Below are 72089 nucleotides of genomic sequence, written 5' to 3' on the forward strand. Positions count from 1 at the left end.
CCTACACAAGGTCAAATGCTTCCTTCCTTAATGCTGAAAATGGATGCTTTATGTTTTCATGTATTAATAACATTCATGTAATCCTAAGTATGTGACATAGCTTTTGCAGAGATGTATGGAGTTCCCAAATAGCCACCATGTTAGCATCGATCTTTGGCCAAAATCCAACCTCCCATTAGTGGAAGAAATTGCCATGCTAGTGGAGCTAGTGGCTGCCGGCTTTTCCCCTTGTGTAAGTGGCTGCACAGGCACAAGCAGACTGCTTGGGAGACCTAATATCTGCAAGAGGAGCTGTGGCTGGATTCTCCTGTTGTACATAGTAAGGAACTTGGGTTTTGCTAGTACATATCGTTTGGGTACATTTTTATACTTTACATTTTGTGGGGTACCCGGTATTGTTGACCCCAATTACTTATGTGTACCTATTTTCTGTTTCTTGGGTTAAAGCAGGGTATGAGGAAACAGTGTAATGCACCCAATCAAGTAAAAGCTTAAAAGGAAGTTGCTTCTAATGAGTAATTCCAAGTGCCCCCTTCCTTCTCTCTCCCCCCCTCTCTGTCTTGGTGAAGTGAGGGTTGGGATTACGCTATCCACCAGATATTTTATTGGAATGGGTTTCTTGGGGTATACTTCACCCTGATACTGGATTGGGACAGTCAATTTATCTGTCAGTGATGATGGGTCAATAGTGCTTCTTAGACCATGTTGGCATTTTCATTTCATTTGTCTCTGATGTGGTAAGAAGTAGGAGAGGCTGTGGGGGACTTGGTAGCCTGAAATGCAGAAACTGCAGCCAGATTCACACATTTTCCTGGTAATTTGAGCACTGCTTTCCCCCAAAATTTGGTCCTACACCACTCCCAATAATGGTGTAATCGAGTACTTACTGAATAAATTGTGTGGTCATTCCTTCTCACATCAGCCAGGTTGGGAAATATTTTCACAGCAAGGAATTGCATTGTTTCGACTGCCTACAGACCCCTCCATCTCAATACCACTGAAGTGGCATGAAATCACACCACAGGAAAATGACACCCATGCTATTGTACCTAGGGCTCTCTCATGTGACACAGGATAACTGCACTGTGTGTTCAGACTACAGCATTTTGCAAGGTGGAAAATGCTGCAGTTTGCTGTTTGCACTACTAAAAGTCAGATGGGCTTGTGCTCTATCTATAACTGGCATAGCTCTGGCAGCATTTGGACCATGGAGCTTCTGTGCACTACAATAACATTCCTCCAACCTGGTGCCTTCCAGATGTTAGATGACAACTCCCAGAATCCCTGACTATTGGCCATGTTGGTTGGGGATGGTCAGAGTTGTAGTCCAAACATCTGGAGGGCACCAGGTTGGAGAACACCACACTATGGTGTATTAAAAGACAGCGGCTGAAAAGTAATGAAAGCTTTTTAGAAGACCAGCAAAACAAGGAGGAGGCATCTTTCAACCTATGTGAAAAAGGGGGGAAATGACTATGGGGTTCGTCACATGGGGCAGAAATCTGCATCAGTACCAGGGCTTTCTCCATCCAGTTTCATCACAGGATTAGATTGGGCTTCTTTACACAGTTGTTTCTATCTCATTATATTCCATTCCTTATCTTTTCATGGGGTGGCTACTTTTCCATGAAAAGCCATAACGTGCATTGGGAGCACTGCGTAATTTCCTCCCTGGTTCCTGCCCCTTGCCCTCCCCTCATAGATGACTGGTGGTTTGGTTGTGACTGGCACGCAATGCAGGTGGTCAGCAACCTCCAACAAACTGCCCAAACCCCTCCCCTGCGGGCACCATTTTCCCAGCAAACTGCTGGAAAATTGGCATGCTGGTCGTTCTGTGTTGTGGAGTAAGCAGCCAAAGTTGGAAGCAAAAGTTGGTGCATTGCATTTAGTCATGGCATGGTGGCAAACCAGCATGCCAAGCCAGCAAGCCAGCAGGTCAGTATACTGACACGGCCGCCACCCCAACATCACTGCCTTCATCATCATGATCACGCCCCCAGCAACCCCAAACAAAGCTTTTTTTTGTGCTGTGGGAGAAGTACACGGGCAGGCCATGGCGTTCCTGTTGCACAGGCTGAAAAAAAAACTGCATTTTTTCTGTTTGGGGGTAACATGGGATAGGCAGGAGGAAATGGCAGGAAAATCACTGGAGGATTACGACATCATGTAATGGTCCTGCAACTTCTGTGAGTGACGAAGACCAATCATGAATGTGTGATAAACTGCAAGTGTATAGATGCCCTTCAGTGGCCCTAGTTTGTACTTGTTTTTATTAATGCTAACTGGAATATTATCTCAGTCTTTCTGTCTTCCCTCCAGTACTTATTCTGTTTAGTCTCCCCCTCCCCTGCTCATACTTCAGCTGTCTGGTGATATTTTAAGGCTCTTTGGCCAAGGTCATAGAACCTGCTAAAATCAATAGGAGAAAATTAGAGTACAATACCAGAGGGTACCCTTGGCCCTAACTGAATTTAAAGAAGAAAAGCAGTTCATGAGAAAATATCAATGAGACTTGGGGGGGGGGGAGGTTAAACCAATTTTGCAGGAATTTCAGGCCAACTGGGGCCTTATTAATCAGTAGGGGTGTATTTTCCAGGCTCTGGAGAAATTATGTAGTTTGCAGGAAAAACGAATGCATACCAGGTGCCCAACAAAATGTCCTCTTCAGAGGACATGATGTTTGCTTTCTAGTAGCCTAGGTGATTGGCATTCTCTTAATCCCATGCTGGCATAGTCATGGCACTTGCCCTTATGATCTACTTCTGAGGGTGTTTTTCTTTTCCTTCTTCTCCGTAATCCCAGTGCAAAATGAGATATAAAGAAGTATTTGGGAGCAGGAGGAGATCCACACCTGTTTGGGTAATTGGGAGAGGAGACCAGCCTGGATCTTCTTGTTTAGAAGAACCTAGCCCAGATTTACCCAAGCAGTGATACCCCAGGCTGGATGCAACCAATCAGCTGTGAACCATGACCCACTAGGTCAGAGGTGCAGAACCTCAGGCCTGGGGGACAAATCCAGCCCTCTGGTGTTTTCCAGAGGCCCACATCCCCTTCCCCATGGCCATTCCCCCTACCACTGATCATTGGGTGGCTTCCTGACTTTTGTGCAGTTTTTTCCCCATTCCAAAAGGCTAAAATGTCCTTCCTAAGGTTTAGTTACTGGCAGTGAAAGCTTTAAGCTAAAATATGCTGGTTGGGGGGGAGGGGGTGTTGGCCCCACCCCTTTTGCCTGGAATGTTGCCCCTGAGAGCTTCTCTGAAATGGAATTTGGCGCTCAGGCTGAAAGAGGTTCTGCATCTCTACACAAAATACTTGAAAAACCTGTATTTTCTGCCATCCCAGAACTGGAAGGGAAAGGCAGGTTAGGAAGGATGGATGGGGGGAGAATTTCTAAGTAAAACATGACTGATGTGTTGTGTCAGCTTGATGGGTAGGGATGTCAGAGAATTCCGCCACGGATCTCGAGGAGGCCGAATGCCAGTGCATTTGGCCCCCCGAAATCGGTGGCGGAATTCTCTGCCCCCCCTGCCCCCCCGAGATGAGACTTACCTGGGGCGGATCTTCCTGGTGGCGGCAGCTCCAACCAGCTGCCACCGCCGCCATTTCCAGTTTAAAAAAAAAAAAAGACATGATAGGCTACGTAAAGATTTATGTAGCCTATCACGGCTAGGTTTTAAAAAAAACGTGATAGGCTATGTAAATGTTTACATAGCCTATCACGTCTGACTTTTTTAAAAAAACAAACGCGCGTACACAAATGGTGGGGGCCACGGCCGCCGCCATTTGCGTTCCTTATTTTGGCACGTCTTAGTCTACGTCAAGATTTACGTAGACTAAGAATGCGAAAATAAGGCGAACACAAATAGTGTAGTGTCCGCTACGCTATTTGTGTTCCCCTTATTTTCGCCATCTTAGTCTACGTAAATCTTGATGTAGACTAAGACGTGCCAAAATAAGGAACGCAAATGGCGGCGGCCGTGGCCGCTGCCATTTGTGTACACGCGTTGTTGTTGGGTTTTTTTTAAGTCAGACTTGATAGGCTACGTAAACATTTATGTAGCCTATCACGGCTGACTGCAGGGATGCAAATAGCGGCAGCTACAGCCGCCGCCATTTGCGTCCCTGCTAGACAGTGGCCGGATGTCCTGCAGAATACCTGCAGAGCACAGCCGGCTGGCCAGGATTCCTGGGGGGAGGAACGGAGCGCCTCCCCCCTGTCCAGGATTCCAGGGGGAGGGACGGAGCACCTCCCCCCCCATCAACATAATCCGTGAAAGGTAAGTGACTTTCGTACATCCCTATTGATGGGTTACAAGTTGTGCAAGCCTGGAGGAGAGATAAATAACAAAGGGTTGGGAGGAGTAAATGAGACATTAGGAGAGCTGGACCAAATGTGACCAGCCTATTGCAGCCAGTTTCAGTTAAGCCTAACTGTTTATAGACTTGTCGTCTGAAAGGAAAGCAATCCTTAGAGGAACTGGCTTGACTCAGCTATCAAATTGCACGCACCTTCCTTTCTTGATCAACTGGGGAATGTCCTTGAACCTTTTCAGACTACCCATGCTGCTTACCTAGTTTTTAGCAAAGATTGTTGCTTTTTATTATTATCCTTAGCAGGGATTCTAGCAGGACTTTATAAATTGTAGAAGCTAGAATTCAGCATGGAATCCAACTAACCCTTTAAAACAGGGGTGTTGAAGCTCAGGCCTGTGGGCCAAATCTGGCCCTTCTGGTGTCCCAATCTGGCCCTCTGGGGTTCTGGCCATGTCCCTTTTCCTGACTGCTGATTATTCCATGATTTCCTGGCTTTTGCCCAGTTGTTTCCCATTCTAAAGCTGCCCATTTCAATAGCACAACCTGGAGAGACTGAGAGGAAGGGAGGGAAGCCGCAAAAGTGCAACTATTCCCCATTGCATAGACGGAGCCAAACTAACCTCCTTCGGCAGGGAGTTCCACAGCCTGGGAGCAGCCATTGAGAAGGCCCTCTCTCATGTCACCCCCAAATGTGCCTCTGAAAGTGGCAGTACCAAGAGAAGGGTCTCCCCTGAAGATCCTAAAATCTGGGCAGGCTCATATGGGAGAAGGCAGCCTTTCAGATCGCCCAGTCCTAAGCCATACAGGACTTTGTCGGTCATAACCAGAACTCTGAATTGTGCTTGGAAACAGACTTGCTGTTTCCCTACAGGAAGTATGGAGCCAAGTACCTGTTTGAGTCAGCTCCAAACTCTAGAAATCCCAGGTTGAAATGCCACCTTTTTGTCTCACTTTTTGTCTCACTGTGGCTGTCTTTACATGAGGCATTTATAGTGCACTTGTGACTGGCCATCCACGGAAGTTTGCGGGTCCATTACATGATGCCGTTGTCAACCAAGGCCCCTCCTGCCCCATCCCCAGCAAAAAGTGTAGTTTAAAAAAACAGTTTAAATGAGGTATTTAAATACAACGAGGTGCATCACCATTTTTCAGCCACTAGATGGAGCTGGGTTTTTTGTTTTGAAAGATATGCCATATGTGCTGCTGAGAAAGGACATTTGGTCAGGTTCCTCACCTAATGAGCCAATCCTCAGCATGCCACAGAGATGGAAAAAAATATTCCGGGAGGCTTACGGATTTTCTGCTAATGTAGAGACGTCCTATACCTTGCATCCTTTCCATCAAGACAGATCAGCCTTTCCATATCCGCTCTTCCTCCTCTTTGTACTTCTTGCCAGAGAATTCTGGTGAATTACCAGTCATCCTGTGAATGTCTAGATGAACCGGATTTTATTTTTATTTGCATTTGTATTATTCATGAAATAAACAGGTGTGTATAGTCCACCCATACTTAGTTTCCATTGCCAGTGCTGGGAAAACAGCTGGGAAATCTGTTATGTGAGAGGAAAAACAGACGGACATGATGGAGCTGGTTTCAATATAACCACCAGCTATGGACTTCTTTTTCTTCAGAGAAAACAACCAGTGAAAACAACCAGAGGTAGAGCTTTGCTCAGTGTGAAAAGAGAGTTTGTAAAGCTGTGAGAAATAGTTTCTTGCAGACTCCAAATAACAAAATTAAGTCACAAATAAACAGTATGAATTGATTTTCTTTCACCTGGGTGTACCGTGTACACAAAATGTTCATGCATCCTGAGAAAGAAAAGCAAACAAGTTATAGATATTATATTATTGTAAAAAAGAAGATGGGTCAACACAGCCACAATTAGCTTGAATTAACAGTCCCAAAGGCTTTTATTTATTTACCTTCTGCAAATGCAAACAAAAACAGCATAATTCTTTCCCATCTGTAAAATATTAAAGAAATTCAATTTTGAAATCCTGTTATAACTAAGGGTGAATACATCTATCTTATCAGCAAACATATCTGAAATTATTACTCCTTCTGTGTTTATGCTAGCAAATCCAGCTGGGTGAAATCAAGAATATCCTATAGCATCTACGGTCAAATGGAGTCCTAAACCACCTACACATGGAGTACACTAGCAGCATGGGAACCACCAAAGCCTGGCTCCTTCTGGTATTGCCATGGAAAGTTGAGAAACTCCTGGACACATCAGAGGATCCCTACGCTGTGTTTCCTCTCCACAGCTCCAGTTCAGAAAGGAGTCTATTCTGTGGCTCCTCTCACATAACCTGGGACTACACATGCTGACCTGATGACATCACAGGACTGGCTTATTTCACACCAGTTTAATGTAACTAGGGGGAGGGGCTTAATTGGGCCACCCTACCTAGTGATGGTGCAGTGTACTACTAGGAAATTGGGTCAGCCAGGTGGTGCCTGCCCCAGTCCCAAGCCATCACCAGTCTATTAAACGTTACTTGGTCCTAGCGTTGCTGTGGCCGCTCCTGTTCCTGCTCTACAGGATGTGCAGCCAGCAACTGCAGATGTTTAGATTTCAACTGGGGTTTCTGACACGGTGCCCACAGGTGCCGTCACACCTGCAACTGCACCCTAAAGGCTCTCTGCTCCTAAACCCTTCCAAAATGGTGGTGGAAGAGGCCCCAGTTGTGGGTAGGGACTAAGAGGAACAGAGTAGCTAAACCTGAGGGAGGAGAAGCAAGAAGAACCCTTTTTTTCCCCTTTAAGGATGAAGACTTCCTTTTGGGGGGGGGGGCTAGAGGATTTGTGGCTGGAGAGAGAGGGTGGAAGTGATGGACAGAGCAATCCTATGTAGGTCTACTCAGAAGTATGTGCCACTGAGTTCAATGGGACTTACTCCTGTGTAAATGTGTGCATATGATTTTAAATTATCTTAGAAAGGAATGCTGAGATGGGGATAGATGAAGGCAGGGATTGTTTGTGTGGGAGGGAAGGAGAAATAGATGGATGTCTGCCAAGACATGGATTGCACTTTGGGCTCACCAGTTTTTGTTCTGTGAAATGGGTGTGTGAGCTCGTTGCGCTACTAGAGGTCAAATGTGTGGTTTGACATTTGGAGTTCAAATCCAGTCCCTGCCTTCTACTCAGTTTCTTTTGCAAGTTAGTTGTCCTTTCTCACTAGCATAGCCAGGACCCGAGAACAGCCATTTTGTGACTAGCTATCCCCTCACAGCAGCAATTTTATGGTGGTGCCCACAACCATTTCTCGAGTTGCCAGATGTTGGATACCCATCTAGCTCTTCTCCCAAAATCCTGAGTTCTCAATGATTCCTCCACAGGTGGAGGTGAACCAAGCCCAGAAATGCAGTGTTGTTCTCCAGTGCCCACAGCCTCATAAAACAAACTGTGAGGAATTGCACTGTCTACTGAATAACATCTCAGAAGTTCTCTCGATGAATTTGTTAGTGATATGCAACTAGGGATGTACGAAACCACTTACCTGTTTCGTAAGTGGCATCCATGGTGGAGGGGAAGGCGCTCCATCCCTCCCCCCGGAATACTCCCCAGCCGGCTCTGCTCCACGGCAACTCCACGGAGCCGCTGGCCAGGTGCATCTGCAGCCAGACATCCAGCTGCGGCAGGTCTGCAGATGCAAATGGCAGCTGGCCTAGCGGCCACATTTGCATCCCTTTGCTGAGCCATGATAGGCTACGTAAATATTTACGTAGCCTATCATGGCAAAGAGCGGGGACGCAAATGGTGTCCGCTGCACCATTTGTGTCCCTGCTTTTGCTGTGATAGGCTACATAAATATTTACGTAGCCTATCATGGCTCAGCAAAAGGACGTAAATGGTGGCCGGTGTAGCAGCCACCATTTGCGGCCACAGCCTGGCAATGGACAGAGCCACCACTGAAGCTGCTGCCACCGTCGGAGCCGCTGCCAGAGCTGCCGCCGGAGCCACAGTCAGGTAGGCTCCGTTCTGGGGGGCTTCCATGGGGTGGTGGGGCAGGTTGCTCTGTTCCGCCACGGACTCTGGGGGGCTGAATTCACTGGAATTCAGCCTCTCTGGGATCCATGGCGGAATTCTCTGACATCCCCGTATGCAACTCTTCCCTGCTCAATGTGAAATTGGGCTCAGTGAACCAAATTATTCCCCCAGTGAATAAAACAATATATTGGCTTGTTCTGAGCCCAGTTTAGACAATATTGCACTCCGATGACATTGGAAGCTCAAGAGGCCCTACTAGCCTCACATGTTTTCTCCCAGCATGAGCCTTCCAACCCCTGCCTGTGAGCCATTGTGGTCTGCCCTTCTGTCTCCTTCCTATGTAACTGACTTGGGGCATCTCTACACCAGCCTAAAATCCTGCATTTAAAACAGGGCTTTCTGCTTCCATTTTAAATGTAGGATCATGACTCCCTTTTCCACGTGCTTCCTTTTCCCCCACCTCCTTCCCCCTCCTTCTCCCCATATCTGTGTCTCCGATTATCTTTCATTGATCTCGTTCCTCTTCTTGCTGCTTTAACTCTTTTCATGGAAGAAACTGAAGCGGAACACAATGGGGCAATTTGATAGCTCATTATCTGAGATCTATTTAAAAAATGGAACAAAGGCATTTAGTGCAGGAGATGCCTTGAATGATCACGGCGTCATGTAAAGAGCCTGCAAACTTCTGTGAAGGAGCCATCTCAGTCACAGGATAAAAGCTCAGTGTGAAGGAGCCCTTGGAGGTAGAGGGAGCAGCAGTGGCAGCAGCAGAGAGGTCTTGCTGGATGCGTCCTTCCCTATTGCATCTACAGGAATGCTACTATAGATTATAGAAGCACTGGAGGGACCTTGGGAACTGTAATTTTCCCAGGATGCATGAGTCCTTTGTATGGACATCAGGCCATCTCACCTGAGAGTGTTGGTGGTGCCCTAGGACCACCACATGGTTCAGGGCTCAACAGTACACATGTGGAAACATCTCTTCTGAGAACTACCACCTCCACTTTGAGGTTGCTTACACAACCATTGTCCTTTATGAGATTGTGCGGCAGCCTGAAAAAGGTTGCCCAGAATTAGCCAAATTTGGCAGCTGCATGAACACACCTTTCTACACACACAGAGATGGAGATATCAGCTCTCACGAATGATATCTCTAGGTCTGGTTAAGAACATAAGAAGCTGCCTCACCTTGAGACAGACCATGGGTCCATCTAGCTCAGAATTGTTGACACTGACTGGCAGCGGCTCTCCAGGGTTTCAGGCAGACGTTTTTCCAGCCCTATCTGGAGATGGAACTCAATGGTACATGAGCTCTACCGCTGAGTTACAATCCTCACTGGCTGCACTTCTTGTTGCAGCCCCAACACACTTACAAGATGCTCAATTGGGGGTAGGGATGGTGGAGAATTCTGCCACAAACCCCAATGAGGCCAGATTCTAAAGAATCCACACACACACACACCCCGAGTCCGTGGCTGAACAGAGCACTTACCTCCACCTCCCCCTGGAATCCTCTTTGGCTGGATCCTGCTTGCGGCAATCCTGCGGAGCCACTGGCCAGATCAGGAGCGCCAGCGATACGGCCATTGCCGTATCACTGGCTGAGGGGGACTGTCTCTGGATGCAAATGGCATCCAGTACGTCATTTGTGGCCATAAAGGTCTTAGATTAAGGTAAATGCAGCCATAAATATTTGCGTAGCCTATTGCGTGAAAAAAAAGCAGGACGCAAATGGCGTCCAGTATGCCATTTGCGGCCGTAAAGTTCTTAGTTTAAGCTAAATGAAGCCAGTTATGGCTGCATTTACCTTAAACTAAGACATTTATGGCCTCAAATGGTGTACTGAATGCCATTTGCGTCCGCAGTCAATCTCCCTCAGCCAGCGATATGGCAATGGCAGCCGTATCGCTGGTGCTTCGGAGCTGGCTGGAGGCTCTGCAGAATCACCGCGGAGCAGAGCTGGACGAAGAGGATTCCGGGGGGAGGAACGGATCGCCTTCCCCCCAAGGGCGGATTCCCGGCCAGAAAACGACAGGTAGGGAATCCACCCATCCCTAATTGGGGCTGGAGCTTGTCTAAACCAGGCAAGCTCTTGAGCTGGAGATAGAAAAAACAGTATAATAACTAAGTTGAATTTCTGGAAGTGGCACAATATGTTTGCTTTTTTACTTTCAGCTTAGCATGATGATTTATCCCAGCTTCTAATTACTTCTGTTATATTGCTAGTCTGTTGTGCAACTTGCTTGGGTACCGTTGCAAATTCACTCTGCAAAGATAAATTCACATTAATTATTGTTTACCACTTTACAATGACTAAATAACTACAACCAGAGTTTGCAAATATCTAATACGCTTTATTATGACTGGAGTCCTTCCTGTTGTTTGTTTGCTACCAAAACAAATCAACTTCTCTGTGCAGCAGTAAAATTTATGACTATGAAGCTATTTCTTTCTAACTTAAGGAGATGTTATATAAGCCATGTGAATTATGCTTCCGATTTAGTCGCAATCCATGAATCTCCTCCAATATGGTCAGGGCTGCACAGATATCGTGTCAGATTAACAAATAAATGGATGAATAAAATTTTAAATGGTGGGGCAAGGTTGCAGTGTCTGTGTCAAGAACAGCTACATCTGGTACCATGGAAAAATGAGGCAAATTACGGAGGTTTGAGTGATAACTCTTCTTTGCGGTAATATTATTCCACTTCTGCTAGCTGTTGGGAGGGGCAAAGAAGCCCTCTCCTCTGAGCACAGGAGAGATTATTCAACAATTAGTCCTCTAGCTGCTGAAATTTCACTAGAGATTGCTTACATGAGTCAATATGCTATTGACCCACCAAAGTTACTCAAGAATATTGAATCCCACTGGAACTAACCGACGTGAACACTGCCTTGATTAATGTACGTCCGGTGCCCCTTTCATGCATTTGCCCACACATACACTCAATGCACGGAGGAGGTAAAGTCAGCCCACTAACTCCCCACCCATGATGTCATCATGCCTCCCTGGCTCCACCTCCAACATGTGCATATTTGGGGAATGTCCAAAAAGGGGCACTTATGTGCTCGCAACAGTCTACTTGTGAAGGGGATGTGTGAAAAGGGCCTAAGAATAAGCTGAAATCAAGAGGTCTTTCCAGATATCCTGTTCAAATCCCATTCACTTTCAGGCAGTGCAAGAACTGCCTTCCTTCTTCAGGGATATTTCAAATACAATTTACAACCCTAAGGGCACACTGAGGATGTACAGTAATCCTGTGCCTTAGATGACTCAGATGTTTTGGCCCTTGAACCATGGCAGTTTTGTTCTACAAACAGGGACTTAAGACCAAATCATATGGGTTGTATTCAATGTTAGTCCTACTCAGAGTACCCCCATTGAAATGAATGGGATTGAAGTTAGACTAGAGATGGCGGAGAATTCCACTACGGATTTCAGTTTCCAAAACCTGTAGCGGAACGGCCTCCCACCCCGCGGAATCCCCCCCAGAATGAAGCTTACCTGGGGCGGATGTTCCGGCCATGGCGGGTCTGGTGGCCGTGGCGGCAGCTGGTCTCTTGGCCGGCTGCCGCGGCCGCAAATGGTGGAAAGAGCAGCGGCGCAAATGGCGTAGCGGCCACCATTTGCGTTCCTGCTCTTTGCTGTGATAGGCTACGTAAATACTTACGTAGCCTATCACGGCAGCCTGGCAGGACGCAAATGGCGGCCGATACAGTGGCTGCCATTTGCATCCACAGCAGCCTGTCCACGGCCGGAACTCCAGCTGCGGACGGCCCTGGCCAGCAGCTCGACGGAGCTGCCACGGAGCAGAGCCGGCCAGGGAGGATTCCGGGGGGAGGGACGGAGTGCCTTCCCCCCCACCGCGAATCACACCTGCGAAAAGGTAAGTGACTTTTGTACATCCCTAAGTTAGACTAACACTTGGAGACAACCAGTATGATGTATCTAGTATCTCATGCAAGCACTCTACTTAACAACACTGGAATTATAGAGGAAGCCACTTGCAGACATCCATGGGACTACTTCTATGAGAAGAGGTGTCTATATTTTCATTGAGCCTCCCCGTCCCGCCCCCCCCCCCCGAGTATCTTCTTCCAGTCTTACACTGTCCATGCAAATAGACCACTTGCAAAAAATATATTTGAATATATATTGTGTAGGACCAAATTAGGGGTTCATCACATGTAGCTTTTATCCTGCTATTGAGATGGCTCTCTCTCCGAAGTTTGCGGTCTCTGTAGATGACCCTCCAGGGTGTCTCCTGCCATTTCCTCTAGCCTATCTCATGTTTTCCCCAAATGCCAAAAAATGTGGTATTTTCCAGCCCACGGAACAGGAGTGCCATGACCTCCCTGTGAAATTCTCCAATAGCGGAAGAAACTGCTGTGTCTGCCTGCTGTGGGCATTTGTTTTCAGTTTTTGGGGGTGCCATCAGGATGAGATTTGACAGGAACGAGGGCAGGAATCACCTGCCGATTGCATCTCCAGCCTCTGCATTTCTCAGCTGGAGGGAGAAGAAGAGGGTAAAATGCATCCCTGCAATGAAGGGAGACACATCTGATCCCCCATCCCACCAAGCTCAGAAGCAATGTCCTCTGTTGTTTCAGAGCACCCTGTTACATTCAGTGGGGCTTACTACCAAGCAAGTGTGCTGAGTGTTGCAGACTTACAGGGTGCTCTTATGTCTACTCAGAAGTAAGTCCTATTGAGTTCAGTGCGGCTGACTCCCACATAAGTGTCCCAAGGGTTGCAGACTTACAGCACAATCTTACATTTTATGTCTACTCAGAAGTAAGTCAGGTTTCCTGGGGACTGCAAGTAAACCATACAGCAGAAGTTAAGGTACAAAAAGACTCCCCCACCACCGGCTCCTTTGCACACATGCCAGGGAGGGAGGGAGGCACTCCCTCCATTCAAACCATGTAAAGAAGCCCTTCCTGCAAAGAAACCGAAAGCAGGAAGCTTTGGAAAGGATGTGGGGTTTTTCAGGGGGTTTTCTTAATGTAGAAACACTCTTAGTGTTGCACTTAAGCACTCACCTGGTAATCATAAGTAACAAGGAATTGCATGCTGAAAAGGGCATGCAATTTCCTTCAGACACTTCAGTGGGCTGGCGGAGGGAAGACAGGGGGTGCTCCATCCCTCCTCTGTGCTCAGCAAAGAAATCAAGTAGGCTGCCAGAAGCCTCTCCTCCTCGCCAAGCATCGAAATGCAGCCAGCTGTGACAGGAGGAGCAGAACTCTCCATCTCTTCTCTGCCTGTTGACCTGATGACATGACAGGACTGGCTTATTTCACACCAGTTTAATGTAACTAGGGGGAGGGGCTTAATTGGGCCACCCTACCTATGATGGGGCAGTGTACTGAAATTAGGTCAGCCAGGTGGTGCCTGCCCATAGTCCCAAGCCATCACCAGTCCATTAAACATTACTTGGTCCTAGCATTGCTGTGGACGCTCCTGTTCCTGCTCTACAGGATGTGCAGCAACTGCAGATGTTCAGATTTCAACTGGGGTTTCTGACCTGGTGCCCATGGGCGCCGTCACACCTGCAACTGCACCCTAAAGGCTCTCTGCTCCTAACCCCTTCCAAAATGGTGCTGGTGGTGCTGCTGCTGGTGGAGGAGGAGGCACCAGTTGTGGGTGGGGATTAAGAGGTACAGAGCAGCTGAATTTGAGAAAGAGTTCGGAGACAGGCAAAAAGAACACCTGTTTTTCCTTTGGGACTGGAGACTTCCTTTTCTTTCAGGGGATGGAAGATTTGTGGCTGGGGAGAGTGGGTGGATGTGATGGACAGAGCAATCCTATGTACGTCTACTCAGAAGTAAGTCCCACTGAGTTCAGTGGGACGTAGCCCCACATCAGTGTGCATATGGTTTTGACCTAAGAAAGGAAGGTTGGGGTGAGGATAGATGAGGGCAAGAAATGTGTGTGCGGAAGAAAGGAGGGAGAAATAGATGTGTGTCTGACAAGACTGGGATTGTGTCTTGAGCTCACCAGTTTCTGTTCTGTGAAATGGGTGAGCCTGTGTAACCCTGTTGCGCTAGCTCACGCATGGTGTGCGGAATTTTTTTTAAAAAAATTATTTTGCAGGATAGTAACTTTTGTGGCTTTATTTACAAGGCTAAATCATAATGTATGAATTAGTCTGTCCTTCTCTAACCTGCAGAACACTTAAGGAGCAGCAGCAACCTGGAACCTTCCCCAGGCTTGTGCTCAGAAAGGGAGGTGCACATTGGCACAACTGTGAGGCCCATATTAAAGGAAATCCAGACTGAGCAGCCGCTAGATAAATGCTACAAGGCCTTGCCCTGGGAGTAGATCAGAGTTCTGTATGTGTCTTCCAAGCTTTACTAAGGGCATCTTTGCACCAGCCTAAAATCCTGCATTTAAAACAGGGCTTTCTGCTTCCATTTTAAATGGAGGATCACAACGGACTCCCTTTACACGCATTCCCTCCCCCCCACTGTCTTCTCCCCATATCTGAATTAGGGATGTACAAAAGTCACTTACCTTTCCGCGGATTATGTTGATGGTGGGGGGGGAGGCGTTCTGTCCCTCTCCCCGGAATCCTCTACACGGGGGGAGGCAATCCGTTCCTCCCCCCCCCCCCGGAATCCTTTGCAGTCGGCTGTGCTCTGCGGCAGCTCTGCGGAACAGCCGGCCAGGCCCAGCCCAGCCCAGAGCTGTCTGCAGCCAGATTTCCAGCCGCGGAGGGCTCTGTGGGGGGGGAACCACGTACGCAAATGGAGGCGGCTACAGCCGCCGCCATTTGCGTTCCTTATTTTTGGCCGTCTTAATCTACATAACTATTTACATAGGCTAAAATGGCGAATAAAAAAGGGACGCAAATAGCGCCTGCTACGCTATTTGCATTCCCCTTTATTTTCGCCGTCATAGTCTACGTAAATATTTACGTAGACTAAGACGGCCAAAAATAAGGAATGCAAATGGTGGCAGCTGTAGCCGCCATTTGCGTACGTGGTTTTTTGTTTAGTTTTTTTTACCCAGCCATGATAGGCTACGTAAATCTTTATGTAGCCTATCACGTGTTGTAAAAAAAACCCAAAAAACGACAAGACTGCAAATGGCGGAGGCGGCAGCTGGTCGGAAGACCAGCCGCCTCAGCCGCCGCCGCCTCAGCCGCCTCCAGAGCCGCCGCCGCCCGGAAGATCTGCCCCAGGTAAGTCTCGTCCCAGGGGGGATCTGCAGGAGGGCAAGGGGGTGGCAGGCCGTTCCACCATGGAGTTCGAGGGGTCAAATGCACTGGCATTCGGCCTCACCAAGATCCATGGCGGAATTCTCTGACATCCCTAATGAATCTTCCATGATCTTTCATTGATCTCGCTCCTCTTCTTGCTGCCTTTCCTCTTTTCATGGAGGACACAGAAGTAGGGATGTCGGAGAATTTCTCCACGAATCTCCGGGAGGCCGAATGCCAATGCATTTGGCCCCCTGAAATTGGTGGGGAAATTCTCTGCCCCCTGCCCCCCCCCCCCGGGATGGGACTTACCTCATGCGAATGTCCCTCTCAGCGGCGGGTCCCGGCGGTGGTTTGGCGGCGGCAGTGGCCGGTCTTCCGACCGGCTTCCGCTGCGGCCATTTCCCAGTAAAGTAAAAAAAAAAAATGTGATAGGCTACATAAAGATTTACGTAGCCTATCACGGCTAGATTTTCAAAGTCAGCCGTGATAGGCTACATAAATCTTTACGTAGCCTATCACGGCTGACTTTGGGGGAAAAAAAAAACCGTGTATGCAAATGGCGGCACCCATGGGCGCCGCCATTTGCATTTCTTATTTGGGCACGGGTAGTCTACGTAAAGATTTACATAGACTACGGCAAAAATAAGGGCAACACTGCATTGCCCTTATTTTCGCCGTAGTCTACGTAAATCTTTACATAGACTACCCGTGCCCAAATAAGACTACCCGTGCCCTATGGGTGCCGCCATTTGCGTACACGCTTTTTTTTTTTTTTCAAAGTCAGGTGTGATAGGCTACATAAAGATTTACGTAGCCTATCATGGCTGACTTTGAAAATCTAGCCGTGATAGGCTACGTAAACCTTTATGTAGCCTATCACTTTTTTTTTTTTAACATAACTTTTTTCTTTCGCGGCCGGAGAGGCGGGGCGCTTCCCCCCGGCCAGAATTTCAGCGGGGAGGGATGGGGTGCCTCCCCCCTGGCCAGAATTTCGGTGGGGAGGGACGGGGCACCTCCCCACCCGCCAAGAATTTCAGGGGGAGAAACGGAGCGCCTCCCCCCCCAAAAAAAAACAGCTGCGGGTCCAGATAAGGGACTTTCATCCATCCCTACACTGAAGTTGAACACAATGGGGTAATTTGATAGCTCATTATCTGAGATCTATTTAGAAACAGAACAAAGGGCATTTAGTGCAGAAGGTGCCCTGGAGGGTCATGGCAGGGTCAGGGTGTCATGTAAAGAGCCTGCAAACTGCCGTGAAGGAGCCATCTCAATCGCAGGATAAAAACTCGGTGTGATGAAGCCCTTAGTACAGGCTGCTATATGTCAGATCCTGTTGCCATCTCCTATTGGTCCTAGACACATTTGCTTCTAATTCCCCTCGTATAAACTTGACCTCTGCTCCCTATCTATACCACCTATACAGTATAACTCCCACCTTCTATTTCCCACCTAGCAAGCAATGTGTGTTACACCTCAGGATGTTTTTTTTTTTTTTGAGTAACAGCTGGATTTTTGTTTTTATGAATTGGGTGTCAGCAGTTGTTTGTTTTTTCTTCCCAGCAACCTTTGGGAGGGTCCTAGGAGCAACTTGAAATCATCTCCGTACATGGTAGACCCCAATTTGAATGTTTGCAACCTCCTGCTCCTTTCTGACTTAAGACTGTAGCCAAAAACATGGGTTGAACATCAGCCTTTTTTTTTTTTTACCCTCCCCACCCCCCTCCTTTAGCTTTGTTTACCATCTTGCCTGCTGCAGAGTTCTGGAGAACTCAACAGCTTGCACAGTATTCTGTGCTTTTTGAGTTGTCCTACCAAAGATATTGTGGTAATAAGGAGTTTGGACATTTTCTTTGAGAATTTCCCTAGGCAATCTTTGTTCTCAGATGTGCTCTTCAGTCTTTTTGCTCTGTTCTGTATCTTGCTGAGTCTAAAATCAACCAAATTGGACTCAACCTCTCCTCCCAGGTGCACTCATTCTGAAAAATCCTATACTTGCCTAATGTAAAAAGTCATGCATGAGGACAACATAAATTACCTTAAACCAGGGGTGGGAAACTTCTGGCCTTCCAGATGTTTTGCCTTACAATTCCCATCATCCCTAGCCAGCATAGCCAATGGTGAGGGATCTTGGGAGTTGTAGGGCCACAGGTGTCCCACCCCTGCCTTAGACCTACTACAAGGAATGAAACTGGTAACATATCATTATGAGATTGTCAGTAGAGTAATAAGCAATGCAACTTTTCCCAGTTAAATATTCCTTCCAATGGAGCTAGTGATCACAATACTAGAATTCACTTTTTACTTTGAATTGTTTCAGATATGACATTTCACAATATTTTTCTAGCCAATTACAGTGAACAAGAATTTCTGAGAAGTGTTTGGATTTTCAGTGTCTTATCCTCCTCTCTGAACAAAATGTTCTAAAGTTTGCTGTGCCCTGGCACCAGTTGTGCTGAACACACTTTAGGTAAGATATCTCTATCCGTTTGGATACCACTTGTTTGCCTGAAATTGTTCCTATAGTCTCCTGAACCAAATGCTCATGAAACCTGAAAAATTGCTTCTTCTTTAGAAGATAAATGGAAATGTTAAATCAAAATCCCTACTGTATAATGAACCATGATTTCTGTATTTAAACTGATCTTTAATTACCAAGTAGCCTTTAAAAGAAAAGACTATTTAATCATACAATTTTCCATTAATGCGATGCTTTAGTGAGAGATCATTTAAGTTAAAAAAAAAAATAAAATCATAGATTGCTATTAATTCATTATGCTTTAGGAAAGTCAAATTCACATGGACAAATGCATACACACTCACATAATGTAGTACACCAGTGTACTATATTTACCAAAGTGACATAATAGGTATCTCCAATTAGCTCCCAAACCTGACATTCTTATAGAACGTATGCACATTCATCTGATTTAGAGATATGCAAAACAAACAGCAACCCCTCAATGGAGAAAATTTTCACCCATCCCTACACTATTCACCCTCACAGAAAGGGCAGGCTTGTCCAAGCAAAATGGTTCAAGACGAAGCTGGTGGGCCCAGGGGGGACATTTATGGTTGGATAACCAAGCTTCTTATGCATAGAGACTTTATATATAGCTCTCCTCATCACTGGTCTTTTATTTGTTGAATTGTGTTTACTGTGTTAATGAGTTAATAAAAACTATGGCCTACTTGATCCCAGCATGGTGTCTTCAGCAGATGTCTTCAGCGGAGGGTTCCTAATGCATTGGTTCCACTTTTGAAACATCGAATTCCAAGATCCACGAAGACATTCAGATGAGGATAATTTCTGAAACATCCCTCTTTGTTACATAGATTTCATGACAACATGCATATGTCAGCTATTTTTTTCCTTCAGATCTTTCCTTACTCCCTGCATTCCATTATATAACAATGATTTCATATGCAGCCATCAGCTCAAACTTTTTCAGCTGATGCTCATTTGATTTGAAAAGTTAATTATAGCCTATTGTACTTGTCACTCAGTCTCTAGGTGAGGGGATAAAAGGCACTTGTAGCCTCTTGTTTTAATAGCCAATTACTAATTTCTTCCATGTCTACTCATATACTGTAATAACAGCTACTCGGTCCACCTTGATGCAGTTTTAACTCATAGCTTACTTACTGATTGTGATGAGATGTCTTCATGCTGTCTGTATCCCTGCTGGGGAAAAAACAAATAAACTTTAATCGCTGTTTCCGCAAATTGTCACATATTGTCAGGCAGCAAAAATAAAAGAAGCTCCGTAATTGAATAATTGTAAACCTTGTTTTGCCAATTGTTTTGTCAATAGGTAATGGTTCTTTTTGGATATTCAGAAGCAATTAACACACCAATGGGTGAAGGAGAGAAGTTTATGATGCTAAATTGGCTAATAAAGAAAGAAAAAGCAAGATAATACATTCAAAGCATAAAGCATATGTACTCTTATCTAAAGGTCTGCATATTAGATAAAAGCAGTGACCAATAGCTCCAAGTAGGAGCCTGGCCCATAGTACCTGCCAACTCGGCCCACAGAGAGGCTCTGAATTGGGAGGGTTCCAGGGAATCATATACTATCCCCTTGATCTCTCCCATTCTGGACATGGTCTCATGGTTTCATACATTCTGTTGGGGATGGGACACTGGCCTTAATAATGTGCAGGCTGCCAGTCCAGAAGATAACATTTTTCTCAGCCATTCTAAGCAACAAATAGTTAAACTTGAGATTCTGCCAGAAGTGAATTCTGTTGAATATAGCATCAACAAGTGATTCTCTGGGAACTAATCAAAAAGGCTATTTACTCCATAAATAGGCCCAAATGGCACTCTAAACCTGAGCAGAACTGATGGACCACTAACGCTTCGAAATACAACGGTCTCCCATGTTTCCACTACAAACCTCAATATTTATTTATTTAATTAATTTATTACACTTCTATACCTCCCAATAGCCAAAGCTCTCTGCTGCATAGGAGCTTAATACTTCACTAGCTAGTTGCCTATATGGTCGGGGGCGGGGGGGGGGGAGGGAGAGAGAGAATGGAGATAAAGAAGGGGAAGAGCCTTTGACAGTCAGGCTGTAGGATTTCAAGGCCTTTTCTCCCTTTAGCATACTAAGATTCTTTGCCCTCTTTCTCCCATTGTCTCCTGAGGGCTGCAAGCCTGCCACACTGAAGAAAGAGATGTTGAAGAGGCCTCCTATCACTCATCATTGACACATCACAGCAGGTCACAGCATCATTGTCCCCTGTCAACATCCAAAGTGCTGCAACATTTAAAACAGGAGTGGGAGATGTGTGGCAATGTTGTTTGACTCCAACTCCCATGAGTCCCAGCCAGCACAGCCAAAGGTCAGGCAGGATTGAAGTTGGAAGTGAACAACATCTGGAGAGTCACAGGTTGCCTACACCTCTTTCCAGCCATTGGCCGTATGAGTGTTATGATGTCCCAGACCAAAAGGAGTCAAGGAAAGACGTTTCCAGTCCCCTTATCACAGCAGGTGCACAACACAAGCTACTGAGCAAAATATTTTCCCCTAGCTGGCATCTGAGCATGCGACAAAAGCTCCGTCCTTCGCTCAGCTTCTTATCACCAGCTGCAAAGTCTTAACCTAAACAACCTCTGTTGTTCTTTCCATGGCCTTGCAGAGAGCAAGATCAAAAGCACAACACACAGCACAGTGTTCTTCCAACGCAAGCTTTCATTCAGCTCTTCCAGCCTCTAATTCAGAGAGGTTAAAGGCATGCCATTAAACATTATGAAATCAAGAGTATGCTCAGGGGCTTTTTGCACATGGGGTCTGGGGTCTTCTTAAATGTGAGTCTCGGGACTTGTAGGACTCCCCAAGATCCTCCGTCAAGCTGTTTAACCATTTCAAGACCAGGTTAGCATTTTCTAGTCTGAAGCAGTTTCTTCAGGACTCTACTAGCAATATTATTTAACCCTTTCAGCACTGAATTAACAACCTGTAGCATTTGCAGCTGAACGGTCTAAGGGAGAAGGGCTGGAAAAAGTATCTGCCTAAGTGTCTTGGAAAGTCGTTGATAGTACTAGGCCAGATGGACCATTGGTTTGACTCGCCGTAAGAAATTTCTTCCATCTCCATGTGTGTAGCTCTTCCTGCCCCACCGCCCCCCACATCATCATCATCAGTCCCACTGCCTCATGGGACAAGAAGTTCTTGGGATAAAAGGCAGAGAATTATGGCAAGCAACTTCTGTTCCCAGTAGACCTATGTGAATGCAATATTAGTTTATTCTGAATTCTTACAATCCCTTTTTTACAATTCAGTGAAATCCTCCAAATAATACTTAAGACTTTTCTTCTAAAAGGAGAACATGACCCTATTTGTATCATAGTTCTAACATGGCAGACGCAAGGACAAACGCACTTACTCAGTATTCAGAAGCTACGAGTGGAAGCCATTGTGGGAACAAGATCCCAAATCTCACCACTCAATAGCAGTCAAATATTCGGATGATTGTCTCTTTTCTATGCTTGTGAAACATTCCTCTGCCTTTGTGAACTGCAGAAACTATTTTTTTTAAAAAAAAATAAATAAATCTTTTTCGTATCCTGTCTGCTGTTTGTGCTGGTATCACATTTTGATGAGATGGCCTGATTTTCCAATGAATCAGAAGTGCTCATATTGTATTGCATTTTACTGGTAATTGATTCAGTTAATGAAAACAAATGACACTAAGTTTTTGAAGAAGTGTTGTTCAGGAGGAGGATTAGTGGTGAGGTTAGAAGGGGGAACCATCTTATTTTATCATATTATATTACATTTGTTAATCACTCCATAACACAGTGTTCTGGCTGACGGAGTAGTTCTCTGGGTGGGAGCTTTTCTTCTGCCAGCCCTATTATGAGTGCCTTAGCAGCATGGGGAGCACAGCACTGTTAACATTGACAGAGGCACCATTTGTGAGGCTGCCTCTCCAGATGAAGGCTGTATGTATGGCACTCATGATTTACATTAGCCTTCCTCAACCTGGTGACCTGCAGATGTTTGGGACTACGACTGCCAGAATCTCCATCCATTAGCCATGCTGGCTGGGGGATTCTGGGAGTTGTAGTCTAACACCTCTGGAGGGCACCAGGTTGGGGAAGGCTGATGTACACCCAAGATGAACTAAAAATAATAAGGATGACTCATTATTCATTCATAATAAATCCCTCCTCTCAAAGGGCATGCCAATTGAAACAAATATTTGTTTTAAATTAAAAACTTTTGAAAACAGGAATGGTGTGGGTTTTTAAAAGCTTATTTTGTGTATTTATTTTTCCTGTTTTCAGGTACATGCATAAAATCAGGCAGAATTCAAAAATAATGGAACCAAAAACGAAGTTAGGATCTCTGAACAGTTACGGAAGGCAATGAAGGGAATCTGCTCATCCCTAGTAAATCTGCACCTGAGTGAGTTCCACTGCATTCTAAGGTTAGGGTAATTTTGAGTAGGGAATTTTTAGGGTAATTTTGAGTAGGAATGCTGATTTGAGAGCTAAGTGTGAACCACTGCAGAAAGCATAGTAATTAGGAGCAGACAGACCTCTCAATCTGGGTCTCACCAAGATGGCTGCTGCTTCAAGGTCACACTCATTCCATCCCATTTATGAATGAGCTTGTGATTTTTTAAAAAAACAAAAAATCCATGCAGAAACTCATACTTTTTTGGTACATTTTCTTAAACTTTGGCAGTTGGCACAAATTTTTGTGCACTGTTTAAAATGTAGACATTTTCCCAAGTACTTTACAATGATGAAGTGTATTACAGTGCTGTATGATATACACTTTTCTAAAATCTGCACATTTTGTGTGCACTTTCCCCTAATATGCACATGTTTGTCCCCAAGACAAGGTGCATTAGAAAGCTTGCAAAAATGCAGATGTTGGAATGCAACTCTATGTCACCTCACCGAACAGCTTGAGAGGGACAAATGTGGATAAAACAAAAATCTCAATGGAGTGAATTTCTTACCCTGACAAATATTTTGGCATCTGGGTCTGGGAGATCCAGAATTCACTAGCAGATCACATAAATTGCATTTAGAAACTTGCAGGGGTTTATGTTTGTTTGTTTACTACATTTATATCCACTAGCCAAAACTCTCTGAGCTGCTCACAAAAATTTGATCTCTGGTTAAAGCATCTCAGTTAGTAGGGCTCAAAAAGACCTTCCTTTGAAAACTTGAAGAGATCATAGAATCATAGAATAGTAGGGTTGGAAGGGGCCTATAAGACCATCAAGTCCAACCCCCATCAAAGATGATGTTCAGAATATTCAATACAAAGTAGAAAGAACAAATAGCTTGACTCTAATATAGTTTTTGTGACTTAGTGTATGATGATTTGGCAGTACTTTTACAAAATGAGTATTTGTCTTCCAAAACAGTGACATAGACACTCAGGTAACCCTTCTGTGTTGCTTTGCATTTATTCAGAACTGCCTCTCAGTTCCGTCACTTGACATGACTTGAAAATAGACCATTACATTGACTTCTTGGTTGGAAACCTATTTTTAACAGTGGCCATATTTTCAATGGACAAGGGTTGGAGAGCAAGTAATGTTAGCTCTGACCACTGAGTAGTAACTCACTCCTATACAAGACAAAGACAAAGGGTAAAATCCAACATAAGTCCTATTTAGAGGACACTAATTAAAATGAATGGGATTTAAGTTAGTCATGACTAACTTAAATCCCATTTATTTAAATCGGTATACTCTAAGTAGGACTTGTGTTGAATTGTACCCAAAGGCTCTTTCAACCTGTTTCTCAGTATGAACAGCATAATAGATTCTGACAGAGCCTTTCCTTTAACCCTTCAATTGTTCACTAATATTGCCTGTATTTTGGCTTGTGTAGGGCACTGAGTGACTTGACGAGTATAATGGGAATGTTCTGACAGAGTCTCTGCTGGCGTCCTGCCTCACCATGAGTCATGGGGCACAAGAGATACCTGAGCATGACTTAGTCAGGAAGAAGGCAGGTAGGGTGAGGTTGGAGTTACAGGGCTTTGGATAGCTCCAAGCATGTCCTCCTCCTCATCATCACCATCTCATCAGGAAGCTCAAAGTGACTAACAAGTCACTTTTTTTAATTGTATAAGTTTTAATGTTGTAAAGCCGCCTTGAGTCCCAGTATTGGGAAAAAGGCGGGAAATAAATAAATATAACAACATCAACAACAAGATCATTGTAAAGAATTCAATAATACAAAAAAAATCAAGATAACAATATGTAAAACCATCTAACAATTTAAAAAGTACTACAGTAAACCTATAAACAAATTTCAATTCAGAACTTAAACATCAAGTAAGTTAACAAAGGCAAAGTTCATAACTATATTGAATGAACAACTTGTGCATATTCAACTTGCTCCAATAAAGTCTGGAACTCAACTGAAGCCTTATTTCCCTTGGGCCAGACTACCCCTCCCAGGGTCCACCGCTTTCTTAAAGAGTAGAGAGCCTACCACTCCATTGCCTCTTCCACACTGTTTATTGCTTACACTGGCGAGGAGACACTGTAGACCATGAGTCCCCTGGTGTAAAGGGGACAAATTCCTCAGGGGAATCTAGATCAGTGTGTGCTGTTGATAGGAATCCCAGTTTGGTGGTCTCTGACAACAGGGGCTGCTGGCTAAGGTTGTGTAGGGGCCTCGATCTGGGTCAGGGTCATGACATTTGCTGTTTACAATGGGAGAAGAGGGTTCAAGCACATTTTGGCTATATGTCAGCTTGGGAGGAAGTGACTGAGGTATATAATAGTGTGTGTGGATGGTCCTTGGATCGGGGTTATAGGCAGGCAGCTGACTGACAAGCCTTCGAGGATTGGCTTTGGCCTGGGAGACTGTCTCTAGCTCAATGTGACTAACAGCCAAGCAAGGCTCTAATGAGACTGGCTGGCACAGCAAGAGTGATCATGGTAAAACTTTAAAAATTTACTGAAGGTCAACAAGTAGATGGACGAAAACTGCAAAAATAATTTGCCCTTCTGAACAGGGGAGATAGGAAATGAATGTTAAATTCTCATATATGCCTTTTTGCAAAATATGATACTAGGCATCAATGGGCTTATTTAGTTTCTCTACAAATAGTAACTATTTAAAAATGAAATCAATTTCTCCATTCAAAACAAGTAATTCTAGATGCTCCTTTCAGAAAAAAGGGCACTTGGTCTTCAACAAAGTGACATTTTGCCATCAAATGAAGGGAGGGAGGGAGGGAGGGAGAAGGGGGGAGAGGGAGAGAGATCTTGAAAAACTGTTCAAGTAGCAAGAATATGCCACAGGTTTCTTAAGTATCTTTTTTCATTATTGAAGTGATAAATGCTTTTAATTAAAAATGTGGATGTCTTTTGTAGAAATGGATAATAAGAGAGAATAACATCTGTTGTTTTAATAATAATAATAATAATAATGCAGTCTGAACCAGCCTCCACAGACTGAACAAACAGCAATTAAATCTTTATTCAAAACCCATTTAAACTCAAAAATGTATGAATTGGCCCAGCCTTAAGTCCTGATGTGATGAGAATCAAGAATGTAGGATGGGACACAATAGCCAGTATACTGGTGTTCTGCTTTAATATGTTGCATTGCTCAGCACCATGAAAAAACCCAGGACATCATTGTCATGATGTAGAAGATCCCACTGTGTCTCCACAGAATCATCTCCTCTGGTGATCAGGCAGCAGGGTGGAAAAGGCACCTAGGCTATGGCACTAATAGAGGAATAATATGGAAGTCAAGTTGAGTTCAGTTCCAACAAACAGTCCAAGCAGGCAGAGAGGAGTAGATAACAGAGGTAATGGAGTCAAACTTCAGTGGATGTGCAACAATATTAGAACTCTAGTCAGGAACAGGAGAAGGAACTGCCTAAGATGCAGTCATGGTGCCAATCAATGTGCTGGGGGGAGGAGGACATGAAACCTCCACACAAACATTGAATGTGGATTCTAGGCTTCTACTTTATCTTTAATTAAAGTTGTGTGCTGGTTGGCACTGCTGCCACTTGCTTCTGTGTCTCTTTTCCTCCAGAGATATTTTGCTAAATTGTGTGTGCACTGGTCATGCATGTGCAGATTGCTCCCCTGCCGCAGAAGGCTGCACACTCAAAGGTTTGTTCGTTTTTAACAGTAAGTCTACTGGCAGGCAAAGGTAGGTTATACAACAGCAAGGAAGGCCAGTGATCAATATAAAAGAAGACTGATAATGCTGCTTAGGGCCTAAGAGTTCTATGGTTGTTGAGAGAGAGAGAGAGAGAGGTGGTTCAGGGGCTCCCAGTGAACTTCCATCTGCAGCTCATAGTCATGACAACCTAGAGTGGACATCTAACTTTGCCCAGAAGTTTGCATAAGATCGGGACACAGAATTAGAGAAAAGGGGATCTGGTATAGGAATGAGAAAATAAAGATTGCTTCATGGATCAGACCAAGCTCTATCTAATCTAGTATTCTCTCTCCAACTACAGAACTGCCTGGTGCTTCTGGAAACTCACAAGCAGGGCATAAAAGCAATGGCCTACACCCATTCTTTGTCCTGTGACAGCACAAGAGTCTAGGCCTTCTCTACAAGAGGGTCCTATCTGGCTTATCATGGTTCAGTAGACATTGATAGATTACCCTCTATAAATTTGTCTAGTCCTTTAAAAAGGTAATTGGGTAATGATTTCCATAAATTAATTATGAAGAATGCAAGGGAGACTTGGGATGTTCCAACCATGTACTTTCCTAAAAGCATTTTTCAGCTACCCAGGGCCAGCTAGATAAGCTAGACATGTAACATTTGGTGATGAGCTGTTAGAACAGAATTGCAACTGACAATCAGTATGTCTGGATGGACCTGCTCTACTTGCCTTAGCTAGGATGCTGCTGGAGCTACGGCGATACACACCAGCCTCTGCATGAAGGTCACTGAATTACATCTTGTTGATTTATACTTTTTCGAGAGCTGTGAAAGACTGGATTTAATATGCATTTGGTCCACCAAAGTCACAAGCATTTAAGCAATGTATGCATAAGGGGTGGTTTGCCAAGGATTGTTGGCCTATTCAGGCCCTGCCCTGAACAGGTCCTCCGTATCACAAGTTGGAAGGGTCTGTTAAGGTAAGTATTCTCTAACATTCAAGCCAACTCCATGCCAGTTTTTCCTTTGGTAAAGTTAACATAAATGGATTGTATTCCTTAATTTTCATGTGATAGGCTATAATCCAACAGAATTAAGGTGCCCTTAAGTCTCCCGTAGCCCACCTAGAAATCAATGTGTTAATATTAATGGGCTGATAGGAGTCTAAATAGTATACAAATGGCAAAGATCGTGCAATTGCTAGTGTAGCATCCTTTCTGCCCTGTCTTAAAAACCATTTTTCTGGCAAGGCAATTCAACCAGCTGGACCATGAATTCATAAACAAGGCTGTAATCCTAGACGCATTACAATGAAGTAAGTCCCACTGAACTTAACAGGACCTACTTCTAAAGAGGCATGCAGAGGATTGTGCTGTAAATACTTTTAGGTATCACACCAGCTCCTTTTCAGACAAGCTACAAAGACTGTGTGTGTGTGGGGGGGGGGGATCGAGCAGGGATGTGCTGGCAAACTCCAGCCCTGGTTTACTATGCACATTCAGTCTTCTGTGTATATAGACCTTAAACATGCTCAGGTGCTTACTGTTCTTAGGAAATGCGGATCTGCATAAAACCACCATCACACACCCCTTCTGCATATTCGGCCTATACAGATTGTCTGAAAGGGGCTTCTGATGGCAGATCTGTGTAAATCTTCCTCCAGTTTTCAAAATCACCAAAGTTACTCTAAATTTCAGTTAATAGGCCTGTTTCTATATAGCCTTTTCTAAATTTGGCCATAATGGATATATGAAACTGGGTGTAAATCGGTTCTAGTACCTTTATTTTTAACAATTCCTTCTCTATTTTGTACATTCCCTCTCTCCTCCCCTTTTTCTCTCTCCATGTGTATGTACACACACACACACACACACACACACACACACTAATAAAAATTCCTATGAGGATTATAGATTTCTTTAGCCCATGGCCCTTTATTCTGAAGGAGCTTTTTCACACGCCAGATGGAGTAGCAGTTCATTTCCTTGGTTTTTTTCTTAATTACATCCTCTATTTTGGCCTGTTGCCTAATCTGAGCTCTTTCTCCTCTCTCTCTCTCTCTCTCTTTCTTATAGTCCCCTTATGCCAAGCATTGATTGCTTCATAGCCACCTGTACCTCCACTTCACGTCCTCTCAATCTTTTTTTAAGGCAACGTTTGCATTTCATTACCATATGTCAAGCTAGAAAGACATTATTGTGTAATGCTTTCTTTTTATGTAGGCAGAATCACTTCTGTTTACTATGTCACAGGGATTCCAAATGTTTAACATTCACACAAGTTAGGTTCATCAATATTGTTATTTGCACTATTACAATGGTAAACTCTTCTGTGATCAAGTCTTCTTTAGTGATATTAACCCTTGCGTGGTTTGCACTATCAGAAAAAATTGCTGGCCCTTGCCTATGACAAGTTACAGTTACAGAGCTATCCCTCAAAGAATTAACAGCAGATGTGCAAGACTGGAGACTGCATTCATCAAAGGAGTTTCAGCATGTAACTCCTTTGCTGTGGGAACTACACTGGCTGCCTCTTCACTGCCGGGACAGGTTTAAGGTTCTAGTACTTGTGTACAAAGCCCAAAACAACTTGGGACCAGGATATCTGAGAGAGCGCCTTCTCCCTTATCTACCTGCCCAGTCACTGAGGTCATCAGAGGGCATACTTCTGGTGGTTCCACATGGACCTATGGCCAGAGTCCACCAGGAGAAGAGCCTTCAGTGTGGTGGCCCCCTTTCTTCCCTGCCCCTGGAGGTCAGGCAGGCATCAACATTGTGTTGCTTTTGGCACCTCCTGAAAACAGCACTGTTCTAGGAGGCATCCCTTAACTTGGGTCCCCAACCCCTGGGCCGTGGACCAGTACTGGGCTGTGGCCTGTTAGGGACCGGGCCAAGGCAGGGGTGTGGGAACCCCCCTTACCTTGGGTCCATGGGGGGGGAGGCGATCCCCCCCTGGAATCCTCCCCGGCCCTGGCCGGCTCTGCTCTGAGTCCGTGGAACTGCTGGCTGGCTCCGGCTGCTGGCGGACTTCTGGCTGCTGGGATGGAAATGGCGTCCGTGCGAACGCCATTTGCATCCCTGTTCTTCAAGTAATCAGCTTCATACTTGAAGAACAGGGATGCAAATGGCATCCGTGCGGACGCCATTTCCGTCCCAGAGGCTGGAAGTCTGCCAGCGGCCAGAGCCGGCCAGTAGCTCCGCAGACTCGGAGTGGAGCCGGCCAGGATTCGGGGGGGTGGGGTGGATCACCTCCCCCCTGCGGACCCAAGGTAAGGGGGGTTCCCACATCCCTGCTGCGGCCCCGACCCATCCCCCCCCCCTCGGTCTGTGGAAAAATTGTTTTCCACAGAACCGGTCCCTGGGCCCAAAAAGGTTGGGGCTGCTGCCTTAACTGACCAGCCATGGTTCTTATTGGCATTCTATTTTTTAAAAGCATAATTTTAATATGGTGTTTAATCTTTTTATCCTTTTACTATTTTATCTTTTATGTTCACCGCTCCAAAATCTGTTTTAGATATGGATCGGTATACAAATATTGTAAAATAAATAAAACAAATCTCCACACACACACCTACGTTTTTCTTCTCTCTCCAGGGAGACCAGCTGATTCTCAAGGAGACCTGCCTCGGACATCAGGACCAACCTGGAAATGTGTCATCATTGCATTGTGAACACACTCCAGTTGCAGCCACTGGCCGTGGCAGAAGATCCAGTAACAGGAGCAGATGAGTTGAGTGAGAGACTATGTCATCTGCTCTCCCACCACTCTGGTGTTTTTATTCCTTTATTTCCATTTGTGCCATTTCTTATAGTAGCTTATACAGCTGTGTAAGCAACTAGCCTAGACCCTTTGGAGCAGTCATATCACATGACAACACTTACCACCAAGGAATTCAGTTGAAGAAACACAGAAAAAGGACTTTGGACTTTAAAAGACAACACCCCCGCTTCTGCGTACAACCATCCAAGTAATTTGAGGTCTACATATAACGCAATCCCTTTTTATGCTGCATGTCATTGTCGTCAAAATAATCAATCATAAAGTGGCAAAATATCTTTGCTAAGTATAAAATACTAAATTGCAGAGTTGTCTAAAATAATTACACTTTTTATTTTACTATCAAAAATCTTTTGTTGTTCTGATTCAGGTAAAAAAAGAAAAAAGATTGCTATTCTACATATCTAAGCTCCCCCACTCCACTTTCTGCAAAGAGTGTAATGAGATGGCTTCAGGGTCACATTGAATTCTGTAGCAAAGGTTTTCCTTGCCTTTGACTTCAGCACAGTCAGCATTAGGTTTCTCCAAGATACATTATAGTAACATAGTTTTGAGGGACTGAAAGGTGGGGTAGAAATTTTCTAGAAATAAAACTTAAAAGTTCTTTGAGCACATCCATTTACATTAGCATTGTAATGCTTCAGTTAATCCATTGTAGTAATCAATTACAAATCTTTTAATTTACTAAATGTGTTACTAATTAATCAGGAAGCAGATTTCTTTAAAAATATTAATTATTTTTAACACAAGAACTTACAAAAGCTGAATGGAGCAGTCAACATCTTATAAGAGGCCTTCCTTCTTCTTCTGACATGTGAAATATAATTTTATTCTAAATTTAAATCTGTCATTAATTGAGTAAAACCCATACAATTAGGCCAAAACAGACATTACTTTAAATGTGTGTCCAGCAGGAAAGCATTTTCTTCTTCTCATTTTTACTTTAGAGTAGGCCCAGGGACCCAAGTCTGGATAGGGGCCCTAGTATGGAGGTAGGGGGCTTTTAATATATGGATCAGGCCCACTGTGCCTACTTTAGAGTAAAAATGAAAAGAAGACATTGCAACACTTAAACAATGTGTTTTGGCCCTTAATCGACTTATGATTTCTTTGATTGATTTTATAAATTATGGAAGCCATGTTGGGCCCCCACCTTATGGAAACACTTTTCAGTAGTAGCCACATGATTGTTGTAGCATATAAAACTGATTAGAAAACTCTACCCACATAGGGGTAGAGGACACAGGGAGTCTTTCTCCCTTGTCTTTTTTTTTTTTTATTGCCCACTAGATTGCTATGGGGGGGCATGATTTTGATAAAATTGGAAGGAGTTCAAGGGTCAGCAGTGGATACACAACCCATCAGCAGTGGATACACAACCCATCCTTTCCCAATTCATATCCCAGTTAATTGGAAGGAGTTCAAGGGTCAGCAGTGGATACACAACCCATCAGCAGTGGATACACAACCCATCCTTTCCCAATTCATATCCCAGTTAATTGGAAGGAGTTCAAGGGTCAGCAGTGGATACACAACCCATCAGCAGTGGATACACAACCCATCCTTTCCCAATTCATATCCCAGTTAAGCACTACCTTTCGCCTCATATGCTGCAGTGCCTGGCACTGTGCAGTAGCAATGAGGACATCCCCACCTTGTCATGCTGGAGGCTTCTAGCTATGAGAAATGAGCACAGCATAGCCAGTGGATTGGTTCAGCTGGTGGACTGGTTGAGCAATACCACTATGCTATTTGTTTACTGGGCTGGAACCTGTGGATCTTGTTGGGGTGGAATTCTGCCCCACCCTACTTAAAGGTGCTATGATCTTCATTCAATGACGATACTTCATTGCCTGTGGTGTGTACCCATCCCACCATTGTCTGAGTGAGCAACAGTGCCTCTAGCACATCATCACCACTAGATAAAAACAGCCTCCAGCACTGGTTCACAGAAACCGTCCTGGCTAAAATGCAAATGCTTCTGTTTGGTTCATCTGTTCAATGGCCTCATCTTTACTACTGCTTTGGGGAGCTTTGTCCCAACTGTTCATTTACATGTGATGTGGTAATTAGAACAAAGCCTATTATTCCAGCTCGGGCTAGGCCAAAAGGTGCTATTACAATAAAGTTATTTTTGTATGCACTGTCATGTTAACCCCTCCAAACAAGGCAGGCTAGTGGGCGTACTCATGAGTAGTTCTGTTCCTGTCTGATAAGGCATACCAGCCTGCTGCTTGAAAAGCTTAACTACTGGTGGTGCTGCTCTGAAATGGATGAACTTGAGGACAGCATCCCAGTTTGAGCTGCTTACTCACAAGTCGATGTGGCTATAGGCATGTCCCCAGACCAAATACAGCTGATTAAGCATCCCATCCTGCTATTTTGCTCTTGCTTATTCTCTTGTTCCTAAGTTGTGGCAGCTGATGAGGTGGGGCAGGTAGTAAGAGGCCAGCCCTGCTGAGCAGTATGGGGGAAAGGGGGTCCATGTCTTTACTGGAGGGCATTGCAAAGCAGCAGTAGAGGCAGGGGCAGAAATATGCATGTGCATGGCTGACAAGTGGCCAGCAGTGGCCAGTTTGGGCTGGCCCTGCTTCTCTGCCACCACAGGATACATGTAAGCCACTAAAGGAACATGGCTTCATAGAATCATAGAATAGTAGGGTTGGAAGGGGCCTATAAGACCACCAAGTCCAATCCCCTGCTCAGTGCAGGAATCTAAAGCATTCCTGACAGATGGCTGTCTAGCTTCATCTTGAAGCTTCCACTCACTGGTTCCTGCCCAGCAGTGAATTTACTACTCATTCTGTCCAATCTCACCAGCTAGCATTGGCCTTAAGTATTCATGTACTGCTGCTGTTTTACATGTGCCTAGTAGCACTAATGTGCGGGGATAAATGAATTCATACCTGCAATTATTTCAAAGAAATCATTCTTTGAATAGATGCCAGAGAACGTATCTAAAAAGCAATTCACTGCCTCACTGTTCTGAACATTTCTCATCCTGCTCTGGCAAATTCAGACAAGTATTTTGTAAAGAATGCAAATGACGATGAAAATATTCATTGAAGGCACTTGGGAGATTCTTGTGATTTACTAGTAAGTGTCAGAACATAATGTTGCAAGGCTTGTTTTTGACATTTACTCCTTTCAAGCACTCAAATTGCATGGGGACATAGGGGACCTTTCTCCCTTGTCTTTTTTTTTAATGGCCCCCAGAATGCTATGGGGGACATGATTTTGATAAAATTGGAAGGAGTTCAAGGGTGGGACTTGGGGAAGCCCCTTACATTTCTAGCTATACTTTAAGGACTGCCCTCCCCCAGCATGGAAGTCATCCTTTACTTGCCAATAACTGATGGAGGTGAAGATGAGATTTGGGGACATGGACATTCTTAAGATTTATTTGTAAATATCAGAATATGTGGCCAGTTGCTCATATAAATACCTTGTTGACTGCTGAAACAAACACTTCCAAAAATAGTGGTTATTTTCATTAAGTAAGAAAAAGGCTATAATCAGTGAAGGGGATCAGAACTGTGAAGTGGGAGGTGGCTATAATTTAGTTTTTGAATACTGAATGAATGGGTTCATCCTCCACTCCACGCCAGTTTCCTAACCACTAGCATGATGTAAGAAGGCAGGAAACCAAGCAACATTATACTTTTAATCTTCTATCTGAGATGTATTTTAGCAGAATCTTGATCCTTTTCAAATAACAGTAATCTGAAATGATACACTCATAGAGGTCTATTTACACAGGGTGTTTGTTTGTTTTTAAATAAAAAATCTTGAATCAAGTTGTTTGCTCTGTATAGTAATAGATAAATGTGCTGTAGAAACAAATTACCTAAGCAGAACACATTTGTGTCCCTAAGGCTTACATCCCATGAACAAAGGACACTGTTTATTCATTATTTTAGAATGGGAAGTCAATTCATTCCATCTAAATAAGCAGCATTATGCTCAATTCTCAGTTGACCCACATTATCCTCCAAGCAGCCCTTGGGTAAATATTTCAATTTAAGGTGGGAAATAGAGCTAGTAGAATTGCTCGATTGGTGGATCTCTCAAGAGTGTACTGGAGCGCAAGCATGCAAGCAATTATTACCATTAATCATTTATATAGCACTTATAATCCTTACTTTGTTCACTCTCAGAACTGTTCTGGGAGGTAGGCCATTGCTTTTGAAATATGAGAATTGGACTATTCTAAGATTTGTCCAAAGGCACCTAGTTAACTGATGGCACAAATGGGATTTTGACACAGGTTTTGTATGGTCAAAATGCCGTAATGCTCTCTATCCAGTGTATTGCACTGATTGACACATGCATGACTACCTGCTGGCTGGACATAGGGATGGATGGAACACTTACCTTCCGTTCCGTTCTGTTTCTGTGGTGGGGGGGAGGTGCTCCGTCCCTCCCCATGGAATCCTCGACAGGAGGGGGGAGGCGATCAGGTCCTCCCCACCCAGAATCCTGCCTGGCTGGCTCCGCTCTGCGGCCAAGCCGCAGAGCCACCGGCCAGCTCCGGCTGCCCGCAGCCAGACATCCAGCCGCTGGGCAGCCCTGCAAATGGCATCCCTGCATTAGCCCTGATAGGCTATGTAAGTATTTAGGTAGCCTATCACGGCTATGAAGAGAAGAGGAAGCGAATGGCAGCCGCAGGATGGCCGCCATTCGCAAAGCAGAGCGGACAGGAGCAGGTAAGTGCTCTGTTTCGCGCGCCTTTTGTGGGTTGGGGGTGGAGGGGACTTCGTCCCATGCGCCTTTCATGGGTTGGGGGGGTGGGGGCTTCATTCCGCAACAGATTTTGGGGGGCCGAATGCACTGGCATTCAGTCTCACCGAGATCCGTCGCGGAATTCTCCGACTTCCCTAGCTGGACAAAAGTTGTGTGTGTGTGTGTGGGGGGTGCTCAGTGTAATGAGCTCCTCGCTTTCAGAGAACAAGCATGTTCCCTTGAAGCCTAGGGATGTACGAAAGGGACTTACCTGGTCCCGCAGCTTGCTTCGCGGTGGGGGGGAGGCGCTTCGCTTCTCCCCCCGAAGTTCAGGCGAGGGGGGGAGGCGCCCCGCCTCGCCCGGCCGAAATTCAGGCCGGGGAGAAGCACCCTGTCTCCCCGGCCACGAAATAAAAAGTGAAAAAAAAAAACAAAAAACCCCGTGATAGGCTACGTAACAATTAACGTAGCCTATCACGGCTAGATTTCCAAAGTCAGCCATGATAGGCTACGTTAATCGTCACGTAGCCAATCACGGGTGACTTTGGGAAAAAAAAAAAGCACGTACGCAAATGGTGGTGGCCCATGGGCACCGCCATTTGCGTTCCTTATTTTGGCACGTCTAGTCTAGGTAAAGATTTACGTAGACTACGGCGAAAATAAGGGAATGCTATTTGCGTTGCCCTTATTTTCGCCGTAGTCTACATAAATCTTTACGTAGACTAGATGTGCCAAAATAAGGAACGCAAATGGCGGCGCCCATGGGCCGCCGCCATTTGCGTACGCTCTTCTTTTTTTTTTTTTCCCCAAAGTCACTCGTGATAGGCTACGTGACGATTTACGTAGCCTATCACGGCTGACTTTGGAAATCTAGTCATGATAGGCTACGTAAATTGTCACGTAGCCTATCACGGGTGTGTGTTTTTTGTTTTTTGTTTACTTTTTTATTTTGTAATGGCGGCGGCGGCAGCCGGTCGGGAGACCGGCTGCCGCCCCCGCCGAACCGCCGCTGGGACCTGCCGCCGAGAGGGACATTCGGCCATGGTAAGTCCCATCCCGGGGGGGGGGCCGGCGGAGAATTTCCCCAACACTTTCGGGGGGCCGAATGCGTCGGCACTCGGCCTCCCGAAGATTCGTGGAGAAATTCTCCGCCATCCCTATTGAAGCCAAGGTTGCTGACCTGGAAAAGCTGAGAGAGGCAGAGAGAGGTTGGTGGACGAGACCCTTGGGGACCTAATAGCAGTGTCCCAATCCCTGGGTGACAGCTACTCTGCTGTCATGGTATATGGGGATCTCAGGGAAGGAAGGTGTCATTCTGAGGAAGAGGGAAAAGATCCCTAAGAAGGGACCTGTTCCTGGGAAGATGAACAAATATCCTCTCATGCTTTCTCTAGGATGTGTCTCTAGGGTAGTGGGAGATTTGATCATAAGACACATAGACAGCTAGGTCTGTGATGTGCATGTAGACCACATGGCAAATTGTCTACCTGGTGTGAAGGTTGCAGATATCACATACCATTTAGATAGCTTTGTAGATAGTGCTGGATGGAGTCAGTGGCTGTGGTCTATGTTGGTACCAATGACATGGGGAAAGGTAGCCGTGAGGTCCTGGAAACCAAACGTAGGTTGCTAGGATTGAAATCCAGGACCACCAAGGTAGCTTTCTCCGAAATGCTACCTGTTCCACACACAGGGCCAGTTAAACAAGTGAAGCTGAAGAGTCTTGATGTGTGGATGAGACAGTAGCAAAGAGGGGAGGGGTTAAGATCTATTATGCACTAAGGAATATTTTTGGACAAGTTAGGCCTGTACAAGAGGGATGGCTCCACAGTGGAACTGGAATGAAACCAGACTGCTGGTGCTTGACATAAAAAAAGGTGGCAGAGTAGGGATGAAGATGAAAATGTTTCTGATTGTCCAAATGGAGGTGGGGAGGAAATAGGGCATGAATATGTGGTGAAACATGAAAGCCAATCAAGGAGGCTGTATTGATCTGGGGTCCTGATTCTCTCAGATCCCAGTCATCAATCAGATTATTTTGGTTACCAAGACGAAACAAGCTATTTCTGCAAATGATGACAGTTTATTGATAGAAAATGGTTGCAATATATATATATATATATATATATATATATATATATATACACACACACACACACACAGAGAGAGAGAGAGAGAGAGACAGAGACAGAGAGAGAGACAGAGAGAGAGAGAGACAGAGAGAGAAAGTTCACTCCTCCTTTGCCACACCCTGAATATCTATCTGGGTCCCCAAGACAGAGGAAGGCCATTCCTCAGGAACATGAGTTTCTCCAGGCTGGTAGCATACACATTCCTCCTTAGAGTGTAACTGAGGATTAAAATGAGCCTGCTTGCTTTTATAGCTTTCTTCCTTGGCTTAGGAGTAGGGATGTATGAATCCCTTACCTTGCTCTGCTCAAGGGCATCTGCAGTGGGGGGGAGATGATCCGTCCCTCCCCCCGGAATCCTGCCTGGCTGGCTCTGCTCTGTGGCGCCGGCAAGGCTGCGGAGCCACCGGCCTCTACACCAGCCGCCATTTGCGTCCCTGCCTTTTGCCATGATAGGCTACGTAGATTCTTACGTAGCCTATCATGGCTTGGCAGGGATTCAAATGGCGGCTGGCGTAGCGGCTGCCATTTGCAGCTGCAGCCTGGCAGTGGCCGGAAGATGACCTGGAGCCACCACCAGAGTTGCTGCCGCCACCAGGTAGGCTCTGCCCCAGGGGGATTCCGCAGGGGGGGGGTTGCCCCGTTCCGCCACAGACTCCGGGGGGCTGGATTCTAAAGAATCCAGACTCACTGGAGTCTGTGGCGGAATTCTCCAACATCCCTACTTAGGAGCTGTTAGGGGGAAAACTCACAGAAACACACTCTCCTCCTAGAAGGTGAGGGGAGGCCTGCATCCCCCTCAAAGTTTCTTGAAACGTCCTAGCCTGAGAAGATAATATGAGAGAGCTTCTAGCATTCCTACTTAGGAGTAAAATCCTCCATTCTCATGGATAAGACACCATTCTCTTTGATAAAAGCATGAGGTAACCAGGCATATGCACAGATGCTTACATATGAAACTGCACTTGCTTGATACCAATTAAAAGTATGTGAGAGTCTCACTCTAGAACCACCACTCTCCCCACAAAAAAATCAAGGAGTCTACTTTTGTTAGCTAAGCCTGTTAAACTCTATGAACTGTGTTAAACTCTATGCATTTAGGACTCTGAAGTCCACATTTTCTGATCCCCAACCAATCCACTACAGAGGCCTAAAGGCCATAGCAGAAGATGCACACACCAGAGGCATCTGGGGAGGGACACCTTATATAGGTGTTTCTATGCTAATGCTAGAAGCCTCTGAGCCAAAATGGGAGAGTTGGCGTGCCTGGTTTTAGAGGAGAACCTAGATGTAGTAGATATAATGGAAACCTGGTGGAATGGAGAGAACCAGTGGGATGATGATGATGACGATAATGTGCTTTGTTACCAAGTGCTGTACATAAAAGAAATAATTCAACTATTTAAAATACGTAATTACAATAATTCTACTACAACTTAGCTCAGAAATTAATACAATATTGTAACAATAGTCTTAATAATCCAGATAAACATGAAAGCCATCAGTATACTTTACCTCAGAAACAATCAACCACTCCCCTCCTACTCAAAAAGATAAGTTTTCAAACCTTTCTTAAACACCTCCAAACTCTCAGTTAGCCATAATGGTAGGGGGAGGGAGTTCCACAGTTATGGAACAAGGTCCTGGAATGCACCATAATGGGGCACCACAATCTGTGAGGTAGAGTGGGTCAGAAGAGCCTGGCCCATGGATCTAGTGGCCTGCCCTGGGACATACCAGGACAGAAGAGAGGATAGAAAGGCTGGGTAATGCAAAATAGGGCCTTAAAGGCCAGGACCAAAATCGTTTAAAGGGCCCTGGCTTTCAATGGAAGCCAGTGCAAGGTCCTACGATAACAGGTGATGTGAACAAAACAGGGAAGGTCCAGAACAGTCCTGACAGTATTGTTCTGAACCAGGATTAAAGGACAGAGGGAGGAAAGAGGGAGGCCTGCTAGAAGACTATTGCAACACTCTGGACGTGAAACCCCTTAGGCTCAAACCAGAATGTCCGCAGTTGCCTGAGACAAGAACCTGAAGATCTGGCGGATATTCATTAAGTAGAAATTACAAGTCCTTGTTGTTCTCTCAGTAAAGGAGCACAGGGAGAGATGATCATCCACCAGGACACCCAGGACCCTGCCATTGGGGACTGGGACAAGCTCAATACCTTGAAGGCAAAGGGGAGGTAAGGATGGAAAAGGAGAATAACGATCAGGGTGAAAAATCAAGATTTCAGTTTTGTCCACCTTGAGGTGGTGGGCAGACATCCATGAAGAAATCTGTAGCAAACCATCTCCCACCGATGCCCACTCTCTCTCCCCAAGCTGATAAAGGACTGATAAACCTGGGTATCATCAGCATACATATGATGCTGAACCACAATCAGAAATGAGGGAGCCCAAGGGAAGGGTATAGAGAGAAAAAAGAAGAGGTCCAAGGACGGACCCTTGAGGCACCCCAACTGTGAACAAAAAAGGGTATAAAACAATGCCAAAAAAAAAAAAGAAATGGAAAAATAATAATTTGACAAAAAAGAAGTAAACCAGGAAAGAGCAACACCCAAAATGCCCAGAGATGCCAATCGAACCAAAAGTATTCCATGGTCCAAAGTATTCAATGCTTCTGAAAGATCCAGCAGTACCAGCACAGATGTACAATGCTGGGCCTTGGCCACAAGGATATAATTCAAGACACGAGATAATGCCGTTTCTGTTGAGTGACCAACCCGAAACCCTGACTGAAAGGGGGCAATAAAATCATCAAGAACTAGGTAAGGTGCCAACTGAGAAAGGACCACTCTTTCCAGGATTTTAGATAGAAAAGGTAGAAGTGAGACAGGGCGATAGCTCACACAAGCAGACGGGTCCAAAGAAGGTTTCTTCAACAAGGGATGAAGAAGAGTGTGCTTAAGAGAACCAGGGAAACTACCGGTAGAAAGAGAGGAATTCACTAGATGAGTAAAAAAACTCAAAAGAAGAGGACAGGGAATAGTGTAAAGAAATAAAGGAAAGGGGTCAAAACAACAGGTAATAAGTGGGGAGGAGAGGATGACATGGGAGACTTGATCCTCAGTGACCTCAGCAAACTCAAAGCCACCTGGAGGGTAAGAGACAGGAAGGAGAGAAGAAGGATACGGTCATCTCTCTGGATATAAATGCTATAGGAAGGAGAGGGAAAGGTATACTGGATGAGGTTCTGTTTTATGTCAAATAGGGGATAGCCTTAAGCAGACTAGAAAACCTAAAAGGGGCAGACTCCTACACAGAAATGCTGTGGGTGACAATACTGGGCTCCAAAAGTAATTTAGTACTAGGAACATGCTACCATCCCCCAGAACAGAATGCTCAGTGTAATCTTGAGATGGAAAATGAAATCAGGGAGGCATCCAAATGAGGAAGTGTTGTAATAATAGGTAGGGAAGTCATGGCGGTCTGAGAGGAGGTGGAGTCCAGTGGACTCTCCCCTACTTGGCCTCCCAGCTCCTGCTTGCTGAGCCACTGCACGTTTACTGGGCTGTCCACCGAGCATTGCATGGTCTGTGAGCACCCGGACGTTGCCTGTCCCCTTGCCTGTCCCCTTGGGATGCTCCGTAAAAGTAATGTTGCACAAATGGCAGCCATAAAAAGCACATTTACACAACATTACAGGCTTGCTAAGGGGCTGGGCAGCCACCAGGCACTTGCTGGGCTGTTCACTGGCTTGCATGGTCAGCAGGGGCGGGTGATGGCAATGGTTCAGTGAGCACCTGGCAGGGAAGGATGGAGGTGAGTAAGGGTGTATGGATTCCCCACTGTCCGTTCCGATGGGAAATCCATGGGGGGGGAGGCGATCCGTCTCCCCCCTGGAATCCTCCAGAGTAGCTCCACTCCGTGAGGATTCTGGGGGGGGGACTGGCTTGGGGGGCGCTTACCTTCCCTCCTGCCAGCCGGAGCCGTTCGCCTCCTCCCTGTCCCTGCCAATCGCCATGTCTTTTCTTTAAAAAAAAAATGGAGATTGGCAGGATGTGCCCATAGACTTAGACACAAACAGAGTCATATCTTGCATCTAAGTCTATCTGTCCATAGGCTTATATGCAAGATTCACAGCTCTATGTTGCGTATAAGTCTATGGGCACATCCTGCCGATCGCCATTTTTTATTTTTTAAAATAGGGAGGAGGCGAATGGCTCTGGCTGGCAAGAAGCAGCCGAGTGCCATTCCGCCTCCAGTACTCCTGAAGCGGAGGTAAGTGGTCCCAATCCACTGCAGATTCCTGAGGCTGGATTCTTTGGGGGGGGGGGAAGCACGTATGCAAATGGCGGTGCCCATGGGCGCCGCCATTTGCATTCCTTATTTGGGCATGTGTAGTCTACGTAAACATTTACGTAGACTACGGCAAAAATAAGGGCAATGCTTTGGAATCCAGCCTCATTTGAATCCGCAGCAGATTTCTCTGACATCCCTAGACGTGACGTGAGTCCATCCATCCCTAATAATAGGTGACTTCAATTACTCCCACATTGATGGGATAAATGCATGTTCCAGTCATGACAGAGAGGTTAAATTTCTCAGTGCCCTAAATGACGGTGTCCTAGAACAGGTGGTCATGGAACTGACTACAGGAGAGACCACCCTGGATTTAATCCTAAAGGGTGCCACGCAGGACCTACTACAACATTAGTGTTGTTGAACCAACTGGAAACAGTACCCACTATGCTATCAGATTTAATATATAAGTGGAAAATTTCCAAGGAAGTCCAATGCAGTCACATATGACTTCAAAGGAGGAAACTTCTCTAAAATGAGGGGACTGATAAAAAGGAAGTTGAAATGGGGAGTCAAGGGGGTTAAATCCCTTCAAAATGATTTGAGATTACTCAAAACCATAATAATAAAAGCTCAACCACAATGTATACCACAAGTAAGGAAAGGTAGCACCTTCAGAAAATGGACGTCTCGTCCAAATGAGGAAAAAAAGGGAGTACGAATTTGCACAAAGGAGAAGCAAGCAGACAATAACAGATGCAAAAAAGACTTTGGGGAGCATACAACATCCAGGACAACAATAAAGAATTCTTTACATATAGCATAAACAGGAAACCTGCTCTGGAGGCAGTTGCACCATTGGATGACAACAGGGTTAAAAGTGTACTAAAAGAGGATAAGGACATTGTGGAGAAATTGAATGAATCCTTTTCATCCATTTTTGCTGCAGAAGAAATAGGACAGAACCCTGTGCCTGAACTGATGCTTTCAGGTTGAGAGCCTGAGGAACTGAGGCAATATTGGTGACAAAGATGAAGTTCTCAACCTTACTGATAAATTGAAAGCTAATAAATCACCAGGCCCAGATGGTATCCAACCTAGAGTTCTTAAAGAGCTCACATGTGAAACTGCTGATCTGCTAACAAATATATGTAACATGTCCCAAAGATCAGCCTCTGTACCAGAGGACTGGAGAATGGTCAATGTAACACTAATTTTTAAAAAGGGATCGGGGGGATCCAGGAAATTAAAGGCTGGTTCACTTAACATTTGTTCTGGGTAAAGGAGTTGAAAGCATTATTTTAATGATAAAACTAGTAAGCATGAAGAAGGGCAAGCCCCGCTGAAAAAGGATTGACATGGTTTCTGCAAAGTTAAATCATGTCTCACTAACGTTTTTGAGTTCTTTGATAGTGTCAATAAACATGCGGACAGGGGTGATCTGGTAGACATTGTTTACTTTTGGGGTTTCTTCATGACAACTGAAGGAGACGGAAGGAAAAGTCAATCATGGCTTACCCAGATTTTTCAAGGATCCAGCTTTGATCCACTCAGGGCTCCACCGGCAAGTGTATTTCACCAGTAAAATTAACTTCACAGAAGGTGGGGGGTTGGAGTGAATGTCATCTGACTGGCAGGGGCTGCTCAGCCAATAAGAGAGGCTCCCCCCCTTTCTCCTATGATAAAATCCTGGGAGGTTTCCTCCCTTGTCTTTAGGGAATTTGTGCTTTAAAATATGCTATTTCAGTGGGGGGATTCTCTGCAAATTCTGATGTGTGCATTCAGGGGACAAGCCTCATTGACCACAAAAGGAGTTATTTCTGAGCAAACATTAATTGGTTTGTGATGGGAATAGGGGTGGACGAAAGTCCCTTCCCTGTCCTCGAAGGATGTTCGCGGTGGGGGGGAGGCGCTTCGCTGCTCCCCCTGCGAAGTTCAGGCCAGAGGGGGGGAGGCTTCCCGCCTCGCCCCGGCCGAAATTCAGGCTGGGGGGGAGGCTTCCCACCTCACCCCGGCCGAAATTCAGGCTGGGGAGGAGGCTTCCCGCCTCGCCCGGCCGCGAACGCAAAAGTTATAAAACAAACAAACACACCCCCTGATAGGCTACGTGACGATTAACGTAGCCTATCATGGCTAGATCTGCAAAGTCAGCCGTGATAGGCTACGTCAATCGTCACGTAGCCTATCACGGGTGACTTAAAAAAAAAAAAAGCGCGTATGCTAATGGCGGCCCCCATAGGGAGCCGCCATTCGCGTTCCTTATTTAGTCGCTGTAGTCTCCGTAAATGTTTACGTAGACTACGGTGAAAATAAGGGCAACGCAAATAGCGTTGCCCTTATTTTCGCCGTAGTCTATGTAAATGTTTACGTAGACTACAGCGAACAAATAAGGAACGGGAATGGCGCCTCCCTATGGGTGCCACCATTATTCGTACACACTTTTTTTTTTTTTAAAGTCACCCGTGATAGGCTACGTGACGATTTACGTAGCCTATCACGGCTGACTTTGCAAATCTAGCCGTGATAAGCTACGTTAATCGTTACGTAGCCTATCAGGGGGTGTTTTTTTTTTTCTTTGATTGGAATGGCAGCGGCGACAGCCAGTCGAAAGACCGGCTGCCGCTCCCACCCCGCTCGAACACCCGCCGAACCACCAGCCGGACCCACCGCCGGGAGGGACATTCGGCGAAGGTAAGTCCCGTCCCGGGGGGGGGTGCGGGGTGCGGTGGGGTTCAGAGGATTTCTCTCCGAAACTTGTTCGGGGGGCCGAACACGTTGGCGCTCAGCCCCCCGAAGTTTCGGGGAGAAATTCTCTGCCAACCCTAGTTAGGGATGTCGGAGAATTTCTCCACGAATCTACGGGAGGCCAAATGCCAACGCATTCGGCCCCCCGAAATTGGTGGGGAAATTCTCCGACACCCCCCGCCCCCTCCCAGGATGGGACTTACCTTGTGTGAATGTCCCTCTCGGCAACGGGTCCCGGTGGCGGTTCGGCGGCAGTTCGGCGGCGGCCGGTCTTCCGACCAGCTGCCACAGCTGCCATTTCCAAGTAAAGAAAAAAAAAAAACCTGATAGGCTACGTAAAGATTTACATAGCCTATGACGGCTAGATTTTCAGTCAGCCGTGATAGGCTACGTAAATCTTTACGTAGCCTATCACGGCTGACTTTGGAAGAAAAAAAAAAGCCCGTACGCAAATGGCGGCGGCCCATGGGCGCCGCCATTTGCATTCCTTAGTTTGGCACATCTGGTCTACGTAAAGATTTACGTAGACTACGGTGAAAATAAGGGCACGCTATTTGCGTTCCTTATTTTGGCATGTCTAGTCTACATAAAGATTTACGTAGACTACGGCGAAAATAAGGGCACGCTATTTGCGTTGCCCTTATTTTCGCCATAGTCTACGTAAATCTTTACGTAGACTAGACGTGCCAAAATAAGGAACACAAATGGCGGCGCCCATGGGCCGCTGCCATTTGCGTATGCGCTTTTTTTTTTTCCAAAGTCACCCGCGATAGGCTACGTGACGATTTACGTAGCCTATCATGGCTGACTTTGGAAATCTAGCCGTGATAGGCTACGTAAATCGTCACATAGCCTATCACGGGGTCTTTTTTTTTTTTTACTTTTTGTTTCGCGGCCGGGGAGATGGGGCGCTTCTCCCCGGCTTGAATTTCAGCCGGGCGAGGCGGGAAGCCTCCCCCCCGGCCTGAATTTCGGCCAGGCGAGGTGGGAAGCCTTCCCCCCCTCGCCTGAACTTCGGGGGGAAAAGCAAAGCGCCTCCCCCCCACCGCGAAGCCAAGCTGTGAAAAGGTAAGTGACTTTCATACATCCCTAGTTGGGTACCCAGGACAGATTAGTGATTCTGTTAGTGTACCGCCCACCCCACTGCCCATCAGACTCCCTGCCTGAGCTGACAGAGGTGGTCTCGGACTTGGTGTTGAGGACCCCTAGGATGATGGTCCTGGGGGATCAGAACTTCCATGCCGAGGCCGCTGTATCCGGGGTGGCTCAGGACTTCATGGCCACCATGACAACCATGGGGCTGTCCCAACATGTCATCGGCCCAACACATATAAAAGGACACATGCTTGATCGGTTTTCTTGACTGGGCAGGAGGATGGTGATCTGAAAGTGGAGGGATTAACATCTGTCCCTTTGTCATGGTCAGATCACTTCCTGCTGAGGTTTAGACTCCTGGCAGCCTTCCCCCTCTGCAAGGGTGGGGGACCTATTAAAATGGTCCACCCCTGGAGATTAATGGATTCTGATGGATTCCAGAGGGCTCTGGGGGATTTTCCTGCTGGTATGGCTGGTGCTCCTGTCAAAGCCCAGGTCGCTCTGTGGAATGCAGAAATGACTTGGGCGGTTGACAAGATTGCACCCAAGCGCCCTCTCCCTCTGAGCAGAGCCCAGCCAGCTCCTTGGTATACACCTGAGCTGAGAGCAATGACGCAAGAGAGGAGATGGCTAGAACGCAGGTGGAAGAAAATTCGTGCTGAGTCTGACCGAACACAGGTAAGAGCCCACTATCAAGCCTACTCTGTGGCAGTGAGGGTGGAAAAGAGACAGTTCTTTTCCATCAGCATTGCATCTTCTCAGTGTCGTCCAGCGGAGATTTTCCAAGTGGTTTGTGGCCTGTTACATTCTGGGCCAGGGAGAGAGACAGTGGAACCCTCGGTGGCACGCTGTGACAAGTTTGCATGGCACTTTGAAGATAAAGTCGCTCAGATTCGTCATGAATTGGACACCACCATTAATGCAGTTCCATTGGTAGAGGCGTTCAGAGCACCGTCTGGTCCAGTTTTATTGGATGAGTTTCAGTTACTGAGGCCTGAGGATGCAGACAAGGTGCTTGGCCAAGTCTGATCAACCACTTGTGTGCTTGACCCTTGCCCTTCATGGCTTATTAAATCAAGCAACGAGGGGATGTCTGGCTGGGTACAGGAGGTTGTAAATTCCTCCTTGAGAGAGGGAGCGGTGCCTGCCACTTTAAAAGAGGAGGTAATTAGACCACTCCTGAAAAAGCCTAACCTGGACCCAGAGGATGTTTATAATTATAGGCCAGTGGCCAACATCCCCTTCCTGGGCAAGGTGCTTGAGCGGGTGGTTGTAGGACAGCTCCAGGCACTGTTGAATGAAACAGATTATCTAGATCCATTTCAATCGGGCTTCAGGCCTGGTTTTGGAATGGAAACTGCCTTGGTCACCCTGTGGGATGACCTCTGCCGGGAGAGGGACAGGGGTAGTGTGACCCTGTTGATTCTTCTGGACCTCTCAGTGGCTTTCGATACCACTGACCATGGTATCTTTCTGGATAGGTTGTCTGGGTTGGGAGTTGGAGGCACTGCACTACAGTGGTTCCGCTCCTACTTCGATGGCCAATTCCAGAAGGTGGTGCTGGGGGATTATTGCTCTGTGCCATGGCAATTGTGCCATAGGGTTCCACAGGGCTCTATTTTATCCCCCATGCTGTTTAACATCTACATGAAACCACTGGGGGAGGTTATCCGGAGGTGTGGGCTGAGGTGCCATCAATATGCAGATGACACCCAGCTCTACCTCTCTTTCTCATCAAAACCAGGTGAGGCAGTGGCTGTTCTGAATCAGTGCCTGGGCACAGTAATGGACTGGATGAGGGCCAATAAACTGAAACTCAATCCAGACAAGACAGAGGTACTGTTAGTGGGTGGTTCATCTGCCTGGCTAGGTGATATTCAACCTGTTCTGGAGGGGGTTGCACTCCCCCTAAAGGATCACATTCATAGTTTGGGGGTGCTCTTGGATCCAGAACTGTCACTTGAGGCACAGGTGGACTCAGTGTCATGGAGCACTTTTTATCAGTTTAGCGTGGTATACCAACTACGCCCTTATCTGGACAAAGAAAGCCTAGCTACAGTTATCCAAGCTCTGATAACTTCTCGTCCGGATTACTGCAATGCATTATACGTGGGGCTGCCTTTGAAAATGGTCCAGAAACTTCAGCTGGTCCAAAATAGATTGTTAACAGGGACTGGCCTGCGAGCTCATATTACGCCAGTACTTTTCCAGCTGCACTGGCTGCCAGTCCATTTCTGGGCCCGATTCAAAGTGCTGGTATTAACATTTAAAGCCCTTAATTGCTTGGGGCCAGGTTATCTGAAGGATCGCCTCCTCCCATATGTGCCTGCCCGGACCTTAGGATCATCGTCAGCGGCCCTTCTCCATGAGCCCCTGCTGAAGGAAGTGAGGCAGGTGGCTACTAGGAAGAGGGCTTTTTCTGCTGTGGCACCCCAGCTCTGGAATGAGCTCCCTAGTGAGGTTCACCTGGCACCTACATTGTATTCCTTTCGGCGCCAGGTGAAGACCTTTTTATTTTCCCAGGCATTTTAGCATTTTAGCTTTCTAAACTTTTAGCTTTGCTGTTTTAAAAATTTGTATTTTAAACTCCTGCATTGCTGCTAGGTTTTATTGTGGTTGTATTGTTATATTGTGGTTTTAATGTTCTATATAATTTACATTGTTTTATTGTGTGTTGTTTGGTTTTAATTTTTGTTAACTGCCCAGAGAGCTTTGACTATTGGGCGGTATAGAAATAAATAAATAAATAAATAAGTTGGAGAACCAGAGCTTGAGGAAAGCACTTTACAGCCTTTAGGGAATTCCTTTAAAATGTGCTTTTTCAAGGGGGGGGGGAATCTCTGTAAATTCTGATGTGTGCATTCAGGGGACAAGCCTCATTGAGCACAGTGGGAGTTACTTCTGAGCAGAAACTAATTGGTTTGTGCTGGGAAACACAGGGACAGGAAGTACCCTTTGACTGGGGTCACAGTGAAAGGTGCACCCCTGGGCAGGGCTAGCATACCCGAGGTAAATGCGGGGGCTGGGGCACACAACAACTATACTGGGGAGAACCTGACTTAAGGAAAAGAATCAGACTTTAAGCAGTCCCAGAAAATCTGATTTCTCCCTGATAAGCTCTGGGGTGGCTGTTGGATGGCCGTGACATTATGTATCCCTAACAACCTCAGAACGCAGCCAGCTCAGAGTAAATTGCTCATGGAGACACACACACCCCTCCCCAGGACTTCCATTATTTAGGTTGGTTAAAACAAAAAGGGATTATGAAGAATTCCAAAAGGATCTCTCCAAACTGGAAGAATGGGCATCAAAATGGCAAATGCAGTTTTATATAAGCAAGTGTAAAATGTAAAGTGATGCATGTTGGGGCAAAAAATTCCAGCTTCACATATAAGTTGATAGGATCTGAGTAGTGGTGAATGACCAAGAAAGAGATCTTGGGGTTGTGGTGGACAGTTCAATGAAAATGTTAATCCAATGTGTGGCTGCTGTAAAAAAAAAAAAAGGGGGGGGGAGGCAAATATCATGTTAGGCATAATTAGAAAAGGAATCAAAAATAAACCTGCCAATATCATACTACCCTCATACAAATCTATGGTATGAGCACACTTGGAATACTGTGTAGAGTTCTGGTCACTGCACCTAAAAAAAAAAAGATGCTGTAGAACTAGAAAAAGTACAGAAAAGAGCATCTAAAATGATCAAGGGGCTGGATCAACTCTCCTATGAGGAAAGTTTACAACTTCTGGAACTGTTTAGCTTAGAGAAAAGGCAGTTGAGGGGAGACAACATGATAGAAGTGTACAGAATTATGCATGGTATGGAGAAAGTGGATAAGGAGACATTTTTCTCCCTCTCTCAAAATACTAGAACCCAGAATCATCCCATGAAGCTGATTGGTGGGAGATTCAGGACAGATACAAAGAAGTGCTTCTTCACACAGTGCATAATTAAGCTATGGAATTCACTACCACAAGATGTAGTGATGGTGGCCACCAATTTCGAGGACTTTAAAAAGATATTGGACAAATTCATGGAGGATAAGGTTATCCATGGCTACTATGCTATCTGACGGCTATATACTACCTCCAGTATCAGAGGCAGTGTGCCTATGTATGCTAGCTGCTAGGAAACATGGACAGGAGGGTGCTGTTGCACTCAGGTCCTGCTTATGAGTTTCCCATGGGCAGCTGTTTGGCCACTGTGTAAACAGAGTCCTGCACTAGATCGACCTTTGTCTGATCTAGCACGACTCTTCTTATATTATGTTCCTCAAAATTCAAATCAGCACTGCAGTCATTCCAGTCACTTTGTCACTCCTAACCAGATCAGTACCTGTTGTTGTCATTATCGTCATTGTTTTTAACCTTTATAACTGCTAAATTCTCTTTTTCAATCCATCTATGTTTTAGGTCACCATTAATAAGATGAACTGCACACACTAGACAAGGTCTGTACAACTTGTGATCCAGTAAACTAAACACAGACCGCCAGCAGTCAAGCTTTCTCTCCTGCTAAGTCTTTGACAACAGCACACTCCCCTCATTAATTTTAAGAAACAGGCAGGCAATTAAAACAGGAGACCAACTGAGTTCCTTGTGGGCCACCACATAGTGTGGTAAGTCACAAGCTGTTCCAATTTGATCTAGGCTCTATGTGCCTCCTTGACAACAAACAAGATGTGATTTAATTAGGGATGTGTGAGAATATCATTTCAGTTTGATTTTGATAGGAATTTATCAACATTTGCAAATTTCTTCATATTTGGGATGGAAAGAACTTGAGATTAAAAAAAAAAAAAATGAATGTAGGAGAAACCAAAACTGGCAAATTCGTCCGTCCAGGCTCAGTATTTTGAGTACTGAGCTCTTAACAATCCGGATTTCAATCCCTGTTTATAAAACCACTTTGGTGCTGAATTAGGGTTGCTACCTCTCTTTTTTTCAGACTGGCTACTCATCTTTAACATCTATCTGGCAGGTGGGTGCCACATAGTGTTCTCTGTGCTGGGAATAGCTGTACCTGTTGAATTTGGCTGGTGCAGAAGGATGAGAATTTTGTTTCAGTTTGTTTTTGATAATTTACCAACTTCTGTTTTTTTTTTCAAATTTCAGGTTGGAAGGAATTTGAGATTTAAAAAACATGAATGCAAAAAGAAAGCAAAACAAGATTCATCCATCCCTAGATTTAATAATCATCCTGGTTGCATGTGCATTAATTTTCACTGAATATCCATCTGACTTTTTCTTCTTTCTAGAAGGCTAGTTTGTGAGACATTACAAGCAAAATTGTACAAAATGTGTCTCACATTTCACCTTTTTCTTATAAGCAATGCCACGTAGCATATGACATCCAGATGACAACAAATCTTTGCTCTGTTTTATGGCCTTCAGTGCAACAATGCCCTGTCAGTTTTGATAGAAGAAATTATTAATGGAGACTGCCCTTGACAGCTATCCGACTTCAGCGATAATGGAGATCGTATTTCCTCAAATTGTTCCTATTGTATTAGAAAATGTGTTCCTACAGAGCCGCTGAAGCAAATGCCACCTAGTAATTTCCACAAAATGGAATTGCAGGAGACAATTATGTCCTCTCTTTGGGATCAAGAGTGGGTCCTCCAGTCCATACATGATCTATGTATGTGTGTGCGTGGGTGTGAGGGGAGGGGGGATCTCACTTCCTCCCAAGGCATGAGACACTGCTACAATCAGAGACAAGATGGTGGGTGATCTGGAGGGATGCCCAACAGCGTTGAGATAACTTAGGCCTAGTCCACATGTGTAGTGGGTCTATGATCCATTTCAGATTATGGAAGACTGGGACCCTTCACTCCTCATGGAGCAGTTGGTATTCCATGAGGAAATCAAATCTGTGTGGAGGCCTGATACATGCGATTCTTTCACCTTAAAAACAAGGGAGAAAATGGGGGGGGGGAGTAGGGAGAAATCACACAACATATATTTAGGCCACTGCATGGAACATCCACCTTACCTATTTTTACCTTATGTGTGTAATGAGGCATGAGTTTTCCATAATGTTTGTTTCAACTGTGTGTGTATGAGAGAGAGAGAGAGAGAGAGAGAGAGAGAGAGAGAGAGAGAGATGATACTTAAAAACAACAGTGACAGGTTTTTTTAGGCAAAAAGTGCTAAACACATCCTTTTCTGACTGAAGACTGTACATGAATAAGCAAAGTTGCAGTTCAGTGCTAATATTATAAGAACTGGCCATGTTAACACATAATCTGACATACTTATTTTTCCAAGCGGTCTAAGAAAATTGCAGCTATAGAAAATGAATCATCATTCTTACAGCAGTCGTCAATATTCTAGAAGAACTGCAGCTGTATTTTTGAATCCCACCAATAGTTAACTTCTGACAGCTGTGAATGGTTCTTTGTGACTTCCTTTCCGACTCGAACTGAGCTACTGGAAAAAATCCAAAATGGAGCATCAAGTCCTCCTGCTGCAACATTCTCTGAGTGTGCATTAAGAGAGACTTGGACTTATCTAGAAACAAAATCCTGCCAAATAGTTTTGCCTTCTCACTTATTGATGATGGCCCAATTTTCCATTCATTGTGTGTACATGAACATGTACATCACATGTATATGCCTGCACAATTACACAATGCTGGTATCTGGCCAGTTTTCAACAAACTTCCCCCCCCTTCCCCACTCCTTTTTCTACCTGACAGATTTTTAGGTACAATTTTAGGCAATTTGATATTTGGAATGTACATATATTTAGTTTATCAACAGCCAGGGAGGATTTCATCACGCCCCTCTCACACCTGCTTATTCTCCCCTGAAAACGCTGTCCCTGCATTATTTGTTTTCCTTTTAATGTGTAGTTCCACCTAACTGAAAACTAAAGGTTCAAGTACTAATATCTTAGAAAATAACTGCCTTACCAACTTGGATTTGCAGATATAAAGCCTGACATTAATCAGAGAGGTGATTGTTAGAGTACATGTCACATGCACTTTCATAAAGTTCAACAGCATGTGAAACTGAGGTGAACCTATGCACATTCTTATTTCTCATCCTCCAAGAGAATAATTGATGTATAATTGACTCAGTGTGACAAGAAGACATGGAAATGTTTCCAGACTTCAATCTGACCTTGTTGACTATGGCAGAGCTGCAATTACACAAGCATGTTGTGGATTAAAATTGTGGTCAATACATTTGATCCTGAAATGTTCTGTGTGAATTCCATTTTGGAGACACTCTTGAGGCCCACACTCCTATGGTGAGTGGGGCTGAAGGCAAAAGGAGTGAGGCCAAAATACTAGCATGTGTAAAGGTAAATCTCTTATTGCCAGTAACTAAGCCTTAAGAGAAGTATTTCAACCTTTTAGAATGGGGAAAAAACTGCACAAAAGCCGGGAAATCACCAAACAATTCATAGTTGGGGGAAAGAGGTGAGACCAGGGAATGGAGGCGGGGCTGTTTGGGAACCCCAGAGGGCTGGATTTGGCCACTGGGCCTGAGGTTCTGCACCCCTGTGCTACATGAAGATCCAGCTTTTGTCCTGGGCTCCACTCCCAGATATGCCCAAACGATTGGGGTCCATCCAAAATCCACCCAGTACTGCTGAGCTCCACCTCCCAACACAGTCTGGGCCCCATATTCAGTTCTTGTCCCAAGAGGCAGAGACGTTTCATTTCAAAGAGTGGTAACCCTGCATACTATTTGGATTGCAGTGGAATGGCTCGATACTTTATTGCTACAGAGAATATGCAACACCCAAACCTAAAAGGTTTGCCTTTAAGGCTGCTCCAGAAGCTGGAGCTAGTGCAGAATGCAGCAGGAGCTGCCCCTTTTCAGCATGCAACTCCTTTGCTAAGAGAACTGCACTGGCTGCCTATTTGCTACCGGGCCAGGTTTAAGGTTTCAGTACTACTATACAAAGCCCTAAACAACTTGGGACCAGGATTACTGAGAGAGCGCCTTCTCCCTTACCAACCTGCCCAGTCACTGAGGTCATTGGAGGGCTTGCTCCTTGTGGTTCCACATGGACCTATGGGCCGGTCGGTAGGAGTCCACCAGGAAAAGAGCCTTCAGCGTGGTGGCCTCCTTTCTTTGGAACTCCCTGCCCCTGGAGGTCAGGCAGGCACCAACACTGTGTCATTTCCAGTGCCTCCTGAAAATAGCACTGTTCCAGGAGGCATTCCTTAATTGACCAGTCATGGTTTCTACTGATACTGTGTTTTAAAACAAGTATAATTTCAGTATAATTTCAAAGTGGTGTTTCAATCTTTTTATTCTTTTACTGCTTTATTTCTTGAGTTAACCGCTCCGAAATCTGTTCCAGACAAATATTGTTAAATAAATAAATAAATAAATAAATAAATGTAGATTATGATCTCTGATCCTCATTAGTTCCCCTGCAGATTTAGCACATGTCAAATCCATCAACCAATTCCAGATTTAGAAGGGCCTTTCTGGGATCAGAATCATTCTATGCTGTCCCCCTCCCCACAACAAAGCCTACAAATCATTTATATTAATGTGGGCAGAAGAAGCTAAAGACAGAAAGAATTGTGAACAGAGGAATTAAGGTGGTTTTTGAATGATTTCACTGAGAATTGGGTCAAAATGTACCTTTGAAACAACATGTTGTTTATGTCAAAACCACCTGGCAATGGGATTTTGTATGCAATGGAATGTATAACTGATTATAATGATTTAGCCCCTACAGTGTTGACTGTTATTAGTTCCCCGGAAATACCATAGAAACGTGAACAGAGCTTTTGAAGCTCATGAGTAATATTTGCAAGCCTGAACCCTCTGACAGACCTTTTTTTTCTTGATTTCTTTCCTATTGAGACATTTTGTTGATCTTGAGGGCATTTTATTCAGGTGGTCTGTGTGGAATTTTTGCAAGAAAGCTTGCACAAATCAGGAAGCAGTACACCATACTTAGTCTGAATTAACTATGCATGATGTGTATAAAATTGTCTGGCTGGCTGGGCGATGATGGGAGTTGTAGTCCAACACATCTGGAGGGCACCTGGTTAGGGAAGACCAGTCTGGTTAATAGTCATTGTCATGACTCAATAGTTGGAATGGCAAGAACTTGAGAGAACCAATTAAATACCCTGTTCATCTGATGCAATTTGCGTAACCCTTATCTGTGGGCTAGTTCATACAATCTCGAATCTGGCAATACTGCAGATAGGGTGGGCCACCTGGACCACACATACACCTCTGCTATGCATATGATGTATGAGATGTAGCCATATATACATACATACATCTGTTTGTGCTATGATCTTTTTTTTTTTTTTAAGGTGGGATGATTACAGGAATCCAGATGCGCTAAACATATTATTTATTTTATAGTTAGGGCACAAAGCATATCTTTATCAGTGGTCTGCTAACCATTTGTTTTCATCTCTAGCATGGAGGCAAACTGTGAGAATATGAATACAAAATGGGCATCTACACTGACTGTGGCTGCGTGTACTCAGAGATTCCTAATCAGAGGGTGGCTATTGGCATGATGCCACCAGAAATTATGGTTCCAAGGCACGCTTCAAAGTCACATCATTCAGCAACCTTGCTAAAGGTTTTTGAAACTAAGAACTGGTGCCTGAGTTTTTTCCTTTCCCACCCTCCTCCTTCCCAATCCTTTTTCCTTTTGTGTTGTGTCTTTCAGACTGCAAACCTGAGGGCAGGAACTAGGGCTGTTCGCATGACACGACGACAGCCCACCATGGGTTATTTAACTCACAGTGAGGCTGCAGCACATGTGGGGCACGTGTGGCTGTCATTTTGAATATGTAACCCATGCTCGGGGGTTGTCATGTTGCCAGAACCCAGCAAGCATGGATTATGCGAGGGTTAAATAACCCTCATACAACCCATGGCTTGTTTTAGGATATGCAAGGGTTCTTTAACCTATGCTCGCCAGGTTCACATGACACAGCAACACTCATGAGGGAGTTACATATGCATCCTGGTGCCCAGAAGCACCGTGGCTTGTTACGGGTTAAAAATATCCCACAGCGAGCTGCAGCATGTCATCCGAACCCTGTCAATGTCATACTGTTAAGCTGTGCAAGCTGCTGTGGGAGCTCTTTTTGGCTGATGAGCAAGGTAAAAGTGCTGTAAATAAATAAAATAAATTAGAAAATAAATAAAACTACTCAAGTTTGTGTCTGATTGATGCCTGGATAGGAGACACCTGGGAAACCTATGACTCCACCTTGAGTTTCGTCATAGAAACAAAGACAGGATACAAATGTAATAAATAATAATAAATATACAGTAGTCCAAAGAATGCAGGAACTTACTTTTCCACACCTGGGATTCTGGGAGGATCAGGGCATCCAGCTCCTTTATTATTATTGGTTTTCCACCCATGCTTGTAAGTAATATGAAGGTGGCAGTAGTTAGTAGCTAAATTAATTGGCATTGCAAGATTGGCCCCTTTTAGGGCCATAAAAAAATAGTTGATGTGCCTGAGTTCTAATAAATCTGAGCAAAGCCTCTGGATCAAGCTACACATAATACTAAGTGTGCGTAAACAATTAACATAAATTGATTTCTTAAAAATTTAAATAGCTGCAGGGAGTTAGGAGGATCAAAACCATGATGCATGAGGAGACGGAATTAACCCTTCCCTCACTCTGCTGTAGTCCTGACTGAGTATTTTCCTCTCCCAAACTTGCTATTAGCTGTGGAAAGCAAGCCTCCACTGGTGGTGGTGCCAATAAAAATGTCCCTCTCCAGGTTAATGGCAATTTCCTAGGGATTGTGGGGAGGGGAACAATTTCCATCAAGAACATAATGGGCAGGGGTGGGGGAGAGTTACAGCCCTTCTCCCTGTGAACCATGGTCCCAATTACATGGTTAATTAATTGCATGCAATTAAAGAGACATATAGCTCGATCCTCAATTAATCTTTTGGTACAAGTTAGGGATAGAATTTTTGAATCATATGCTTAGAAAAAAGATTCACTGATAAAACTCACTTAAAAATGGATTTCAGAGAAATGATAAAATACTGGTTTTTGACAGCACAGTCTTCTGGCAAATTGCAGTGAGGTTGTCATGGTTCTTTGCAACACTAAAACCAAAGGTCTTCCTTTAAATAAAAAGAAAAACAGATTTTGAGTTTGTTGTTCAAATTAAAAAAAAAAAAAGACAACATAGTCTTCTTTTGTTGTTGTTCAGTCGTTCAGTCGTGTCCGACTCTTCGTGACCCCATGGACCATAGCACGCCAGGCCTTCCTGTCCTCCGCTCTCTCCCAGAGTGTGCTCAAGTTCATACATATTCATTGCATCGGTGATGCTATCTAGCCATCTCATCCTCTGCTGTCCCCTTCTCCTTTTGCCTTCAGTCTTTCCCAGCATCAGGGTCTTTTCCAAAGAGTTTTCTCTTCGCATTAGGTAGCCAAAATATTTGAGCTTCAGCTTCAGTATCTGTCCTTCCAATGAGCACTCAGGGTTGATTTCCTTTAGGAAGGACTGATTTGACCTCCTTGCAGTCCAGGGGACTCGTCAGAGTCTTCTCCAGCACCACAGTTCGAAAGCATCAATTCTTCGGCGCTCAGCCTTCCTTATAGTCCAGCTCTCACAGCCATACATTACTACTGGGAAAACCATAGCTTTGATTAGACGGACCTTTGTCGGCAAGGTGATGTCTCTGCTTCTTACTATGCTGTCTAGGTTGGCCATAGCTTTCCTCCCAAGGAGCAAGCGTCTTTTAATTTCATGGCTACAGTCACCGTCTGCGGTGATCTTGGAGCCCAAGAAAGTAAAATCTGTCACTGCTTCCATTTCTTCCCCTTCTATATGCCAGGAAGTGATGGGGCCAGATGCCATGATCTTCGTTTTTTTAATGTTGAGTTTCAAACCAGCTTTGCACTCTCCTCTTTCACCCTCCACAAGAGGCTCTTGAGATCCTCTTCGCTTTCTGCCATTAGGGTGGTATCGTCTGCATATCGGAGGTTGTTGATAATTCTCCCAGCAATCTTAATTCCAACCCGGCATTTCTCATGATGTACTCTGCATATAAGTTAAATAAGCAGGGTGACAATATGCAGCCTTGTCGTACTCCTTTCCCAATTTTGAACCATTCGGTTGTTCCATGTCTGGTTCTTACTGTTGCTTCTTGACCCTCGTACAGGTTTCTCAGGAGACAGGTAAGGTGGTCTGGTACTCCCATCACTTTCAGAATTTGCCACAGTTTGTTGTGATCCACACAATCAAAGGCTTTAGCGTAGTCAATGAAGCAGAAATAGATGTTCTCTTGCTTTCTCCATGATCCAGCGAATGTTGGCGATTTGATCTCTAGTTCCTCTGCGTCTTCGAAACCCAGCTTGTACTTCTGGTAGTTCTCGGTTCGCATACTGCTGAAGCCTAGCTTGTAGGATTTTGAGCATCACCTTGCTGGCATGTGAAATGAGCGCAATTGTGCGGTAGTTTGAACACTCTTTGGCGTTGCCCTTCTTTGGCATTGGAATGTAAACTGGCCTTTTCCAGTCTTGCGGCCATTGCTGAGTGTTCCAAATTTGCTGGCATATTGAATGCAGCACTTTAACAGCATCATCTTTTAGGATTTTAAATAGCTCAGCTGGAATACTGTCATCTCCACTAGCTTTGTTGTTACTAATGCTTCCTAAGGCCCACTTGACTTCACTCTCGAGGATGTCCGGCTCAAGTTCAGTGACAGCACTATCATAGCTATCAGGGACATTAAGATCTTTCCTGTATAGTTCTTCTGTGTATTCTTTCCACCTCTTCTTAATCTCATCTGCTTCTGTTATGTCCCTGCCTTCTTTGTCCTTTATCATGCCCGTCTTTGCACAAAATGTTCCCTTGATATCTCCGATTTTCTTGAAGAGATCTCTAGTCTTTCCCATTCTGTTGTTTTCCTCGATTTCTTTGCATTGTTCATTTAAGAAGGCCTTCTTGTCTCTCCTTGCTATTCTCTGGAACTCTGCATTCAGTTGGATATATCTTCCCCTTTCTCCCTTGCTTTTCGCTTCCCTTCTTTCCTCAGCTACTTGTAAAGCCTCATCAGGCAGCCACTTGGCTTTCTTGCATTTCTTTTTCTTTGGGATGGATTTCATTGCTGCCTCCTGAACAATGTTACGGACCTCCGTCCATAGTTCCTCAGGCACTCTGTCTATCAGGTCTAGTTCCTGAAATCTATTCCTCACCTCCACTGTATATTCATCAGGGATATGATTTAGGTCATACCTGAATGGTTTAGTGGTTTTCCCTACGTTCTTCAATTTCAGCCGAAATTTTGCAACAAGCAGCTCATGATCTGAGCCACAGTCAGCTCCAGGTCTTGTTTTGACTGACTGTATAGAGCTTCTCCATCTTTGGCTGCAAAGTACATAATCAATCTGATTTCGATATTGACCATCTGGTGATGTCCATGTGTAGAGTCGTCTCTTGTGCTGTTGGAAAAGAGTGTTTGCTATGATCAGCGTGTTCTCTTGGCAAAACTCTATTAGCTTTTGTCCTGCTTCTTTTTGTACACCAAGGCCATGCCTGCCTGTTATCCCGGTAATTTCTTGACTTCCTACTTGAGCATTCCAATCCCCTATGATGAAGAGGACATCTTTTTTTGGTGTTAGTTCTAGAAGGTGTTGTAGGTCTTCATAGAACCGATCAACCTCAGCTTCTTCGGCATCAGTGGTTGGGGCATAGACTTGAATTACTGTGATGTTGAATGGTTTGCCTTGGATTCGTACTGAGATCATTCTATCATTTTTCAGATTGTACCCCAGTACTGCTTTTCCCACCCTTTTGTTGACTATGAGTGCTACTGCTACTCCATTTCTTCTAAGGGATTCTTGCCCACAATAGTAGATATGATGGTCACCTGAATTAAATTCGCCCATGCCTGTCCATTTTAGTTCACTGATTCCCAAGATGTCAATGTTCAATCTTGCCATCTCATGTTTGACCACCTCCAGCTTACCCTGATTCATTGATCTGACATTCCAGGTTCCTAAACAATATTGTTCTTTAAAGCATCGGATTTTCTTTTCACCACCAGACACATCCACAGCTGAGTGTCCTTTCGGCTTTGGCCCAGCCGCTTCACTCTTTCTGGCGCTACTTGGAAATACCCTCTGCTCTTCCCCAGTAGTATATTGGACACCTTCCGACCTGAGGGGCTCATCTTCCGGCATCATCTCTTTTAGCCTTGTGATACGTTCCATGGGGTTTTCTTGGCAAGAATACTGGAGTGGGTTGCCATTTCCTTCTCCAGTGGACCACATTTTGTCAGAACTCTCTGCCATGACCTGTCCGTCTTGGGTGGCCCTGCACGGCATAGCTTATGGCTTCACTGAGTTATGCAAGCCCCTTCACCACAACAAGGCAGTGATCCATGAAGACATAGTCTTCTGCTCAACAGTTAATCGATTCTGTGAGGTCCATGTATATCTTGTTGATCCAAAATTGGCTTTGTGATATGAGAGCTAAGGAGGATATGTGTCAAAGGAACTTTAGAAGAAAAGTAATGCCACCATCTAGCCAAAACCAAATTAATATAATTAAGTATTAAAGCCTGCAACAATAAAGATCAGGGCAAAGTGCCACCATAAATGGAAGGAGGCAGATTGATCCATTAATAACAATATACATCACCTTTCATGTTTCAACTGTAGCATTTCTTGTAGGACAGCATTTGGTTTAGACTGTACAGATGCATTCATGCTATCACATTTTGATATTTTAACTCTGCTGGCTTATATGCAAATTCTTATTAGATGAACTCTGTTTTTTAAAAAAAAAATATGTTCCATTTATATCCCACCTTTCCTTTGAAAAAATACTCAAGGTGGCTAGCAAAAATAACATCCACAATAAATAATCCACAAATAAGTAAAATTTCACAATAAAATCAGATAAGAACAGGTAAAAAAAAATGCCAGCCAGTTCAAAACACAAGTAAATTAAAATAGGCTATCACACATCCTGTGCCAGCAGAGAAGCCAAAACAGAGCAGCCCTGTAGGCTAAATCTTTGCTTAAATAAAAAGGGGGGTTGCCTGTTGACAGAAGATCATCAGCTAGTTATTTCCAATGAGCAACAGCCCCTAGGTAAATTTTATGAAATGCTCATTTGCGAAAAAGGACTATTTTCTTAGAAGAACACTTGGACTGCAGTTCTATATCCACTGGCCTGGGAGCAAGACCCACTGAACATGGGCCTTACTTCTGTGTAGATGTATGGGATTGTGCTGTGAGCAACACTTGGGATAACCCAGATGGATCACCATTCTTACAGAATACAGGGTTATGTTGGTTTCAGTTTCACAGCTGTATTTGCCCACAGGCAGAATCTAAATTAGTTGTTACCAGCCAGTAATGGCATATAGGAATCATGATGGATCGTTTCCTGAAAGCATAAGCTCAGTATACTTAAGCAATTAAAAAGGCAACATTGTCGGAGAAAATAATATAACACAGTGCAGGAAATATCATATCCTTAATGAGCAGCAACATCCACACCTTGAGTTGACAATACAGGCCAGTGCTTTCCTTAAAAAAGAAGGTATTTTAAAAAAGAAAAGAGAAAGCCAACAAAATATCTAGAGTGCAGAAATTAGAAAACAGATGGCTTAGGGAAGAATATGACATCTTTATATAGAACCATGAATGTGGATAAATAGGGAACAGCTGTTTACCCTTTTGCTCAGAACTACAATTAGAGGATACCTAATGACTTTATTCTATAATTCTAGCTTTATGTTAAGGGGTAACTGACTGCTTGTTATATGTGTGTGCTGTTTGAAATTAAAGTTCTTTCCTCCACACGCAGCATAATTTATTATGAATCATCTCTAGTATTTTTAACCAACAAACTGAGATTATCTCATTCCTCTTTGCAACACTATTGTGCTCATACTTTTCCATTTCCCTGCATATTTATGTTAGTTAGTTAGTTAGTTAGTTAGTACCCCATGTTCTTATAAAATAATTAGGATGGCTATCCTTGGCTCTAAGAAGGCACTGAAGACATCTGATGCAATTTCATCTCAAAACCTAAGCAGTGATACTGGGCCTATTTACACATGGGGTGGTGGTTGTTAGGGAAACCATGGAATGGGAGGTTAGCAAAACTACTACACATGGGCCCATTACACAACCAGGACCCATGCGGTGCCATGTGGTTCCGCTATCCCCCTCCATAGTTACCAGGAGAGCTTGCCTGAGTGGTTCATGGGCATTCTGATGGCCTCTGCAGTGTACATGGGCTCTCAGCAGCCAATCCATAGCCCAGAATGGCTGCATGACCATAGAGAAAGTCTGCAGCGGCTAGAGCATCACCTGTAGCAATGGGTGCTCTAACTGGCAGACTCTATGGTCATGTTCCGGAGGTCCTCCAGAGCCTGTTTAAGCCACCATGAAGCCCACCAGATGACACGGTAAGCCAGCCTGAGGCCCTGTAACCCATTTGCAGGGGGTGGGGGCTACCCAGGGTGGCTACCCAGGGTGGCTTAGCAACCACATGGAATGTGGTTTTCTCCCCCCACATGACACACTAAGGCACCATGGTTAGCAATAAAAGCTTAACCACCATGGTTTAGTGTGATGTCTGTACAGGCCCACCATGAAGCCCAGCCAATTCTTGGATAGGAATTCTCTGTATACCACTGCAAAGGTTCTCAGAAGAGAAGTTTAATAAATATAAAATATTTTAAAATATCAAAATGTAACATGTATAAATCCTATGGACAGGACACATCTGAGATCCGGTGTGGCATAGTAGCTGGAAAGTAGACCTAGGAAATCTAGATTTAAATCTGAGCTCCAGTTATGAAGCTCACTATGAAGGTGTGGAGAAGTTCCCATCTCTCAGCCTACCTCACAGGATTCAGCTCCTTAGAGCAACACAATATGCATAAAAATGTAGCCCTGCTCACCCTCCCCGTCACAGTTTGTAAAACTGAGCACGGCATGGAGGAAGGATTGTTTTTTTAATCCTTTTACCATCCCTCTTCAGCCTCCACCCATACTTCTCTGGGGGTAGGTCTTCTATGGGAGGAAGACCAATTTACTATCCCCATAGAAGACCCACTGGAAACCCTCTGTCAGGCATTTTCCAGCTCGAGCTGGAAATCGTTTAGCCCAGCAGAGCCATATTCCCTACTTGTCAAAGAATTCATCAGTTTCATCCTCCACTTTGGCACTTCTGGAGTGAAGGCGGAGGTGGGGGGGTGGGATTGACAAGTTCGTTGACAAGCAGGCAATATGGCTCTGCTGGGCTAAAGAAAGTAGTGTGTGGAGGGAATGAAACTGACAAGGATATTGACTAGAGAGGAATATGCATCTGAGGGGCTAAATAGCAGAGAGGCAGACTTGTGATTGTGTGTGATTGAGCAAAATGACCAAGCAATAATTTTTTAAAAAATTATGACACCATTTGTCCAAATTATCCAAAAAATGCAGAAATTGCCACCATTAAACAAACAAACAAACAAACAAACCAGAATCCATTTGTTTCCCACCAGTGGGGGGAAATGCACAAAATCTGCAGGGCTAACCTGGAAAAATCCATTGAGTTTTTAACTCCCAAACAGAATTCTCACACATCCCTACTCCGAAGTCCTCCCTGTCAGTCCCACATCTCTCCTGCCTTCCTCCTGGTCCCATTTTGGCACCCAGCATGTCTCTATACACAAGAGGATACCCTGTTAAAAATATGGGGAGTAATAAAAGCCATTTCCCAACATTCTATCACCCTCCTCCAATATCCCTTTACTCTAGTGTGACAGAACCTATGGCAGGGATATGCGGCCAGGGCCCAGGCTTGATTCTTAATAACTTGGCTCCCGAGAGCACATTGAATAGTTTTATCTTCCCCACCCCAGCAGTGTCCTCAAGTCTACTGTTTTACTTCCTCCCATATTTTATTTAGTTAGTTTATATTTATAAATAAATATAAATTATATTTACAAAGCATTGCTGCTGTTCATTCATATGAGTCAAGGTAAAGTGCTGCACAGTGCTGCAGCAAAACTGCCCCAAGACATTTTCCTGTCTGAGGCAGAGCAGAAAATCCCCCCCCCCCAAATCAAGGTACATAGTGCCTAAGGCAGGCCACATTCTTTTGGATCCTGAGGCAGAAAACCCCAGAAATGCCTCTCCCATCTCTGGCAGTAAAAATACAATAATAACAAACTAAATAACTAACACTTTGCTGCCCTTTCATGACACCAGAATCTGCTGCCTAAGGCAGTCGCTTCATTCTGTCTAAGGTTAGGCTCAGACCTTCTTAGCAGCATGGTGCAGTAGGGCCTAAACCTGCATACTCATAGAATCATAGAATAGTTGAATAGGGTATAATCATAGAATAGGATTGGAAGGGGCCCATAAGACCATCGAGTCCAACCCCCTGCTCAGTGGAGGCACTACCCCTGACACTGTGGTTCAGCCACCATTGGCTAATGAGGAAGGGTAAGGCGTCTCTCCTCCACTTCCTGAAGGCAGCTTCATGGTTGTGTGGCAGAGGAGATATGCTTCTGCCATGTCCCTTGCTTCATGATGCAACTTTTTAATTTTATTAGAGGAAGGCTGGGTACAAATTCCTTGAATACATAATAAAGTCTAAGGATCTGGATTCTAAGAATTTTAATTTGGGGAAACGGGGTCACAGGTCAGGTTTAGAAATGCAGGCCCAGCTTTTCCTGTGCTTTGCCTAAGGCAACAACCCAAAAAGGGGAATAGGTAGGAGAAATGAGGTTGGGGAAGGCACTGGAGCTTAATGGTCCTTTTCCTACTGTGTTAAACAGGAGATGTTCGTGTATTTGCCAAGGAACAGATCCCCTTCCATTTCACTTTAATGTTTCCTGACAAACTTTCAGGTCGTTGAAATAGTTCACAGTGGGTGCAAGATGCCAACAATCCAGTCCCTGTAGTCTGTACACAGGCATGTCTGAAACGTCCCTGAGAAATGTTACTAGTAGTCTTATCAATATGCTTTTGGCTTCCCAAGAGATTTCTCAGATGTCCTGCCTGAACTGGAACCTCAAAATTCACTTTAGGCAAAATCTGCTGATTGTTTTATATGTTATAACATGCACCAGACCTTTTCCAAAAGCCTCAACTATTAATTATTACAGCTGACTGGGAAAACCGTAGATACCCAAGAAAACTTAGATGGGGCAGGTGGGACAGGATAGTAATCTTTAGCGCTGTGCTGAAAATTTAGATTCTTCCGTTTTCAGCATTTCGTGTGTGTGTGTGTGTGTGTGTGTGTGTGTGTATATATATATATATATATATATATATTTAACACCCCCTGCACTTGCAGGAGCCCAGGACTCTTCTCCAGCCTGGCAGTTCTTTCTGAACTCCAAGGAGACCATGTGACCTCTCTCTCTCTCTCTCTCTCCCTCCAATAGGCATTCAGGAAAGGCTCAGGGGCTGCAGAAGGTTCTTCACAAAGCACCAGCGATAGGAGATTTTAGAGCTTTAGAAGAATTCTTCTCTTCCTTGCAGCAACACAGAGCAAGCAAGATAAGCATTTTTCCTAATGCACCAAAAGTCCCATTCGTTCTTTGCAAAGAAGCTTTTTGCAACCTGGGAGTTCTTCCTGAATGCCTGTTGAAAAGGGTGGGGTCACATGGTGTAATGGGAGTTCAAGAAGTGCTGCTGGGATGGAGAAGCCTATGGGGCTGGGGATATTTTCAAGTAAAATACCTTAAAAAAAAATAGAAAGATCTTTCAGCCACCTCCCAAACTTAAAAAAGGTATGTGGAAAGCCTGCCCCCCTCCCCATGGAGAAAGTTCTCTGAAATTCTCCCCCTCCCTGCAAAAGCGGCAGAAAAACAATGCCTCTTTCACAGGGAGAGATAAAAAAAAATCCCAAAACTAGAGGGCAGGATTCAGCACAGCACCAGAAATATTAGCAACTTGAAAGAAAGTTAATCTTGGTTACCATTTCAGACTAAAGGTTCTGATCCTGGTCCATGACCCATCCAGTCATACAAGCGTCTACTGCAAAAGTTCAAGTGCCCTCCATCACCACCCATTTTGATCCCATGACCTGCTCATAGCCTTTTAGGCATGTCTCTTAGAGGCAGTATACAACAGGAACAACCTAAGGTGCCAGGAGGATCACTTTGTTGAAAAACATCCCACTGGTTTATTTCAAATGCTTGCTTTAGGTCAAATTAGAGGTACACTTCTATCTGTAATATCCTTTAATTCTTACCAAACTAATGAAGAAAGCTTCTGCAAGGTGGAACATAAATTGTTATTTTTCTATCATTATATTGATCCATTCAACTTAGAAAATCCAGCTTCTCAGAAAGGATAAACAACATGCCTTGCTTCTTTATTAATTATTTTTTGCCACCTATAAAAGATATGGGCGTTTATGGCCAAGGTCATTGCTTTTTAAATAGCCAAAGAGCAAACCGCATGGAACATTTTTCCCTTTTAAAACCAAAGGTCTAAAAAAAGAAAGAAAGAAACATCTATGTGAGGTAAGGCGTGAAATGTTTACTGCTCTGAAAAAAAAAAAAAAATCCATTCTTTGAGGAAATCCAGCAATGACACTGTCCAAAAGCAAACTCTAATCTAATTACAGTTGCCTCTGCTTTAGCTTTCTAATCCCTTTGTTCTAAATTATTCAGACCTAGTTTACACAAACAGCAGGGCAGATGATAAAACTGTTCCTGGATAGTACCATTTCACACTGAAGGTGAGTCATCATGTAATTCATTGGTCTTCCATATTAGAAAAACAACTCTCTTCTTAACACAGAACATAAGGGAAAAGAATTCTTGGTTAGGCTTCTCCAAGTTATGCTATGCACAGGGTTTTCTTTTCTATGCAGTCATGCAGTCCTTCATTTGTAGTGTGAAATGGTATTGTCTATTCATATTTTACCACCTCATTGACTATATGCATGAACTAAACCTCAGACCACTTTCAAGTCAGATTACCACATGACATGGGAGTTGTCCACTGTAGGGGCATCCTATGGCCCTCCAGATGTTGGACTGCAACTCCTATCAGCCCTAGCCAGCATAGCCAATGGATACTGGGAGTTGCAGACCAACTACATCTGGAGGGCCACAAATTGCCCACCGGATTAGCCCAACAGCTCCCTCTTTCCCTCTTCCTCCTTGTGTTCAATCAAGGCTTGTAGTGGGATAGGTTCACAGCAGCTGGTCCTATTAATTCTGCACATTAGGGTGGGGGTAAGAATGAGTCCTCTATGCATAGAACTTGTAGTATAAGAATCCCCAAATACCAGAGAGACAGATACTTAAACACTTCTTCATTCCAGGCCCTCAGGAAAACCGATACAGTCACACTGCAACCACTCAGACCCTTTCCTCCACTTCCTCTTCCTCCCAGCTCTTCATGCCTCCGCTACAATTCCCAGCATGAAATTCACCTACCACAATACCACACAACTGTTCAGGGATAGGGCCTGCATGCACAATCCTGATGCAACCACCATTCCTGATCATGCATAGGGCCCGCTTTTACACTCTTCTCAAAGGCCAGGGTTTGAGAGGGCAGCTCCAGAAGCAGTTCAAGGCCAGGGATGGAGCCAGCAGCAGGAATACCACTCTCCCCACACACTGACTGAACATGTGGAGGGGAACATAAGAAGAGGGGTCACATCTTTCTAGTCTAGTCACCACCCTCGTTTATCCCCTGCATGTGATACTTAGAAGTACATTGGCTCTGAAAATTGAGATTTCTTTTACCAGCTATAGCTCTTATTCATAGATCTATCCTTTATTAACTTATCATTAAAAAAACCCCACAATTTTAACAACTTGTAGTAAGTAAATTTCTTTATCAGTTGTGCATATGGTTGCCAGGTATGGTTTGTTTTTCAGACAGGGCTCCTCTCCCGGCCTTGCTGTGTAATGGCCAAGAATGTAAGGGCTGCAGCTTTTCTCAGATTAGAGATGGGGGAAGCTGCACTTGCTTCATTTCTGCCAATCACATAGCTTTTTAAAAACACAGAAACCCCACTAGAAAGAGGTGTCAACTAGGGTGGTTGGATGCAGAAGAGGAGAGGGCTCCTGGACCTTTAATAGTGGAGTAGAAGGTATGTAGAACTATTGAAGGTACAAGAGCCCCACCCTTTTTTCCATCTTGCCACCCTTGTGGTAACTCCAATTTTGGGAAACAGTAGAACTTTCTTTTGTCACGAACCTACTGCATCAACTTTGAATGATCCCGAGAGAGGGAGGAGGGATCTCTTTATTCACTCTCTATACAGTATTCATACTTCGATAAAGCTGTATTATGTTTCCCCCTTAGTTATCATTTTAAACGAAAAAGGCCCAAACTCTTAAGGCTCGAGTGCCTTGATCATTTGACAGCACCATTTTATGCATGTTTACTTGGAAATAAGCCCCATTGTGTTCAGTGGGACTTATACCCAAGTCGTTATGCATAAGAGTGCAGTCTAACAGCACAACCCTCTGCAAGTTTATTCAACTTAAGCCCCCCTAAGCCCCCCTATGTTCAATAGGTTTACTCCCTATTAAGTATGTTTAATATATGTTTAATATTTATGCTGCCTCCATCGCGTCTGCAGAGTGCTGTCCCAGGAGGCTGTTCCAAGTGGTCCGGAGCCTGGTCGGTCCTGTGGCTCTGGAACCACTGGAGCATTCTAAGGCCTCCTGTGAGGCTTTGGCAAGGCACTTTGCAGATAAAATTGATCAGATTAGGTGTGTTACTCTGCACGCTGTGGATACAGTTAGTGAGCAAGAGGCGGCCTGTGGCAAACCGGTTTAGTGGGATCGGTTCCAGCTTCTTCCTCCTGATGAAGTGGACAAGGTGCTTTCATCGGTACGGCCGACCACCTGCTTACTTGATCCTTGCCCATCTTGGCTCATTATGAGCTGCAGAGAGAGACTGGGTGAGGGGATCAAGGCGGTGGTGAATGCCTCCCTTGAGGAGGGAGTGATGCCATCAGCCCTCAAGGAGGCAGTGATAAGACCACTCTTAAAGAAGCCCTCCTTGGATCCTCAAGTTTTGAACAACTTTCGCCCAGTCTCAAATCTGCCATTTTTGGGCAAGGTGATTGAGCGGGTGGTGGCGGTGCAGTTGAAGGCACACTTGGAAGCAACTGATTATCTAGACCCATTTCAGTAAGGCTTCAGGCCTGGGCATGGGACAGAAACGGCCTTGGTCGCCTTGGTAGATGATATGAGGAAGGCTCTGGATAGGGGTGAATGCTCCTTCCTTGTTCTCCTTGACCTCTCAGCGGCTTTCGATACCATTGACCACGGTATCCTCCTGGACCACCTGGAGGGGTTGGGCATTGGGGACACCGTATTGCGGTGGTTCTGGTCCTTCCTCTCCGGCAGGTACCAGAGGGTAGCACTGGGAGAGGAGGTTTCGGACCCATGGCCACTTACTTGTGGGGTGCCACAGGGTTCCATCCTCTCCCCGATGCTATTTAACATCTATGTGAAGCCGCTGGGGGCTATCATCAGGAGGTTTGGGATGCAGTGTCATCAATATGCAGTTGACACGCAGCTCTACCTCTCGTTTAAATCTTCACCAAGGTTGGCCGTAGAATCCCTGTCCAAATGTCTGGAGATGGTGAGTGGCTGGATGGGGAGAAATAGGCTGAAGCTGAACCCTGACAAGACCGAGGTACTTTTGGTGGGAGACAAGAGGATGCTGGGGGATGTTGACCTGGTGTTGAATGGGGTACAGCTACCCTTGAAAGACCAGGTCTGCAGCCTGGGGGCCATTTTGGACTCCCAGCTGTCCATGGAGGCTCAGGTGTCAGCTGTGAGCCGGACAGCGCTGTATCAACTCCATCTGATACGGCGTCTGCGCCCCTTCCTTCCCGACCATCTACTCCCATCGGTAGTACATGCCCTGGTCTCCTCTCGTTTAGACTACTGTAATGCGCTCTACGTGGGGTTACCCTTGAAGACGGTTCAGAAACTGCAGCTGGTACAGAACGCAGCGGCTCGCCTGATTAAAGGCAGCCGCCGGCGAGATCACATCACTCCAGTACTGAAGGAGTTGCACTGGTTACCAGTTGTTTTCTGGGCCAAATTCAAGGTGTTGGTTTTGACCTTTAAAACCCTATATGGTTCCGGCCTAGCCTATCTTAAGGAGTGCCTCCAGCAGCACCAGACAGGCCGCTTAACAAGATCAGCTTCGGATGGCCTTCTCTCTGTCCCATCAGCCAGGACAACTAGCCTGGTGGGGATGAGGGAGAGGGCCTTTTCTGTGGTGGCCCCCCTCTGTGGAACTCCCTCCCTAGGGAACTCCATCATGCCCCCTCTTTAATGAGCTTCCGTCATGCATTAAAAATGTGGTTGTTCAGGCAGGCATTTGGGGTGGGTTAGGGTATTTTAGAAAATGTTTTTATTGTAGAATTTTATTGTTTTAAACTGTTTTATTGTATGTTGTACATCGCCCAGAGTGGCTGGGTGACCAGCCAGATGGGCGATTAATAAATTTAATAATAAATAAATAAATAAATAAATAAATACAGTGCAATCCTATGCAAATTTAGTCAGAAGTAAATTCCATTGTAATCAATGGGACTCGCTCCTAGGAAAGTGTGCATAGGATTGCATCCTTGGTGACTTTCTGTATGTTTTCCATCTCTATGATAGGAAAGAGTTTGAGACAGGAGGGATATGAGCAGAAAAGTACGCAGCTACAAGCTCCCTTCTTGTTGCTATTTAGGTTTGCTCTCCGTACCTAAGTCTGGCATAGTCATCCTTCTTCCAGCAAATACAAGACAATCCTCTGTTTTCCTCAGAGTCAATTCTACTGTTTTCAATGGGGATTTCTCCCAGGTAAACAGGTGTTTTATTGCAGCCTTAAAAAACGGATTTCAAATTAAAACATTTCTTATTCTATTGTGGCTATAGGGACACCTTCTGAATTCATTTTTGGATTGTCTTATTAACTTTATGTAAGGTAAAGTCAAGTAGGCCTCCTAAATGTATAAGCAAGGGTGTGTGTGTGTGTGTATGTGTGTGTGTGTTGTTTTGTTTTGTTAAAATAACATGTCAGATTCTTCTTTCTTTTTTATTTTCTGTTTAATTCCTTAATTTTCTCTCCCCCACCTGAGCTGTTAGCATGCACTGGTGTATACAGGGACACCTAGTGGCTGTACCTCAGGATGACTTCCCTTTGGTGAAGACTGAAGAATCACCACCAAAATGAAATCTACATTGTGCATTTCAGCTGATCGCCTTAAATACCAAGCCATAGATATTCCATGTAGAACAGAATGGTGGCGTCAACTATTTCAAAACCAACTTGATATCATCAAGTTATGTTTAACACATCAATTGAACTGGACATTGAATTGTGGGTGTATGTCTATATTATTCCTTCTCCTTCCAAAGTTCAGAGGTGAGTATGGGTTCTTATGTTGCCAAACAGCACCATCACAAGGGCAGGGGGGTATCAGTAGGCTAGGAGGAACCTCGAGGATTGCAGAAGTACCCCCCCACCCCAATAATCAATAGAAATAAAATCCTGAAAGTAAGTGGGTAGAGCGGGGGGAATCCAAAACAGCCCAATGAGAACTGAGCATGCTCAGTGGGCATGTAATGTGACTGTTAGGGGGAAATTGAAAACTGGGTGGGAGGGAAATGGAATGGAGGAGGAGAAGAATACTAAACAGGAGCATTCCAGATGGCAACGTTTAATTGCAGCTCCCATTTGTTACGTAGTAATTTCTTTTTTTCTGTTCCTCCTTTTGTACTTTAATGTACAGAAAAGGCTTTTCACACTGCAGGCTGCACTTGTATTTTGTTCTCCCTTCAGGAAGCTCCCTTAAAAGGGAGGCTCCCCTGCAGACACTGGCCAGGGTGAGACCGCCTTAGCTTTCACAATGCAACCACATCATGTCCTCAGACTATTCTCGACAACTCAGACTCGCTTTTATCAAGTCAAGTCAGTTTATTGTTTAACCAAAAGGTCAAAACAACATAAAATGTCGAACAAAAGGGGTAAACAAAAGAGAAGGCCTGGTTCAAAAGTGTTTGTTTCCCATTATGGTGAGCACATCAAGATCCCCCCCCGCCCCGTTTCTGCAAATTTTGCAAATTCTTTATGTGCGAAATTCTTCCAGATTAGACAAAAGAAAAACAGTCGTTACAGAATCATTGAAGCCATCTATGTTCACAAGCAAGGTCTGTATGTATTTGTTCTTGGGTTCAATGTAAATAGAACAAGAAACGACACAATGACAGTATTTCTTGGGCCATCTGCTCTTGTTTATTTAGATACCTAAGGTAACAGTCCTCTGCACTCCGAGTGCCTTACTTTTGATTAGACATGCATAGCATTGTCCTGCATCTGGATTATAAGAAAAAAGTAGCATTCTGGTGTGAAGTCAAATCAGCATCAAATACATTACTCTGACAAATAAACTAATCTGAGTATTAAATTTAGAGATGTCAGGCTTCAGATTCAGGAAAACTAGCAGAGTGTAGCATCTAATTGACTGAGTTGTGACCCAGGAAGTTCAAATCTCCTCTCCGTTATGAACTCACTAGGGTGGCTTGAGGCAAGACATGATTTCTTAACTCGTCATCTGCAATGCCCTGGTGTCTGTGCATTCAGCAGATCATTTGCAAAGGGGAATCTATGCCCATATAGTTGTGTGCGCATAGGCTCTCTGATCAGGGTTTGGGAGAAAAGCTGGCTGCAAATATTTTTTTAAACAATGAACAAATAAATATTGTATTTATTTTAGTTTAAAGATGTATAATCTGTGCCTTCAGCCCAAAAAGGATTTCAACACGGTGTGTGCAAAATGACATAAAATACAACACAATACGATAGAAACAACTTAAAATCGAACCTAAACTTCAAAGAGTGAAATCAAGAAGCATAGAACTATTTTAAACAGCTAAAAAGATGCAAACATTGCTTTTGTTTTAAAATGGTTGTGCAAATATAAAGGTTATCACCTGGTGCCAAAAAGACTACAAAGGTGGCATCAGGTATATCTCTCATGGGAGGGCATTCCAAAGCCAGAACAAAACAAAACCACAGAAAAGACCCACTCTTTTGTAAATGCTAAATGTGCTTTGCTTATAGAAGGAGTACAGAGAAGTCTATGTGAGGCTGCCTTTGAAAAGAGTTCAGGAACTTCAGCTGGTCCAGAATTCTGCAGGCAGACTGTTGACCAGGGCCTGTACAGGGAACACATGAACTTACTTGTTATGACAGCTTTAACTGGCTACTAGTCTGTTTCCAGGCATAATTC

At 44.7% G+C, this 72089-nt stretch overlaps 1 long non-coding RNA gene across 1 annotated transcript; it reads right to left on the reverse strand.

Moving 5' to 3' along the window:
- Positions 1-5747: 5747 nt before the first annotated feature.
- Positions 5748-40771, reverse strand: LOC146350324 (uncharacterized). Its single transcript, XR_014788835.1, has 5 exons — positions 40690-40771; positions 19163-19201; positions 18709-18826; positions 6241-6281; positions 5748-6126 (listed from the first exon to the last, which is right to left on the reverse strand). It is a non-coding gene; the product is annotated as an uncharacterized LOC146350324 (long non-coding RNA).
- Between the last annotated feature and the right edge of the window lie 31318 nt (positions 40772-72089).

The sequence above is a fragment of the Heloderma suspectum genome, chromosome 3 (genome assembly GCF_057233095.1).
Source record: "Heloderma suspectum isolate Gila_16-S chromosome 3, 16-S_ref, whole genome shotgun sequence".
In the NCBI taxonomy this organism is placed as follows: domain Eukaryota; kingdom Metazoa; phylum Chordata; class Lepidosauria; order Squamata; family Helodermatidae; genus Heloderma; species Heloderma suspectum.